Source organism: Barbus barbus (genome assembly GCF_936440315.1).
Source record: "Barbus barbus genome assembly, chromosome: 45".
Lineage (NCBI taxonomy): Eukaryota > Metazoa > Chordata > Actinopteri > Cypriniformes > Cyprinidae > Barbus > Barbus barbus.
In genome coordinates, this window is record NC_136723.1 from 2,022,664 (window position 1) to 2,081,674 (window position 59,011).

The following is a 59,011-nucleotide window of genomic DNA, read 5'->3' on the forward strand; positions in this document are numbered from 1 at the left end:
AACGTTCTTATTAATACGAATAAGAATAATAAGAAGAAGATACAAATATTAAATTAAAAGTTTAATGTTAGTAAAAATGTTTTAAACAACTCTGATAATCCCAGGTTGCTATGGTCACGAAGGTTTGTTTATGCACGAGAAAAATATACCGTTCCCTCATCATAAGAAGTCGTGGCCACGAGAAATGATGTCGTTCCCTCAACATAGCATCTCGAGGCCACGACATAATATGACGTTCCCACAAATTAATATCTCGTGGCCACGTTATATTATCACGTTCTCACGAGTTTATATGTAAGTTACGACAAAACTAAGTGAACCGAAGACCTCCCCTCCCAGTCACCGTAAAATACCAGTTTGCTAAACACACTCACGGTCAAAACACGCATCGACTCAGTGATACATGAAACACTGATTACATAACATTACTTGTTTTATTGTATGATGAGCACCACTCACCTGTCTTAAACTGTCCTGGTCGTCCATTTTGAAGAGACTGGTTAATTGGCCTGAATTACTGCTGGTCCCGCGCTGATTGTAAGGCAAAACGTGATTGGTTGGAGCGAGAACATGCAACGATTGGTCAGCCCCACGTGGCCGGTATCTGATTGGCTTAAGTAGAAGGTAGGTGGAGTCCATCCATTTGTGGATCATTGTGCGTCTTTGACGCTTGAAATGTTTCAAAATCCACAAATATGCGCTGCGATCTACAAATGCACAGAGAGCAATCCACAAATATGCGCTGCGATCTACAAATGCACAGTATGCGATTCACATATAAATGCCGGGCAAAGTTGTGTTTGTTAAATAAAAAAAAATATTTGTATGTTTTTTATTTGCAATTCTAATTTGTTTACTTGTGAATATAATTCATGTTTGTGGAACTCTAAGATTTATTTGTGGATCTCATTCTATTTATTTTGTGAATATGCTTTGTTTTTGTCAATCGCTTTACATTTATTTGGAATTATGCAACAATTCTAACTCCATAGGATAGTGCTGGTGAGGGGGAGAGAGCAGATCCTATTTATATTTTTAAAAACATCACTCACAATGCTTTAATTTGTCACTGATTTCTGGGTATTGGCCAGTTGTCCGTTGTTTCTGTTAAATGTCTAGGGTCAGTACACCGATGAAGCCCAGAGCAGTAAAATTGTTTGCCTTGTTTAAATTTCCCTGCAAACGTTAGTATGAAAAGGAAAAGCGCAGCTGCTTCGCTCCGCCCCGTTACTGGAGCGTTTGTCCCGTTACATCAGTGCGCCCAGAGGCTTAAACCCAGAGAAACTAGAATGCTTGAAAGACAAACTGCAGTCACGCCATCTGCGCTTTGGAGAAGCGCGGTCAGGGGAAAAGTTCCGTTTCCTCTCGTCAAATTGTGAGGAAAATGGCGAGTCTGTGGAGACTAAAGCGACTGAATAATAAGGAGAAGGGTTATGTGAAAGGAGTATATCTTTGTAGTGAGGTGAGGAAACATTGTCTTCAGTGGAGGACGGCACAGCGCGAGCCTTCATTGCATGGAAAAGGGAGCGTCAACTTTATAGACGCTTCAGCGTGACGCGTTTTCACTTCAGTAATGTGGATTGTAGCTACCGAAAAAGCTGTCTTCATCGAGCAAGACAGAAGTGTCCAGCAAGCTTCAATATCATCATTTGGATGAGTTTAACCGACGCATATTCTGATCGATACATCTGAAATATGTTTACCTCACGTATAACGGGACAACACTCATCTTCGGGTCGCGCTACGTGTACGCGAACGCACTTTGCAGATGTTAGATAATCACAGTCGTTGGTCATTTGACTCCAGCATGCACATGTCTGTTTGAGGGATTGTTGTGTATGAGTGATTTGCTGTACTGACTGCGCGATGGCGCTCAGGTCCAGAAGACCATTGGTGAGTGTCATCGTGGGGTTTTTTCTTGGTTTCACAGCCGCATCGTGGCTGGTTGTGCCCAGAGTTGTGGAGATCAGTGTGACGAACAGAAGGTCTTCAGTGTGCACATATTACAGTAGCGGCAGGGCTCAGGCTAAAGTTTCAGACACCGCCCACAGTACCTCATCTACCATTGGCAGACACAAGCATCTGCAGCCACTCTTCTCCAGCCAGGAAGGCAGTGATGAAGGTGAAGAGGAGCTGTATAGGACAAGGAACAGTAGTGATGGAGCGGCTCCTGTACCTCCAGCTAGCTTCTTGTATGTGGGGGTCATGACAGCTCAGAAGTATCTGGCCTCCAGGGCTGTGGCTGCCTACAGGACATGGACCCCCAACATCCCTGGGCGTGTGGAGTTCTTCTCCAGTGAGGGCTCTGAGAAGGTGCCCCTGCCAATTCCAATGCCTGTCATCCCGCTGTCAGGAGTGGATGATTCATACCCTCCACAGAAGAAATCTTTCATGATGCTGAAGTACATGCACGACCATTATTTGGATAAATACGAGTGGTTTATGAGGGCTGATGACGATGTCTACATTAGAGGTGAATAATAGGGATATGATTAAAAAGGGGACCTTGTTGAAACATTTTGATGAGTAGTAGAGCTTGAAAAATATTTCTACGACCAACAGCCTTTGAAATATGGGCAATAACTTAAACTGCCTTTTCCTGGGAAATTAGAGAAAGTACAAAGTTTTGGAAGCCTGTTGTAGGACCATTTAATTTTTTTGCTTTGTGAATTTGCGTTTGCATTGTGCATGTTATTTTCTTGACAGTTCAGCTTCCCCAATACTTATTACTGTAATGCATCCAGACATTTTACATTAGTTTTTTTGGTGATACTCATTTGATTCAGTAACAGTAAACTTTATGACTCTAAACACTTAATTTAAATAACTATTTTTTATATATTAGTGTAATGACTCTGGTAAAAAAAAAAAACAACATATGCCATAATTTATTCAAAATACTACTAAGTATACTTCAAATCTTCTGAAATATACTTCAGTAGTTCCACTTTAGCACAATCAAATATAGTTATATAGTTGGCATTTAGCACTACTTTAGCACTATTAAAGTTTAGCTGTTCCAATTTAGCAGACTTTAAATGTATCAGTTTAGTGTACAAAAAAGTACAATTGCAGGCTATTTTTATTAAGCACATAAATCTGTAAATGTATTTGTAGTGTAGTTAGCACAAAATATATTTCAAATATATTAGTATTTTTTTCACTAGGGCAGAATTGGAGGGTAAATAAAAACAACTTGTCTGTCAACACAAATACATCGGTCAGTCAACAGATTTGGTACAGTCAGTCCTTTTTCCTCTCATCAAAATGGTTTTACACAAAGATATGAATAGCACTTTTGAAGAATACATTTCATGCAAAAATACATGATCAGTATCAGTAGCAAATTATTTTACATGGAGCAGGTGAGGTAAAGGTAACCTAATGCACTACCTATATTGTATATTTCATTTTATGAAAAATGTTACATTAAAAAGTACATTATTAAATATGAATATTAGTTTGTGCAAGCACATTAGTCATCAATTACTCGCCATGCAGAATTGATATAAATAGCAAATATTTGTTTGATGTTCTGTTTCTCTTAATCTTATGGTTTTCTCTAATGCTTCCTGTAGGTGAGAAGTTGGAATTGTTTCTTCGCTCTCTCAACAGCAGTAAACCGCTGTATCTGGGTCAGACGGGGCTTGGTACCACAGAGGAGCTGGGTAAACTGGCCCTGGAGATTGGAGAGAACTTCTGTATGGGTGGTCCAGGGATGATCTTCAGCCGAGAAGTTCTCCGCAGGATGGTGCCACATATTGGGTCCTGTCTTAGAGAGATGTACACTACTCATGAAGATGTGGAGATAGGACGCTGCGTCAGGCGTTTTGGAGGGACCCAGTGCGTCTGGTCGTACGAGGTAATGTCGGTCAATGTCCTCCTGTGGTATTTGGGTTGAATGGGTTGAAGTGTTCACTTTTAGATTCTGTAGTGTTCAGGTTTGTCTTAACCTCTTATTATATTTGCTGTTTTGCTTCAAATTAAAAGAACATTATGATATTATATCTCTTGCACCATTACATTTTAGGCATAAATATGTGCTGGTCAGGATCATATTTGTTGTTACATGCACAATTGTAATGTGACTAGATGTCTTTTCTAAATCAGTTGTCAAATTATAGTCTTCCATCTGTCATTTTAGCCAAAACTGCATGTACACACTGTGCTGTGCTGATGAAATAGTTGTGCCTTTCGGTAATATTGGTGGTTTGCCATGGGACAAATAATTTTTTTAACATGCTATGTGCAATTTCTTTTGACTGTACGAAAGCATAAAAAACATAATATGTTTGTAGATGTTTAGGAAACATGCTAAATTCACATATTTGTTTCTCTGAAAAACAACGCTACAGCTGCCATTCTACTTTGAAATTTGCCTTTCATTTGTTTTGGTCTGTGGTTTGGCCCACTGCCAATTTACCCAATACTATTTTGACACCCCGGGTTGCTAGTTGGTGGAAAACACAGTGTATTGCAGCCATGGAAGCCAGCAAATCAGAAGGTGTGTCTAACCTTCTGATTCGGGGAAGTCGTGGCCTAATGGTCAGAGAGTTGGACTCGTAATCCAAAGGTTACAGGTTTGAGTCTCGTGCCGGCAGGAATTGTAGGTGGGGGGAGTGAATGTACAGCGCTCTCTCCACCCTCAATACCACGACTGAGGTGCCCTTGAGCAAGGCACCGAACCCCCAACTGCTCCCCGGGCGCTGCAGCATAAAATGGCTGCCCACTGCTCCGGGTGTATGTTCACGGTGTGTGTGTGTGTTCACTGCTGTGTGTGTGCACGTTGGATGGGTTAAATGCAGAGCACAAATTACGAGTATGGGTAATGCCTACTATTTTTTAAAGAGTAGTGTGTGAAACAGTATACATTAAGCAACAAATGTTTCAGAGTCGTATGCTTAAGTGTTGTCACATGACAAACACTGAGCATAATGCTGCGTTCACGCCATGTCGTAATTACCATAATCCAAGATGACAACACCTGGGGCCCGTTTCAATAAGGAGGTTCAACCAACTCTGAGTTTAAACTTGAACTCTGAGTTGATTTACTCTGAGATGGGAAACTCCGATTGATTTACTCTGAGATGGGAAAGTTTTTGGTTTAAGAACAGCTCAATTGTGTTAGTTTACTCAACTCTGAGTTGGTTGACTGAGTTAAGCGCGTGCACCACGACTATGAAAAGTCATGATCAGCGGAGCGCCGAAATTATGATTCACCATGGCAACAGCTCCCGCCAAAAAGACGTCAGCATGCAGACTTCCGTCAATGCGTAAATGTAATTCTTAATAACTGTCAATAACTTAATAACTGTCATAATATCAGAGGTGAAAACTGTAAATTATTGAACTAATATTCATTTTAATGGTATCCCATGGCCAAAAAAAGGAAAAAGATAAGGAAACAAGAACGCGTCAGCAGGTAAAAATGAAGTATAAAAACCCAATTCAATCAAGGTAAAGCTTTAAACATAAAATATTCATGGGTGTGGGCTAAAATGACTTTACAAACATTTGACATTAAATATCATTCAATGTCTATTTCAATGCTATGCAGCTTTTTCCTCATAGTCTAACACTTTTTTCACATAATTAAATATTCTCTAATCAAACCTGTTACATATCTTAATTAGAGTAATAATATTAACTACTGACGTGTCGACAGCAAGCACCAGCACCACTGACAGATGAAGAGGAGATGGTCGAGTATTGAAAGATTTCTAAAAATCCAAAAGTAAAAAGAATAACTTTTGCTTTTGTATTAGGAAATAAAGATGACCAAAAAAATTGAGAATTGTGAATAATTAGTTTATTTAACAGCTGGTTACGGCTCGTACTACCCCACCATCTGGCATCCTTCCATCAGTAATCAGTTTCATTTTCAGAAGGGGCGATGGTGGGGATATGCTTGTCATCAATGCATCCCACAGTGGAAATCCTGAAGGAAATTCTGAATATTGGGTTACTTCCAGAGGTCACAGAAAGATGTTATCAAGTGAATGTCATTTATCAGATTAGCCTCATTTAAACCGATTTCTACACCACTGACCTACAGTCCTGTGATACTCCTCTTTGATGGATTTGTGCCCAGGAAAAAAATTCTCAGAAAGAACGTGAGAGCGATGCACACTTTCCTTAAAATCGGCATACAGTGAACTTATAATGTGCTCTGCATCTCCGACATTTTTCTTATTTCTTAATTATCTTCCAATGGGGTAAGAAATTAAAAAATATTCTTGTTAATGTTTGCATTAAGATTATTTTTCTTACCCTATGGTGGACAATTTGACTGAATTTTTATGTAAAATGCACTTAAAAGGAAAATCCCCCCAGGAAACAAGACTAAATATAGACCATTTTTTCATATATACAATGCATATTAAGAATGTTTAGATATTTGAACTTGAAATAAGACAAAAGTAAAAAGCAACTCAAGAAAAGCAATTTTGTAGCGTGAACTAATCAATAAGGTATTTAGACTTCTCTAACACTTTAAAAAGAGGAGACAGAAAGAAACTCCAGGTTTACCGAAGAAAACCTGCTCCCGACCAGGTTAGGTTCACAGATTAAGTTACCACAGTAACTGACTGAACATAAATTACCTCTCTTTCAGAAACGAGCTTGACTTACCCTGCTTTCTCGGGTTTGATAAACCTCCCATTTTGAAACAGAAAACCTAGAGTTTCCCTCATTTCAGGGTTAACATACCCAGAGTTTTCACTTAACCTCCTTTCTGAAACGGGCCCCTGATTTTCAACTCGGTGCTGTTCAAATTTAAGGAATAGGGATTATCCTTTTCTATAGCGACAGTCAACAAAATGAACCCACGACCGCATGAAAGAATGTTACTGGCAGCTGTAAACAAATAACATTTGTATGCTATGTACTTGGCAAAGGCAGAGACGTAATTTCCTCATTATCTTTAGCTGGGATGTTCCAGTGACAATGCAGCACGGTGTGCGTCAGTCAGCATATGTCACTGTTTTAATGTCATAAATGTCTTTTTATTGTTGTTAGCATAACTGTTGCAAATGAGCAAACATTTTATATTTTAAATTTTTTTTGCTATATAATATATAAAAACCTTTTTAAAATATAAAATGTATATTTTTTTTATACCGGTGTCTGTCAGCGACATCTGCTAACGGACACCGTGCTGTGTTGTCACGGGAACATCCCAGCTGAAGATAATGAGAGAAAAAAAAAAAAAGTCAGAATTGTGAGATAAAAATTACATTTTTTATTCAGTGGCGGAAACGGACTTCCATAGAACTGTGATATTTCAAACATAATGAAATACTTTAGATGCGGAGCAGTGTTTCTGATATCAGTGAGCGCGAAGTGGAGCGGGAGCGGAGTGATTATTAAATGCGCGAAGGGGAAATTGTTGACGCTCCACTCCGCTCACATACTCTGATCGGACACCACCACACAAATGGGGCTTTTTGTTAATGACTGTCGCAGGATTTCACACAGAGTAACAGCTCACTACCAGTTACAAAATACACTGTAACAGTTAGTCACAGGCAATTCTGGTTGCATTTTTAATCAATAAATATCTTACATTATCCTTCGACTATGTTCTGGCCCACCATCTAGTGGTGAAATTTTTTTTTAGCCCGATGGGCACTCTTCCTACTCTTTAGGATTCTGGGAAATGCAGTTATGGAGAAGCTATGCATAAACTCTTTATGGCCTGATTACCTCCACTTTTAATTGGCTTGCATACTTCAGTTTGCCTATGTAAGTTCTGGGTTTCCACTTAATCTTTGCGCAAGGCAATGAGCAAAACAAGGCAAGGAAAACAGGGAAAATGCTCAGAAGAGTCCATAATAGCTTAACAAGTCTTTGCAACGTGTGTGCAGTTTATATAGTCTCACTGATGGGTAACAGGTGTGACCGTAATCTGTTCCTAGGTTGGGTATTATGGGAAAAATTGAGTATACAGAGATAGAGGCTTCTGGAGGTGAGCGGGAGCAATGCCAGGGACCGGATTCATAACAGAAACATGATTGTTTTATTATTATTTATTTTAGTTTTTGTAAATGGCTGTGTTAAGAAATAATTAGTTCGAAACTTAGGGCTTGTTTACACCTGGTCACGTCATGCGTTTTCTCTGATCGGATATTTATCTGATTTGTTAAAACGTTTCCATTTACTCTTGGCCACATAAATGTGTCTTCGCAAAACGGATATAAATCCGTTCTTCAATTCCCGCGCTATATGCAAATTTAACAGAGTTCACGTCAATGAAAGCAATAGATATGCGCTGTATTACATTCATTATCAGCTAATTTCAATATCAGAGACTGCAACATTAGAGAGCACTGGAAAGATAGGTTAGTCTCACTACTTTTAATGAAGACAATTGTGTGTTGAGCGTCTGCAACTTAATTTCAGTTTCATTCGCGGCAGTTTGCATGTTGGCTTGTTGAAGAGATACTCAGCTACTCATCCACGGCGATGAGTGTTGGATTAGTGCTGTCATATCTGACTATAACATGCCATATAGCCTATATAACGCTCTCACGCATTTATTATTTTAATATTTTGGGAGGAGTAAAATTAGCATATTTGGTTTCAACAACCAGATGCATTTACACTTGTCCAGTTTTGTCTGGATTGCGGCCCAGACCACCTCCTGAAGTGGTTTGAGTGATCGGATAGCTATCCGATCAGACAAATCGCATGAAGTGACCAGGTCTAAACAGCCCCTTACTTTCTGCTACTATCTGGAGAGACAGTCTTAGGGAAGTCAGTCTTAAAATCAGACATTAACTTTGTAACTTTAAATCTGAATTTTATCATATCAGTCAGCGTATGTAGTAAAATGTTACTTACTGCAAACACATTGGAACACAGGAAACTGGCTCTGTGCTGATTACTAGTAAATAAATCAAATCACCACAAATTGTAAATTATGTTATTGCACATTTTTATATTTTTATTTATATAATCACAAAATGTAAACTATATTATTGCAGTTGTCCCCATGCAGGCTGTGAGCCTGAATGGTCCTGTGGACTGAGGCAGCACAGGGTTTGCGCTTTAGACAGCTACAGATGCAGAGAGATCCTACAGATCACTTTTCCATTGCGCTGCAACCAGTAAGATTCACGCTTTTTGCCACATGCCCGGAGCCGCTGCTGTCTCTTGCTGTAGGCTGGTACTGATATAAGCCTTGATGATCACAGCACCATTGGTGCGTCAGGGGTCACTAGAGCCTGACGGGTCCCTCTGAGAGATTGTTTATCATGCAGCTCAGGACAGGAACTGACACAGCATTATTATGTCACTGATTCATTGAGTTGCATTTAAACGTATTCAGCACCTCAGAGACACAAACACTGACACACAGCACAAACTCGCATCATTACTTTTACTGTACTGTTACCAGATGGTAATGCATTGGTACATAATGATTAAAATATTCATGTGACATGATATTTCTGCATGAATGCTTTGCATGAAGTGCAGATAGATTTTGTTTAAAAATAAATAAAAATGAAAGTAATTCTGATGTCAATGTATGATCGATTATAGGCTCTGGCTAATGATGTGTTTGTGCCCCTTAATGCTTCAATGCAGAATTCCTCCCTGAAGACCTTCACTCCAGAGGCTTGATGTTGTGTGGGTTGAACTGTACCTACAAAATGTTTACACAGAGCAAAACAAATATGAATATTTAGAGTAAAAACTGATACATGGTACAGTTACATGGTACATGGTAACTGATACAGTTTCTCACATTTTTGAGAAATCTGTTTATATTTTGAGCAGTGACATCAAGAGAAGTGAAAGGTGTGTTGAACAGAATTTACACTGAGACACCAGTATAGATAAATTACTTAAAACATGTTACTGGTCTTACTGTGCATGATTAATCAGTGTGTATTATAAGCCATGGAATAAAAATACATAAAAAAAAAAGGTACATTCAAAATTCTGACCTTAAGGTCTCTGCACACTGAGTCCGAAAGTTTCGCATGCGTTTTTTCGCATTCGCAATCTTAAAAATTCGTCACGCACAGACCTTGCACACTGAGTCCGATGCGTTTTAATTAATCCGTTGCGAAAAAATTCGCAAAACTATACAAAATGTCTTCAAGCAGTGAGGATGATTTTGTTGTCCTCTCTCTTTTTAAAAAAAGAAAAAGAAAAAGAAAAAGGAAATATTGGGTCCATCCAATCCTTAGATTGTGCAGAGAGGAAGGAGAGTTCCACCTCCTTATCAAAGAGTAGCGGGATTATCCCGAGAGATTCAAAGTTTATTTCACGATGTCAGTGCCTCAGTTTGATACTTTGCTAGCGATACTGAATCCACAAATTAAAAAAAGACCACCAATTCCTGAACAGAGACTGTCTGAGGTATGGATACACCAACAGACACACACACACACAAGTGCGGCATCGGAAAGGAGCGCGCCAGGCATAAAAAAATAGGCTACAGCAGTTCTTTATATTCTGTATCTTTGTATTCTGCAATTTGTTTGTCATAAAGTAAAGTAAAGTAAAGTCGTGACGTATTGTCAAGTATGGTGACCCATACTCGAAATTGGTGCTCTGCGTTTAACCCATCCAAGTGCACACACACAACAGTGAGTAGTGAACAAATGCAAATAGTCTGACACTATTTTGGATTTTGGCTTTCGCTTGTACGGTGGCTCTGAATTGTCAAAACACCTTCTCAAAGCATCTCAAAATGCTTTATACGGATGCGAAAAACGCAAAAAATCGAACCCGATCCGAATTTTTTTTTGACGGACGAAAATTTTGGAGGCAGTGTGCAAACGTGATTGACAAAACGTGAGGTCGTATTTATTTTTCAACGTGCGAAAATTTCGGACGAAAAATTCGGACTCAGTGTGCAATGGCCTTTATTCTCGCAATTTCAAGATTACATTTTACAATTCTGATAAGGAAAAACAACTGGTCATTCTCTCTTTTCCCCTTTGGCTCAGAATCATGAGTTTATATCCCACACTTCTGGCTTTTTTCCACAGAATTGACAAACTTCCTGTTGTTGAGTTAAATCAAGTTATAAAGTCTAAACTAGGAGATATTAACTTGCATTTGCATTAAATAAATCAGAATTGTGCGATAAAATAGGTAAATGTTATGTAAAATGTTATAGGTTTAAACAGTATTTCATGCTGTAACTGTGTACAATATGTCCCCTATGAACTACATATGTGACTATTATGTAGACCTATTGTTTAAATCAAATTTATGCTTTAAAAAGAGAGTAATCATAGCATGTTTAATCCGTAGTCTGTCCGTTTAAGCGTCTGCATTAGCTTCAAATGGCGTCTTTGATGACAGTATTCTATAAAAAAAATTGCATTCTGATTCTGACATCTAAATGCACAAAAAAAAAAAAAAAATTATCTGAGAGCAGAGATCTGATTCCATGAGAAAAAACTAAATTCACTTTATTTTTCTATTATTCAAGAAGTATTTACCTTCAATAATATTGTACTCCCAATAATCATGGAGCTTAATTATAAAATGTAAAAATAATTATTTTTTTTGTCTTTTGGAAGCTGCATTTAAAATCCATTTGGCAAAAAAAATCTTACAGGCCAATGTCCCCGCCTTTTTTATATTGGAACGAGGCCTCAGGGAATATGCTTTAGTATGATGGAGATTGTCATCTGTAAAATGACTGCTAATTTCCATTAGATTATGTCAGTAAAATATATTCACATATGATACATCTTAGTTGTATCTTAGTGCATATAGTCTTAGTGTATATATCAGGGTTGTTCAATTAAGGTTTCAATAGCTTCAGTCTCTATTTTATATCCCAGTGGAGGTCTGGACAGTACTTTCTTTGAATAATTATACATTTCCACATGAGCAGCAGTAGTCCTTTGTAAAACAATTGAAAATATTTATCAAGGATAAGTATATTGGGGCCAAAGCAGTGTGGTGTCTGAGAATGTTTCTCTTAAAATCTTAAAATATTTAATCCAAGCCAAAGTGGATATGAATATTTAAATGTAAGACCAGAAGTTTCAGACTATTAGCCTATTATTGTTTGACAGATATCTACAGACACTATTGGAAGAAAGCTGAACTGGATGATGACATCACTGAATCATCAATGAACTGACTTTAGCTGGAACGTTGATGATGGACAACGTTTTTGTCTTGCATTATTGACAAACTGTTTTCCTGTTGGCACTGTAAAGCTGCTTTGACACAATCAGTATGCCAATCAGTATAAAGCAGAAGGCGACAGCCACCAGTTAGGCTTTATTTCACTAGATTTGTAGTGTGAGATCTATTTTTGTAAGCATGTTTTCACTGAATCTTGAAATTCAGTGTTCAGTGTTCCTTCAAAATAAAAGCTCTACTGCCATTTCCGTAAAAATAAAAGCTCAAAAGTAGTATTTAAAAGTATGAATTGCTGACAGCTAGCGGATTAAATGCAGTCCAAATTCAAAATACCTCTTTCAAGTGTAGAAATTAGGAAAGGAGTATTGTAATTTCCCTACTGTAGTGTAAAGCAAAAATAATACACCTATGAAATATGAAATATGTCTTAGGACAACTTTGATTAACTTTTTTGATCCACTTCAAATGTTGACTACTATATACGCTAAGATCAGTTTGATTTCAGCATGAGTAAAAAAAGTTACTAGGCTAAAAAAGTTACTAGCCTACCTACCTTTCAGTGTCTTTTTTGCTCATCCATGTCAGAATTTTCCCCTATTAGAACATTGTTTATTATGAAATGCTCTTAACATTCTGAAATAAAAACTATCCTAAATGTAGATGAACAAACTTTGGGTAAAGGCAAGATGTCATTAATTTGCTACAAACATTAGTCAACAGATAACAGCTTCTGCAACAGTTAGAAAAAAATCGCTTTTGCTCTGCTCACCATTGTGTCTGTTAAAATAAGCTCATTCTCAATCAGTAATGTGGTGCATTGCCTATTTAGCAAGGAAGAGAAGCAAAATGCTGGGAACGTAAAAGGCTAAAAAAACATGTCGGAGCTAGATTAAAATAATATATTATAATTATAATAAATGACTCAAAGCGCATTGCTTTTATTCTGATGCATTGCTAATTTAAACTGTAGAAATGGTTAAATGTTTATTTTTGTTGGTGCAACTGTTGTCTTGCGGTCTGGAAGGATACAGTTTGTGGTCTTCTAATTAATGACCCCTGCTTATTAGATGTTTAAGTAGTATAACACATCATAGAACAAGCAGAGGTCAGCAAGCAACTTTATTTATGCTTCTATCCCCACAATGTCCTAATGTTCTAAAAGTAAAGTTGTGACGTATTGTCAAGTATGGTGACCCATACTCGAAATTGGTGCTCTGCGTTTAACCCATCCAAGTGCACACACACAGCAGTGAGTAGTGAACAAATGCACACACACACACACACACACACACACACACACACACACACACACACACACACCGTGAACACACACCCGGAGCAGTGGGCAGCCATGCTGCGGCGCCCGGGGAGCAGTTGGGGGTTCGGTGCCTTGCTCAAGGGCACCTCAGTCGTGGTATTGAGGGTGGAGAGAGTGCTGGACATTCACTCCCCCCACCTACAATCCCTGCCTCGTAAACCTTTCGGTTACGAGTCCGACTCTCTAACCATTAGGCCACGACTTCCCCTTCCCCGACTTCTACCTCTACAAGGGGTAATATATACAGTGCCGTGAAAATGTTTTTGCCCCCTTCCTGTTTTTTTTTTTTTTTGTTTTTTTTGCATATTTGTCACACTTAAAATTCAGATCATCACACAAATTTTAATATTACACAAAGATAATGCAAGTAAATACAAAATGCTGATTTTAAATGGTGATTTCATTTATTAAGGGAATAAAGCTGTCCAAACTTACCTGGCCCTACATGAAAAATCAATTGCTCCCTTCTGTTAAATCATGAAAGAACTGTGATTAACCACATTATTTTAGAAAGCCGAGTTAAATTTCACTAGCCAACCCCAGGCCTGATTACTGCCAGACATGATGAATCAAGAAATCACTTAAATAGAACCTGTCTGACAAAGAGCAACACATCATGCAGCGATCTAAAGAAATTCAAGAACAGATGAGAAAGTAGTTGACGTGTCAGTCTGGAAAGTGTTATAAAGCCATTTCTAAGGGTTTGGGACTCCAGTGAACCACGGTCAGAGCCATTATCCACAAATAGAGAAAACTTGGAACAGTGGTGAACCTTGCCAGGAGTGGCTGGCCTACCAAAATTACTCAAAGAGCACAACGACAGCTCATCCAGGAGGTCATAAAAGACCCCAGAACAACATCTAAAGAACTGCAGGCCTCACTTGCCTCAATTAAGGTCAGTGTTCATGATTCAACAATAAGAAAGAGACTGCGCAAAAACAGCATCCATGGGAGAGTTCCAAGGCAAGAGCCACTGCTGACCAAAAAGAACACAAAGACTCGTCTCACATTTGCCAAAAAATATCTTGAGACAAAAGTTTTTGGAAGGTGTGTGTCCCAACACAGGATTTAATAAAAAGAACATCATACCAACAGTCAAACATGGTGGTGGTAGTGTGATGGTCTGGGGCTGCTTCAGGACCTGGATGACTTTCCATAATTGATGGAATCCATGAATTCTGCACTCTATCAGAAAATCCTGAAGGAGAATGTCTGGCCATCAGTTTGTGGCTTCAAGCTCAAGCACACTTGGCTTATGCAGCAGGACAATGATCCCAAACACACCAGCAAGTCCACCTCTGAATGGCTCAAGAAAAACTAAATTAAGGTTTTAGAGTGGCCAATTCCGGGCTTAAATCTGTGGGCCAAAATTCCTCCACAGCGATGTGAAAGATGTTGCCAGTTTTCGCAAATGCTTGATTGCAGTTGTTGCTGCAAAGGGTGGCACAAGCAGATATTAGATATAGGGGGCAATTACTTTTTCATGTAGGGCCAGGCAGGTTTGGATAGCTTTTTCCCCTTAATGAATCAAATTATTTCAAAATTACATTTCGTATTTACTCAGGTTATCATTGTGTAATATTAAAATTTGTTTGATGACCTGAATCTTTTAAGTGTGAAAAATCTGCAAAAAATAAAAAAAACAGGAAGGGGGTAAAAACCTTTTCACAGCACTCGTAGTTGTAAAACTGTATTCATACTGTAAACAGCTTTGAGGTGCAGTGTGAATATGACTCTTCTGGTAAATGTATCGTCCTAGAACATTTCGCTTCCTGCCTCTAGTGAAATGGCTCTGTGAAATTTAATTACTTTCTCTTTTCTCATTCACTCTGTGTAACGAGACGCAGCTTCTATCACCAGGAATATTAGATTGAGATGTGCTGAACCTCTCTCCATCACATACAGTAGTTTGATATCAAAATATTCAAGAAAGTCAATTCTTCTATAATTCTTCCTCCAAGAGGCTGACAGAGGAAGGGGAAGAGCAGTAAGTGAAGGAGTAAATTATTGCTTTACAGCATTGTCAATGTCCCATAATGTTATAAACCTATAAATGGAGACATTCTCTTATTTCTAACTTACTCTAATTTTTCAGCACAATGAGGAATCTTTTCACAACTAATAAGGACTAAAAAGACATCCAACTGAAGTACAGGTTAGATGTGAATACAGAGAGATCTTTTTTTTCTTTGCTCTTTTTACTGTTTAGTTTTTGAGTCACTGAAAGAGGTCTGAGTTTGGTTCTTCTGGAGACTGACTATTTCTTCTGGCAGGAGAGTGTAGGCAAAACAACAACAGTTGGTCTGTCTGTTGTCGGACTAAGAAAAATAAACTAGATTGCCCTTCATAAATAACATTTTGTTCTATTTAGAGGTTGTGAAAAGGTCCATAAGTATGCATTGATTCTATTCCAAATGTAGTTTTACACTGAACATTCACAATGAATATTTATGCTTGTTGTGAATAGCCCTTGATGGTGGAAAAATAAGGATCGTGTAAATTGGTGGAACTCAGAAGTGCATGTGAGCAAAAAAAAATATATAATTGAAACATGAACATCTGTGAACAGCTCATTATGTGTTTTATCTTTGACTGCACATACTCTCTTTGAAGCTCTGAGGAAGTGCTTCCTGTTCACCTGTGAAGAATTTGCAGTGGATCTACTCATGTAGTTGAGTAAAACAGATGGGCAGCACTCAGTATCTCCAGATATTCATTCCAGTGTCCTGAACCATTCCCAGGAGAACTCATGCTGGAAAAATACCGGAGCTTCTGTCATGGAAATATCAAAGCTTTCCTTATTTTACATCTTGCTGCCCAGAGCAAACGGTGTGATGTGAAAGCTTATGAAGTTGCATCTGCAGGCAAGGTCGAACAAATGGGGTTAAGATGTAGTACTCACCAATGGCTTGGGATCAGTGTGGCAAGATAGGAAACCACCCCATTTTTAACATTTTTTTTGGTGCATATACACATACACAGAGACAGAGTGGGAGACCACTGAGTGATCTCATGATGCAGTAAATAAAACAACATCAACTTACCCATTGTAGTGTTTTTTTTTATTCTTTTGACTGCACTTCTCTTTTCTAAGTAGAGTTCAAAAAGTAACAATGCCATTCAAATCCCCAATAATCCATTTTATTTTTCGTTTTTATTCATAAATTGCGTATAAACCTGTCAGACCTGTAGCAATATAATTAATGCAGCCAATGTGATTTTAACTTGACGTAATTTGTTCACACTTGAGTGTCTAGTACCTTTTGTTTGCCAGTTCCAAATATGTGTTTGATTTCAAATCAAACACTGTTATGTTGTGATTCATTTCAGAGCTAGTTGGTTTTGCTCTAGAACTCTTTACTGAAGTATTATTACGGCTGCATATTACCAGACATTTGAGCAGGATTTTCTGTTTCAAGAGAACTTAAAGTGGTGATAATTGAAATGTGTTCTTTACTGGGCCTGGTTCCTCTTATTAGTTTCAGTGGTTTAATAGCAGAAATAAAAATAAAATAAACCATTTTCAGCATGCTTAGACAAAACACATACGGAAATGTAATATGTGACATATGTGTCCCTATTTCGCAAATGGTGTTGTCATACAGTTTATGTTGTCTTGTCAATATATTATTATAACATATATATTCAGAATATTTGAAGTTGTAGTTTATACCATATATGAAGTACCCATAGTAAAGTAGTACCCATATTGTATTTTAGATATATTAAAATTATTTGATGAATCTTTATACTATAATTTAAGATCCTTTGTGAACAATAAATGTGTAATTTATATACGCAAATTGATTTAAATAACATTCAATTTTCTTATTATAAAATTAGTATATACCCATATTAAAAATATTTATGATTCCTTTTTATGGTAAGATAAGACCACATATGTGAACAATATACAATAACATTCACAGACACAGATGAATTAATTGTACATCCCTACTTTTTATTTATTGATCCAAAACTTGCCATGTTCTGTGACAATCCATGTTATACAATCTTTCGCTTTTTTTAAATAACTGGATTCTGCTATTTCACCCATGTTTTCCACATTCTAGATACACTCACAATGCTTCACATTATTGCTGCACCAGAACCGTTTTCAGAAAGTTGTGAATTTCACAGAGTTCCGGCATTTTTTAGAGAACAGGCAGTGTGGCTGAACTTGCATCAAGAATGGTTTCCCTTCGCACTTATGTGAGAAAAGCCTAAGGACAGATCGTCAGTACCTCATTGTTTCACCTGCTTCATCTACATAATTTAGACGGATTGGTGTTAATATCACTGTAACAATGTTACTCATCTAGATGATGCCACACCATTATTTTGTATTGCTTGGCGGGAAAGTACCCTATCCTACAGAAAAGCATTAAAAACTGCTAGATCTGCTTATTTTACGTCTCTTTTAGAGGAAAACAAACACAACCCCAAGTATTTATTTAATACAGTGGCTAAATGAACAAAAAATATAACCTCAGCAGGTGCAGACATTACCCAGCAGCACAGTAGTAATGACTTTATGAACTGCTTTACTTCCAAGATCGAAACAATTAGAGATAAAATTGTAACCATGCAGCTGTCAGCCACAGTATCGCATCAGATGCACTATAGATCCCCTGAGGAACAATTACACTCATTCTCTTCTATTGGAAATGAAGAATTGTATAAACTTGTTAAATCATCTAAACCAACAACCGGTATTTTAGACCCTGTTCCATCTAAGTTCTTAAAAGAGGTGCTTCCAGAAGTAATAGATGCTCTTCTGAATATTATTAACTCATCATTGACATTAGGATATGTCCCAAAAACTGTCAAACTGGCTGTTATTAAGCCTCTCATTAAAAACCACAACTTGACCCCAAAGAACTAATTAATTACAGACCGATCTCGATTTGACCTTTTCTGTCAAAGATATTAGAAAATGTAGTATCATCACAACTATGTTCTTTCTTAGAGAAAAATTATATATGGGAGGATTTACAGTCAGGTTTTAGACCATATCATAGTACTGAGACTGCTCTCATTAGAGTTACAAACGACCTGCTTTTATCATCTGATCGTGGTTGTATCTCTCTATTAGTGCTCAGTACTTGGCCCCTTACTTTTCACGATTTACATGTTATCCTTGGGAGATAACATTAGGAAACATTGTGTTAGCTTTCACTGTTATGCTGATGATACCCAGCTCTATATATTTCTTTGCAACCTGATGAAACTTACCAATTTGCAAAACTAACGTAATGTATAGTTGATATCAAAAACTGGATGACTAGCAATCTCTTACTGCTAAATTCTGAAAAAACAGGTGTGTTAATTATTGGACCAAAAACTTTATGCATGTAATAACCTAGATCACTGTCTAATACTTGACGGCTGCTCTGTAAATTCTTCGTCATCAGGTAGGAACCTAGGCGTACTTTTTGATAGCAATCTTTAAATCTAGATTAAAGACCCATCTCTTTAACCTGGCTTACACATAATACACCATCGCATTTCTATAATTCAAATCCATTAAAGGATTGTTAGGCTGTATTAATTAGGTCAACCGGAACCGGGAACACTTAAAATTCAAATTCAAATTCAAATTTTATTTGTCACATACATATACATACATAGTACGACATGTAGTGAAATGTATTGTACGACTGTCCAACAAATTGTCCAACAAAATTAAGAAAAACCTCAAGTTTACAAAAATACAAATAGAAAAAGTACAGTAAACATATATATATATAGAAATAAACTAGCAATAAAATAAAATAACAAATAGATATGAGAATAAAAATAGATATGAAGAATAAAAATAGAATATGATTCTATATAGATTCTATAAAAAGTAAAGTGTATGTCAGTGATAAAGTGTCTGTGTGCTGTGCAGTAAAGTGTATAAGTGAGTAAAAGGAATACTAAAGACAAATGGTATGTAAGTCCCACTCATTTATCCTTACGTGACCTTCTACAAATTAGTGCAGATTGTAATGAAAATGTGCAAAGTGGAAGTGTGGGGTGATGTGCTTAGAGTGGAGAGAGGTTAAGACTCCGAATGGCCTGCGGGAAGAAGCTCCTCCTCATTCTCTCTGTGTTCGCCTTCATGGAGCAGAAGCGCCTCCCTGAACGCAGCAGAGAAAAGAGTCCATTGTTGGGATGGCTGAGGTCCTTCACTATCTTCCTGGCCCTGGTCAGGCACCGCTTGCTGTAGATGTCCTGCAGGTCAGGGAGCTCAGTGTGAATGGTACGTTCCGCTGAACGCACCACCTTCTGGAGGGCTCGTCTGTCCTGCATAGTGCAGTTCCCGAACCAGGAAGTGATGCTGCCCGTCAGGACGCTCTCGATGGTGCAGGTGTAAAAAGTCTTAAGCACCCGAGAGGGAAGTCTAAAGTCCCTTAAGCGTCTCAGATGGTACAGACGCTGCCTGGCCTTCTTCACCAGGGTGCTGGTATGACAGGACCAAGTCAAGTCCTGCGTGATGTGAACACCCAGGTATCTGAAGCTGTCCACTCTCTCCACTGGAGTCCCGCTGATCGTGATCAGCTGGTATGACCGCTCCTGCTTTGTACTGAAGTCCACTATCAGCTCCTTAGTTTTGCTGATGTTCAGGTGTAGACTATTCACCTGGCACCAACTCTCCAGGTTCTTAATCTCCTGCCGTCTCGTCATTGTCTGAGATCAGGCCCAACACAACCGTGTCGTCAGCAAACTTGATGATGGTGGTGGAGTTGGAAGTGGCCACACAGTCATAAGTGTACAGTGAGTACAGCAGGGGGCTCAGAACACAACCTTGAGGGGCTCCAGTACTTAGGGTGATGGAGGATGAGGTGTGTTTACCCATCCGTACGACTTGCTGTCTGTCCTTCAGGAAGCTGGAGATCCATTGGCACAAGTATGTGCTGAGACCAAGGACCTCCAACTTGGAGGTGAGTGTGGAGGGAATTATGGTGTTAAACGCTGAACTGTAGTCCACAAACAGCATTTTTACATAATTCCCTTTTCTGCAGTCCAGGTGACTTGTTGTGGTGTGGAGGAGGTGTGAGATGGCATCCTCCGTGGAGCGGTTATGCCTGTATGCAAACTGTAGTGGATCCAGTGTGTCTGGTAGTGATGCAATGATGAAGTCTCTGACCAGTCTCTCAAAGCACTTCATCACCACTGATGTGAGGGCTACAGGGCGATAGTCGTTTAGGCAGGTGGGCTGGGGTTTCTTGGGGACAGGAACAATGGTGGACTGCTTAAAGCATGAGGGGACTATGGACTGTTCCAGGGAGAGGTTGAAGATCTCGGTGAACTCCGGTGCTAGCTGGTCAGCGCAGGCCTTCAGAACCCGACCTGTGATGCCATCTGGTCCTGCTGCCTTCCTGATGTTCACTCTCCTGAATGCCCTCCTCACGTCATGCTCCGTGATGGTGAACACGTTGTCCTCACCGGCTTCCTCAGCGTGCATGCAGTTAGCACTGCTAGCGCCGTTAGCGTGATTAGCTGCAGCCTCGAAACGAGCATAAAAAGTGTTCAGCTCGTCAGCCAGAGAAGCGTCCGCATTCCCCGATCTGGAGGGTGGTGTTTTATAGTCCGTGATGGTTCTAAGTCCCTGCCACAGACTCCTAGAGCCGCCATGTTGGAATTGCGACTCTAGTTTCCTCCCGTAGCGCTGCTTCGCCTCCTTCACCGCTCTGCGCGCGCTGTAAGATGCAGCCTTGTAATCATCCATGTTCCCGGTGATGAGCCCTGTGTTGTAGGCAGCGGAGCGGGATCTCAGGGCGTCGCGGATGGTTTTATCCACCCATGGCTTCTGGTTGGGAAACGTCCTGATGATGGTTTTCTGCACCATATCATCCATTAGTTTCTCTATAAATCCCACAACCGCTTCCGTAAACAAGCTGACGTCATCAGAGCTACGCCGGAACATGTCCCAGTCTGCGTCATCTAGCGCGTCCTGCAGAGCGGCCACCGATTGGTCCGTCCAGCATTGGACCTCCCTCTGCACCGGGGCTTCCTGTTTCAGCCTCTGTTTGTAAACAGGCATGAGGAAGATGGCGGCATGGTCCGATTTCCCAAACGGTGGTTGTGACTGTGCCTTGTAGCTGTTCTTGTATGGGGTGTAACAGTGATCTAATGTCCTTTCGCCCCTGGTGGGGCAGCCGATGTGCTGATGGAAGTTCGGCAGTGCACGCTTGAGGTTGGCACTGTTGAAATCTCCCAAAACAATGAATGCGGCGTCCCGGTGCTGTGTCTGGTGAAGGTGTAGTGTTTCATGTAAATCCCATATCGCAGTGTCCATGTCCGCTTGAGGTGGAATATAAACGGCACTGACGATGACCGAGCTAAATTCCCGAGGGAGATAAAAAGGGCGACATTTGATGGTCAGAAGTTCAAGATTCGGTGTGCAGGAGCGTGAGAGGGGAACAATGCTCGCGCTGTCGCACCAGTGTTTGTTCACCAAAATATTACGGTTTTTGTTGTATTTATGTACTATATTTACAACTAAAAATAACTTTTCTATCTGAATGCATTTTAAAATACAAAAATATATATAAATGACTTGCGTGTCCAATTATGTATTCCTTCTGTCAAGCAACAGTGAAAAGAATTAGGGCTGTCAAAATGGCTGAAAAGCTAAATTAGAATTTTGTACTTAAATATTATCAAAATTCGAATTATATTCACACAAGAGGGCGCATCGAGCAAAAATATTACTAATCATGGTTCTTCAAAGTATAAAATAACAGGACTATCTTTGAAAAATGTGCATAATGTATAACCATATATAATTAAGTTGCTTAAACAATTAGAAACAAAAAAGCATCATGTATATACACATTTTAATACAAAGCACGGAAAACCAATCACAAAGAGTAACGTTACTTTTTTCATTTAAAAACATGAGATGCAGTGGAACGGGGAAAGTCGTGGCCTAATGGTTAGAGAGTCGGACTCGTAATCCAAAGGTTGCGGGTTCGAGTCTCGGGCTGGCAGGGATTGTAGGTGGGGGGAGTGAATGTCCCGCGCTCTGTCCACCATCAATACCACGACTGAGGTGCCCTTGAGCAAGACACCGAACCCCCAACTGCTCCCCGGGCGCCGCAGCATAAATGGCTGCCCGCTGCTCCGGGTGTGTGTTCACGGTGTGTGTGTGTTCACTGCTGTGTGTGTGCACGTTGGATGGGTTAAATGCAGAGCACGAATTCCGAGTATGGGTCACCATACTTGGCCGTATGTCACTTCACATCACATCACATCACATCACATAAATTTGAGACATGTTTTTTTCAAAGTTGAATTTACAATAATTTTAAATGGCTTTCTAAATATCCAACTCTCTTTTGCGAGATGCGAGTGCAACGGTGATAGATGTCCCTCTAGAAAATGCGCAAAATATACGTTCTGTGTGAACGGCTTGGTTCCAGTTTTGACGTAAACATCATCTCCGCATTGATGTTTGCTTTTTCCGCAGTATTTTGAATGAACATTGTATCCAGTGGGTTCAACTGGATAGGTTAAAAAAAAGCATTAAAATGCAATGCCACCTACCTACATCTTCATCGCATCTCGTGCGCCACTGATAAGGCTGCCTGACGCACACCTAAAATTTGAATGCAACATTTTGTATTCGAATGTGGATTTTTATTTTAAATTCGACGAATATTCGCAATTGTTTTTTTTACAGCCCATTGGTAGTGCAAATGGGCTGTATTTAACACATTAAAGACAACCATTTTGTCTGTCGCTTGGTTTTTATTTCTGTGGTGTGGTACGTGACATGTCCCAGCAGTTTTCAGTTTCATTTCATTTTGTGAATATAATACAGTTTATTTTCAGATTCATTGTAAAACAGTTTGCACACAGTTACATTATGTGATATGCTAACTCTGTCCTTTATGACTTTCAGGTATACAGTATTTACAAGTATATACAAGACATTCGTGATAAATGCATGGAAAAGATTAAGCTCAGCAGGACTAATTAGATGTAGATGCTATTAAATGATTGAGAAAATAGAGATAATTGTTTTCAGTAATACTTGTTGCCTTGTGAATCTGCCATTAAATAGATTTTTTGTTCTCTTTCCTTTACTCTCCCTGTTTCTCATAAGTCTCCTGTTAGTTGCTCATAACAATCGGTCTGTTTCTGTATAGAGGCAGTGTTTGGAGTGGTAGCGTGCTGCTCGTTATTCTCAGTGCAAATTTGTTTTCCTTTTTAAATGCAGATCTTTTCAGATTAGCCCAGTGCAGACCAGCATCTGTGTAAATTCTCATGGGTTTAATGCGTTAGTGCTGCAGGCTGATTACTGCTCAGGTCAGTTATGCAGATGTAATATTTAATATTCCTGGAGAACTTCAGTATGAAACACCCACATAACTCTCAAAGCACATCCATTACCAACAAAACACCACAGACCAGAGCATCAGAGCATCAAAGCTGATCATGCTCAGTATGTGCATTAACTCAGTAATATACTGACGATACACTACATTTATAATGACCTATTACATTCATACACCTAGCAGTGTTGGGTTCGTTACTCAAAATTTTTTATTTATTGCACGTTACTAGTTAGTTCTTTCAAAAGTAATATTATACATACTTTTGGTACATACTTTTGGTAACATGAAAAATGGGTGGGTTCAAACTAAAGGTGCTATCTTCTAAGTTGTGTATCAGATCCAAATGAAAATACCTGTAAATAAAAGCTGAAATGATAATCTCTCATCTCATATTCATCTTTTGATGTCAAACCCAAATGTTTTCAGTCTACAGCAAAAATAAAGGAATTGGCCTTACTGTTCCAATACTTTTGGAGGGCACTTTCTTCCATACAAATCAAGTAGAACAGAGCAATCACTACTAAGCAGAAAAATTGTTATATAGTTATATAGAAATTATAAGTGTTATGTTAGAGCAGTAATCCTAATCATCAGCCGAATTTAGAAGATTCACCTGAGATCCTTTATTTGAACCATTAAAAAATGTTCTAGTGTGTTTGCTTTGAATTTTTGTTGAATACAAACTTCTCTGCTTTTACTTTTGTAGCTGTTTTGCGCGTCATTCATTGTACGTGCAAATTCATAGCGTCGCATCTGGGCGCGTCAACCGTTTATATTTAAAATATATTGCAATCACTCCAAAATAGATGACAACAACTCACACAATGCAATTAGGAGCTATACTTCTTTGCGTGCCTTTTGCATCGCATAGTTCGCAGCACCTGAAAGATGTGTTCGTTACGCAAACATTCAGAAGGCTGGACCCACTTTGAAACTGCAACATTAATTGGTTTAATTGCAGATGCGTGACAATTCAACTATATCCAATGAACAATGAGGCTAGTATTTCTGCCCGTCTTGACTGGACTGGCGTATAGGGGATGTTACGGTTATGGAGGCCCCTCCTCAAAGCACGAGGCCCTAGGCAATCGCGTGCTCTGCCTATACCTATCGCCGGCCCTGATTGTAGCTATAATTTCACTGTTACCCATATACGATTATATTTCATGATGTATTTTATCAAAAGACATCACATAAGTTCGTAAGAAAATGTTTTAGTTTCTAATGTAACACCACGCCAGCAGAGGGAGCCCTCACCCGAGTACTGACTGCATGCTCCCTCTGCTGCTTCTACTATCACTTCCTGTTTGGCAGTATTTAAGGACGGACCATGTGCTCACAAACTCGCGAAGTATTGCCAGTTTGACCTGCCTTACCGAGCGTCTACTTACACTTTATGCCTGATTACCTGTTGCCATTTTGCTTTGTTCCTGATTCACGAGTTTTCGGATCTCCCTTTGGATTGTTTGCTAGTTGGACTGATTACACGGTTTGATCCCAGCTCTGTCTCCTCTTTATCGCTATTTGGATTATCCCTTCTGTTTTGGCTGCTCAATCGGACTGTCTTTTTGGATTTGACCTACTGCCTGTTATATCACTCAGCTGCTTGGATCATCTTTATGCTTTGTACGCCTGTTGACTGTCTTTCCGGTATTGACCTTTTGCCTTCTCACTTGTACTCTGCTCTTCTGAATAAACAACCGCACATGGATTCTACTTCTGCCTCAGCGTCCTCGTTACAGAATACTTCGCCTCCCATGAATCCAGCGGAAGTTTCAAACCTGCAAGCAGCGTTCGCTTACCAAAGCGAACTGCTAAATAAATACCAAGAACAACTTGGCAAACTTCAATCGGTTAACGAACACCTCACGCAGTACATCCGCTCGCTGCCTCCTCCCACGCCCAGGACGGTAAGCTTTGCTCTACCAGACAAGTTTGATGGTACTGCTGAACTGTGCAAAGGGTTTGTTCGACAAGTTAAACTTTACTTTGATCATCAAGGAGACAGATTTGAAACCAATGAGAAGAGATGTGCATTTTTGATGACCTTGCTTTCTGGTAAAGCTATCGATTGGGCAGCTGCAGTGTGGGATTCCGATCCCCAGATCAGGCTTTCTGTTAACTATTTTCTGGAACAACTTCGGGAAGTGTTTGAATATCCCGCGGGGGGCAGGGATATATCAACACAGATTATAAACTTGAAACAAGGAAACCGCACCGCAGCCGAATTCGCCATCGAATTCAGAACCCTGGCTGCTCAAAGTGGGTGGAATGACGTTTCATTAACTGCTATGTTTTACCACAGTCTTAATGCCGATCTACAAACCGAACTCGCCTGTCGTAGGGAGGATCTATCATTCACGGATTTTGTCTCTCTCACCGTAAAGATTGATAACCTCATGAGACAAACTCCCAAGCGCAAGACTCTGAAGGAGAATCTACGAGGCCCATCTATTCCCACAACCAACACACCTGTTACCCGGGAGGAACCTATGCAACTCAATGTTTCACGTTTGTCCGAAGAGGAGAGAGAGAGACGTCGCACTCATAATCTGTGCTACTATTGCGGGGGAATCGGCCATCGCAGTATCGGGTGTCCCCAAAAGCAACAAACCAGCTCAAGGGTAAATATCAACCACCTTTCCCTGTTATGTAATCGTACATTAACACTTCCTGTTTTGCTTAAAAATGATACTCTGTCTCTTGAATTAACCACCATGATAGATTCGGGAGCAGCACTGAATCTCATCAACCGGACCATAGTGGAGAAATACCAGATTCCCATTCAACCATGCACACCTCCCATAAAGATCAAAGCCATCAATGACACCCTCATCGGAGAAGGAATTAACCACCAAACTCAAACGCTCACCCTCAAAATAGGCCTGTTCCACCAAGAATCCATCTCCTTCTACATCGTCGACTCCCCTAAGCATGATACCATACTCGGATTCCCCTGGCTATCCACTCATGACCCTGACATCTCCTGGCGTCACGGTGAGCTTACACACTGGTCCCATTTCTGTCTTAAAAACTGCTTTACCATAAAACCCCAACCGTGTTTTGCCACCAATATTGAAAGCCCCACAACCACTAATAGTATCACCATCCCTTCCTATTATACCGATCTGTCTGATGTTTTTAGTAAGTCCAAAGCCACACAGTTACCACCACACCGCCCTTGGGACTGTACCATCGACTTACTCCCCAATGCCATGCCTCCCAAGAGCAAAGTCTACCCCCTTTCTAGAACTGAGAACCAAGCCATGGACGATTACATCACCGAGGCTTTGGACTCCGGATTTATCCGACCGTCCACCTCTCCAGCTGCTGCGGGGTTCTTCTTCGTCGAGAAGAAGGATGGAGGATTGAGACCTTGTATCGACTATCGAGGACTCAACAATGTCACGGTTAAGTTTCGCTACCCACTCCCTCTAGTGCCATCTGCCTTAGAACAACTACGCGAAGCCACGATTTACACAAAGCTAGACTTACGAAGTGCCTATAACCTCATTCGGATTAAGGAAGGAGATGAGTGGAAAACCGCCTTCCTCACCACCAGGGGGCACTATGAATACCTGGTCATGCCTTATGGGCTAGCGAATTCACCAGCTGTGTTTCAATCATTCATCAACAAAATCTTCAAGGATCTCCTCAACAAGTACGTCATCGCCTACATTGACGATATTCTCATTTACTCCAAATCTGCAGAAGAACACGTCAACCATGTGAGAACAGTACTATCACGGCTTCTCAAGAACCAACTCTACGTGAAGGCTGAGAAATGTGAATTTCATGTACACCAAACATCCTTCCTAGGCTATCATATTAGTCACCAAGGGGTTAAAATGGACGTTGCCAAAATCCAAGCAGTTACTGAATGGCCACAGCCCTCCACTATCAAAGAACTACAAAGATTCCTCGGCTTTGCAAATTTCTATAGACGATTTATCCGTGACTACAGCATGGTAGCAGCTCCTTTAACTTCACTCCTGAGAGGCAAACCTTCCAAATTACCATGGACTCACGAAGCCTGCCAAGCCTTCGTCACACTCAAAGAAAAATTCACGTCGGGCCCCATTCTTAAACACCCTGACCCCAGCCTTCCATTCATCGTAGAAGTGGACGCCTCGGACTGCGGTATAGGGGCCGTCCTCTCTCAACGGCATGGTCACCCCGGCAAATTGTATCCCTGTGCATTCTTTTCCAGAAAGCTTACTAACGCCGAACGCAACTATGATATAGGCAACAAGGAACTCCTATCCATGAAGGCAGCAATCGAGGAATGGAGGCACTGGTTAGAAGGGGCCACTCACCCCTTCCAAGTTATCACAGATCATAAAAACCTCGAATACATTAAAGGGGCTAAACGTCTGAATCCTCGCCAAGCTCGGTGGCCCTCTTTTTTACCCGCTTCCAATTTACAGTGACCTACAGACCAGGCAGCAAGAACTGTAAAGCTGATGCTCTCTCAAGACGCCATGATCTCCCTACCAACCACCAATCACCTGAATCCATTCTTCCCCCCACGGTAATTTTAGCACCCATCTCCTGGGACATTATGGAGGAAATACAACGAGAACAGCAACAAAATCCACCACCCGCCAATTGCCCCCCAAACAAACACTTCGTGCCCCAAACCCTCCGCCATCGTGTTATACAATGGGTTCACTCCTCACTCAGTTCCGGACACCCCGGCATCTCCCGTACCCTCCAACTGGTCCAAAATTCCTTCTGGTGGCCCTCTATGACCAAGGATGTTCCCACCTATGTCAAAGCCTGTTCCATATGCGCCCAATCTAAGACCCCCAAAGAACTGCCCTCCGGTCTCCTCCAACCACTACCCATCCCACAGCGCCCTTGGTCACATCTGTCCATTGACTTCATCACGGATCTGCCTCTGTCCAACGAATTCACGACTATCCTAGTCACCATTGATCGCTTCTCCAAATCATGCCGTCTCATACCGCTCAGAGGATTGCCCACAGCCATGGAAACCGCCCTCGCCCTCTTCCACAATGTGTTTAGGATTTATGGCCTACCAGAGGATATCGTAAGTGACAGAGGCACACAATTCACATCTCAAGTTTGGAAGGAATTCTGTAGGCAACTGGATATTAACGTCAGCTTAACCTCAGGCTATCACCCACAGGCCAATGGGCAGGTGGAAAGACTGAACCAAGAGATCGGACGTTACCTTCGTACCTACTGTAGTCGAGAACAACATCGATGGTCAGAATTCCTCCCATGGGCCGAATATGCCCAGAACTCACTAACCCATTCCTCTACAGGCCTTACCCCCTTTCAGTGTGTCCTGGGGTTTCAACCACCGATGTTCCCGTGGTCCGGTGCACCCTCCTCGGTTCCAGCAGTGGATGACTGGATCCAACGTAGCGAGAGGGTGTGGGACAGCGCGCATGTTCATCTCCAGCGGGCCATCAGGACTCAGGAAGTTCAGGCCAATCGAAGACGCCGTCCACACCCTCCCTACCAACCGGGACAACGGGTCTGGCTCTCAACTCGGGACATCAAGCTGCGGCTGCCCAGCAGGAAGCTCTCTCCAAGGTATGTAGGACCTTTTAAAATTCTACGTAGAATTAACGAGGTTACCTACCAATTAGAGCTTCCTGCTAACTATCGTATCTCTCCCTCCTTCCATGTCTCCCTCCTGAAACCGGTCCACCCGGATGCTGACCCCGGCCATGAAGCCCCAGAACCACCACCACCCATCGATATTGACGGAACTCCCGCGTATCAGGTGAACGAGTTGCTGGACTCGCGCCGTCGAGGGGGTCAGCTCCAATACTTGGTGGACTGGGAGGGGTATGGACCTGAGGAGAGATCGTGGGTGGCCGCCCGCGACATCCTGGACCCGTCGCTCATCGAGGAGTTTCATCGAGCCAGACCCGACCGACCTGCACCACGACCACGGGGACGTCCACGTAGAGCTCCGGGAGTCGCTCCTAGGGGGAGGGGTTCTGTAACACCACGCCAGCAGAGGGAGCCCTCACCCGAGTACTGACTGCATGCTCCCTCTGCTGCTTCTACTATCACTTCCTGTTTGGCAGTATTTAAGGACGGACCATGTGCTCACAAACTCGCGAAGTATTGCCAGTTTGACCTGCCTTACCGAGCGTCTACTTACACTTTATGCCTGATTACCTGTTGCCATTTTGCTTTGTTCCTGATTCACGAGTTTTCGGATCTCCCTTTGGATTGTTTGCTAGTTGGACTGATTACACGGTTTGATCCCAGCTCTGTCTCCTCTTTATCGCTATTTGGATTATCCCTTCTGTTTTGGCTGCTCAATCGGACTGTCTTTTTGGATTTGACCTACTGCCTGTTATATCACTCAGCTGCTTGGATCATCTTTATGCTTTGTACGCCTGTTGACTGTCTTTCCGGTATTGACCTTTTGCCTTCTCACTTGTACTCTGCTCTTCTGAATAAACAACCGCACATGGATTCTACTTCTGCCTCAGCGTCCTCTTTACATCTAAAAAGATTTTTAATTATAGTAATTCAATTTACATTGGGATCAGAGGGATGTGGGTGGGTAAGACATGCAATCTGTGTTCAGATCATCTTTTCTTCTGACAAAATCAATGTAATGGTTATATTTAAATCTGTTGAATGTACGCTTTTCCATATTCCAAGCTTACCTGCTGCTCTGGTGACTTCATATGTTCATGAGTTGTGAAAATTATGAAAATAAATCTAAGAGTTATTGGATTGTTGAATTTCAAATCAGTAGGGGTTGAGACCTCATACGTAACTAAGTAACGAGCTGTTTTATGGATGGTAACTGTAATATTATTACTGAAATCTTAATCTAGTAATTAGTTACACTACTAGTTAATGCACACAGTAATATTATTACTGTAACTAGTTACTGCCCAACACTGAACCCTAGTATAGAATCCACACAGTATGTCAAGAATGGGAAGAATGGTGTGTTGAGAATGAGTGTCGCAGGCTTTGAATAAACACAAACAGACAGATCTTTGTAGAAAAATAGAAAAGCACCTTCATGATGCTCTCTATCACCTTCCCTTCTTTTTATTACTGTTCTTCTTATAACTATATCCTAAATGTAAAGATTTTGTACTGTATGTTTCCCTGCAGACATGATTAATGAGAGCTGAGAGGCTGTCATTCAGTACTCAGCAGCTCTCATCATTTGGGTCTTATTTTAATTAGTGCCCTGACCTAAAAAGATAAGAATTATTCATTTTGAAATGGTTTACTGCAAGAAAGCAGTGAGAGAAAAAGATGTACATAATCAAACCATCATCAATTATACATTTTATGGGAACTTTTGAGATTCAGTGTCATAGTATTCTAAATTCTGAGTTTGTGTTTTGGACTGCCACAGATAAAACTGTGACAGCGTAAGAGGCATGAGTTTGTCTTTGAGCACTATTCAATTAAAGCCTGTATGATTGTTATTTAATCTTTCATATCTACTGTTCCGTCCTCCTCCTCCATTTCATCAGACATTACAGCAGCAGCAGTGTGTCATAATGTTATTCAGGATATGAGCCATGCAAACACTGCACTTGAGACACTTCCCACACATTCACCTGCCATTAATTTGGAAAATACCGGTACTAACACTTCCACTGTTTGCTGTAGTCTTGGGCACAATAGTGAAGGGCCTTCACTAGTGTGAAGTTTTTTTCTGAATTATTAAATTTGCCACAGGTGGACTCCATACTCTTAGTCTAATGCAGCACACATAGCAAGATGTTTTTTGCTTTTGTTTTTTAAATAATAAATAGAAAGAACAAAAGTATATAGAATAGAACTAAAATAGAGAGAGTTAGTGTTAGAGGGTCAAGTTATTAGTTATTATTGGGAAGTCGTGGCCTAATGGTTAGAGAGTCGGACTCGTAATCCAAAGGTTGCAGGTTTGAGTCTCGGGCTGGCAGGGATTGTAGGTGGGGGGAGTGAATGTCCAGCGCTCTCTCCACCCTCAATACCACGACTGAGGTGCCCTTGAGCAAGGCACCGAACCCCCAACTGCTCCCCGGGCGCCGCAGTATAAATGGCTGCCCACTGCTCTGGATGTGTGTTCACGGTGTGTGTGTGTTCACTGTTGTGTGTGTGCACGTTGGATGGGTTAAATGCAGAGTACGAATTCCGAGTATGGGTCACCGTACTTGGCAGTATGTCACTTCACTTATTATCAAATTATGTCATTATCTAACCTCTAACTGTTGATTTTGAATAAATAAAAAAAGAAGACAATCTAGAACATTTCGAGTAGTCTAGAAAACTATCTAGAATAGAAATAGAAAAGAGAGTGCTAATGTTAGAGGGTCAAGTCTCTAACACTAATGTTTTTTTATTGTTTTCCTCTAACACTAGTATTCTTTTCTATTTCTATTCTAGAACTTTTCTATAATAATATAAATTTTCTAGATTGTTTTTTATTTATTAAAAATCAACAGTTAGGGATGGGTATCGTTAAGGTTTTAACGGTATTACTACTCTTATCGATCCGGTACTTTAACGGTATTCTTATCGGTACTTTTTGTTTTACTTTGTTTCTTTGTTCATATTCTTACAGTATCTTATCTTATGTATATAAAACACTAAAAATGCCTGCACTTCATCAATTTGTAAATGCACCAGTGTGCAGGTATTTTAAGTGTTTTATATACATAAGATAAGATACAGTAACAACATGAACAAAGAAACAAAGTAAAACAAACTGACAAATACAATAAAACAAACATACAAACGAAATGAAATAAACAGTGCTTTCATTTTTCCATGAAGGTCTACTAATATTAATGTTCAGGTAAGTAATAGTTACAAAAGTAATCAAATGTAAATGAGCACTGCATAGTTTTCACTGTATGTACTGATAGATTTATGTTTATTAAAGCTATAACGTTGTTCAGATTAAGAGCTGTGGGTGATTTTCTCTTTGCATTTTGTTCTTTGATTAACATTGATGGCTCAAGCTCCAGTCTGACACTTTAAGACAATATACTGACACGCATCGGATTTTCTCCCAACTGTTCTCGTCCACTTAAAACATAAATGTAAAGACTCTCATAACCGGCCATTTTAACACATTGTGTGTGTATTTTTTGGTATATTTTTGTGTGTTATTTCGACGCGCCCGAAGCTCAAAGTGTACTTTGCTTGTCCGTTTTGGAGCACGCCGCCGCGCAGGCACACGCGCGCACACACATTTCAGCCTGGAACAGCAGATTGTACTTTCAACGTTTTACTATTAAATATGTCCTGCAATGTAGCAACAGTAAAGACGGCTTATAACAATCACTGATTGAGCTGATTCAGATGTTAAGTTTTGGTTCGGAGGAACGAATCCGCGCCGCTATGAAGGGAAGGGAGTTGTGCTAGAAGAAATGCGGCTATAATCCTTGGAAGCCAAAATCGAAAAAATAAATAAATACTTAGCTCAATATAACAGCCACAGGCCTAAAGTGTGAGCAGATGTTTGAATAGTTGGTTCTCTCTTCTATCATTAAACAGGACTTTCATGTTGCGTGTGCTGAAGCTCCCGCGTGAGCGCGATCTCGCTTCTGAATTGCGCATAGCAAAAATGCATCATAGACAAATGTTTGAATATTATTGCACATAAAAACAGCTGGCGACATTATATATATATATATATATATATATATATATATATATATATATATATATATATATATATATATAGAGAGAGAGAGAGAGCAACAATAAATGTATGCGTGTTTTCTTAATTTCTCCAATACCGACAGAAGTACCGATAACGTCAGAGCTTATCGATACTCAGGGCTTTCATAATTTAGCCCCGAGACCGATTTAATACCGAGTTTCGGTACCCATCCCTAAGTTAGAGGTTAGAGGGTAAAGTCTAACAGTTGGAGGGAAATATTTTTTTTGTTTCTTTTGTTTTTAAAAGGAAAAGGAAATAAGTAGATAGAAATAGAATAGAGAGTGCAAATGTTAGAGGGTCAAGTGTAGATAGAAGATATGTGTCTTTGGCTGTTTCTTGAAGATGTCTAAAGACTCACCTGCTCAGACTGAGTTGGACAGGTCATTCCACCAGCAGGAAACAGTTAAGGTAAAAGCCAGTGAAAGTGATTTTGTGCCTCATGGCACTATAATGTGGCATTCACTTGCAGAACGCAAGCTTACACATAAGTCTAAAGTAGTGAAATTAGGTAAAGAGGTGCACATCAATGCCTTGAATTTTATGTGACTCTTTTTTGCTCTTGATGCTGCATTCTGGATTAGTTGTAGAGGTTTGATGGAACTGGCTGGAAGACCTGCCAAGAGAGCATTGCAATAGTCCAGTCTGGACTATTCTAGATCTATATCCTGTCTGCATGAACTGGGAAGTTCATACCTTTGCACCTACGCACAGAGGTATGCATATACCTACCTGGTCTCATGGCATAAATGTACCTGGGCACTTTTTAGCAGGATGCAAAATATGTTCCAATAAATACATATCACTGCAGTTTCCAAAAAATGAAAACTAGAGGTATTAAAACTCAGACGCCTTTTATTCCTTTTCACACAAATTTACAGAGTTTCGATTAATAAAGAGTAATTTTCGCACAATTACTTGAAGAATATCATGTTATGACTTCAAAACAATATTAATATGCTGGGAGATTTGAAAACTGATGCTTTTGAAAGGTAGCATCACAAATATCCACTTCATATCAATGGGTTTTCATATAGACGGTAGGTTTTTTCGGTATCTCACGGAGTACAGAGACGTGCTTGAGAGCTGAGGACCTCTGGTTTGAATCCTATGTAACTACGGTTTGACAAAAGATTTCAAACCTGCATATAAGGAAGTTCAAATATGGTTATATGGTTGCATCAACAAACATCTAAACCACTGTTATTTCTCAATAAGAGACTCTGCAGACATAAAATAACGTCAGTCTGGTTAGTAATGAGTGAAGCTGGTGATGCTGTTTGTGGAGTTGTTTAAACAGATTTAAATTTTTTCCCCCAGTTGTTTCCATCCAAGGCTGTGGCTCAAGTCATATGTTCTTGTGTTTCTCTTTTCTTGTTAGGTGTTCATCACTAATGCACAATCATCATTGTGCATTAGTGGGAAGTCATGGCCTAATGATTAGAGAGTCGGACTCGTAATCCAAAGGTTGCGGGTTCGAGTCTCGGGCCGGCAGGGATTGCAGGTGGAGGGAGTGAATGTACAGCGCTCTCTTCACCCTCAATACCACGACTGAGGTGCCCTTGAGCAAGGCACCGAACCCCCAACTGCTCCCCGGGCGCTGCAGCATAAATGGCTGCCCACTGCTCCGGGTGTGTGTTCACGGTGTAGTGTGTGTGTGCACGTTGGATGGGTTAAATGCAGAGCACGAATTCCGAGTATGGGTCACCATACTTGGCTGTATGTCACTTCACTTCACTTTCACTTTCATTTAATCATCTCATTAACTTTAACTCTTTGAGGACTTGGGATTTGCCTTGAGACTTGCTTGTGACTTGAAAGGAATGACTTGGTCCCACATCTGCTAATTAGCAAATCCAGGTGATTGGAACAAAATACTGAGGAGGACTTTTACTTTCTGAACCTGGACTTTCCACCTCTGCAGGTTGGCAAATACATATGTTGACAGGCAGGTCGGAAAGTCGAACAAAGACGAACATTTCTTGGTCCTACGCCTTCCTCAGAATATAGAAATACAGATAAATACATTTAGACCACTTAACTTAATGATTGCTATCGGGATGTGAAGAGACTTTCAACCAGCATAGCAAAAAATGTTTCTGAAGACAATCACCTATTGCACCTTTAAGTTTTTCCCTTAAGTATGAGACTTAAGGCATGATTTCCTCTTACCTAAGGGAATGACTTAAGGGTGGTGCATATAATCCCTTAAACACTTCTCTTAGCAAAGGGAAACCGTTAAGTGTTTCACGACAGCGACCCAGGTTTAAAAAAATCGACTGCTGCCATGGTCACATGCAGACAGCAGTGTAAATTTTCACTGAAAACAATATAACATGGATAAGGAAAACAAAAAAAGAATACCAAATATGAAAGAGAAGTCAAGTCACTATTATTTGAGTAGCGCTTTTAACAATACAAATAGTGTCAAAGCAGCTTTACATCAGCTTGATATAAAGCTGGGTGGCTTTATATCAGCTTTACAGTATTTAGATGGGGAAATAGTGTGTCGAAATAGTGTCATTCTCCTCTGGCCAGACAAAATCAGCAGTTTAAATCTAGGCTAAAGCAGAGTCAGATTGTGCAAAAGACTAATCTGGTTCCTGTGATCTTGTCCCGATGGCCGTCTAGGAGACAGGGTCTTCACTGGGGATCAGTCTCTGGGGCTCATCTAGGTGTCCTGGCTGTAGACGTCATCTCTAGGTGCTGATCCACCATCTGATCTGGATCTGGGTGGCTACGGTGACCTCGGAATAAGAAAGAAACAGACTAATATTAGTGTAGATGCCATTCTTCTAACGATGTAACAAGTACATTGTGTGTTTTGGGAAGTGACAAAGGTGACAAACCGTTCAGGGCCTTATAGGTAATTATCAAGACCTTTAAATGTATACGATGTTTAATAGGGAGCCAGTGCAGTGTTGACAGAACCGGGCTAATGTGGTCATACTTCCTGGTTCTAGTAAGAACTCTAGCTGCTGCATTTTGAACCAGCTGGAGTTTGTTTATTAAACGTGCAGAGCAACCACCCAATAAAGCATTACAATAATCTAACCTCGAGGTCATGAACGCATGAATTAATGTTTCTGCATTTGACATTGAGAGCATAGGTCGTAATTTAGATATATTTTTAAGATGGAAAAATGCAATTTTTCAAATGCTAGAAACATGTTTTTCGAAGGAAAGATTGCTATCAAAAAGTACACCTAGGTTCCTAGCTGATGATGAAGAATTTACAGAGCAGCCATCAAGTATTAGACAGTGATCTAGGTTATTACATGCAAAAGTTTTTGGTCCAATAATTAACACCTCTGTTTTTTCAGAATTTATCAGTAAGAAATTGCTAGTCATCCAGTTTTTGATATCAACTATACATTCCGTTAGTTTTGCAAATTGGTAAGTTTCATCAGGTCGAGAAGAAATTTAGAAATTTATCATCAGCATAACGGTGAAAGCTAACACCATGTTTCCTAATGATATCTCCCTAGGGTAACATGTAAAGCGTGAAATGTAAGGGGCCAAGTACTAAGCCTTGAGGTACTCCATACTGCACTTGTGATTGGTATGATACCTCATAGAAGGACCAGTGTGTGCTTTTTCAAGTCATCTCCAGGTATTATGTAGGAAAATACAGGAATAAAATATTATAGAATATTTTATTGAATATATTATAGAATAAATATATAATATTTTATTGAATAAAATATTATAAAATATTATAGAATATTTTATTGAATATATTATAGAATAATTTGTTCTTGAGTGTGACGCACTCACGTTTGAGCTAATTATGTGCAGCATGTAATTTGATCAATGTTTATATGTGAATAAATGCGTAAATTAAAATCTGTTTAACATATAAAGTGGCCGATCATGTCTTGTAGAAGACTTTTGTGTAACACTTAAGGTGAAATTTTCCAAACCTTATGTTATACTTAGGAAAATGACAGTTAAGGGGCTTTATGCAACACGTAAGGCCTGGGTTTTAAGGGATACTTGAGAGAAATTCTAAGGGTTTATGACATTTCACCTTAAGAAACTCATAAGTAATATTTAAGGGATATTTTATGCAACACCCTTAAGTGTAAGGGAAACTTAAGGGGGGGCGATCTTAAGGGAAAATTAAACTTAAGGTGCTTTATGCAACCGAGCACTGGTCTTCCTAATTTTGTATAAGGCAAATCTGCCGGACCGGCCGTTCTAACAATGTGGAAATTTAGCTGATCATCAATCACAACTCCAAGGTTCCTGGCTGTTTTTGAAGGAGTTATGGTTGATGTGTTTAACTGGATGGAGAAATTGTGATAAAGTGATGGGTTGGCTGAAACCACAAGCAGTTCTGTCTTGGCAAGGTTGAGTTGAAGGTCATAGTCCTTCATCCAGCCAAAAATGTCTGTTAGACAAGCTGAGACTCAAGCAGCTATCATCAGATCTTCAGGATGAAGTGAGAGGTTGAGTTGAGTGTCATCAGCATGTACCTGAGCTAAATGACAGACTACTGACAGACAAACAGAGAAAACAGAGAACAATCTAGTATTTAATACAAAGTCTTTAATAAAAACGCAAGGGCAAACAGGACAGAAGTAAATATTCAACATTCTTAACGTAAACAAGACCGGACACTGAACACAGGAAAATTATGAACTTAAGTACTGATACAAACAAGGTATATTAATGAAACACAGCTGAATCTAAATAACTAATCGTATTACAAACCATGACAATGAGGAGTGGGAAAATCAAACAAGGGAATTAGCAGGCATTAATGTATACAAACTAAAAGTCCATGAGACTGAAACTAATTGAACATATGTGACAATTATTGTGTATTATAGCTTCTAGAAAATTGAATAATTTAAATCCTGTCCAAGAACCATAGAAATTCACTTTAAGACTACTTAAAGGATTAGTTCACTTTTAAAAAAACTTTTGCTGATAATTTACTCACCCCCATGTCATCCAAGATGTCCATGTCTTTCTTTCTTCAGTCAAAAAGAAATTAAGGTTTTTGATGAAAACATTTCTCCATAAAATGGACTTCATTGGGACCCAAACGGTTCAAGGTCCAAATGACAGTTTCAGTGCAGCTTCCAAGGGCTTTAAACGATACCAGACGGTGAATAAGGGTCTTTTCTAGCGAAACGATTGGTCATTTCAAAAATAAATAAAAAAGTTTAAGTTTTATAAGCACAAATGCTCGCCTTGCTCTGTTCTGTGATGCGCGTTCGTGACGTCACGTAATACGCAATGACGTTGAAAAGGTCACGGTTGACTTAGGCGGAAGTACCGAGTCAGTGTTTACAAATGTGCGAAAGGAGGACCATATACACATATTCAAATGTCTTTGTGTCAGTTTATCGTTTAAAATGCCCATTTCGTGTGCGTATCCTGGGTGTTTTAATATTAAAAAGCCTACTGACTCGGTACTTCCGCCTACCTCAACCGTGACCTTTTCCACGTAATTGCGTATTACGTGACGTCACGAACGCGCATCACAGAACAGAACATTTTGAAATGACCGATCGTTTCGCTAGATAAGACCCTTATTCATCGTCTGGTATCGTTTAAAGCCCTTTGAAGCTGCACTGAAACTGTCATTTGGACCTTGAACCGTTTGGGTCCCAATGAAGTCCATTTTATGGAGAAATGTTTTCATCAAAAACCTTAATTTCTTTTCGACTGAAGAAAGAAAGACATGGACATCTTGGATGACATGGGGGTGAGTAAATTATCAGCAAAAGTTTTTTTAAAAGTGAACTAATCCTTTAATTTGATACTTTATTAATAGTATTAATAAAATTAAATAATGTAAATCCATCCCACCTTTTTCTGTTTATATTGGATTTTTACTTTGATTTAATTTTTTTTATCTTTGGGAAAATATTTTGAATTTGAGCATTTAATATAAAAGTCTGTGAAAGTGATTTTGTGCCTCTTTGGGATGAACAATAAAGCACCAATAAACAGTGAGCACACTCAACGCTGCATCAGGATAAGGATAAAGAAGTGCATGAGATTTGAGGGCTTCAAATGTGATAGCTTACATGTTGAGGACCACTGTGTTTGATGATAAAATGAAGATCTAGAAACACTACACCACAAAACCACATTATGAACAACATTATGCAACCCACTTCCAGTTCCCATCACACAGCATGAGAAACAGCCTGCCCAATGCACCATGGCCCTCAGCTTTTCTGACAATTCTTAATGTGTCCAGAGACAACAGGAAACTGTGCAGGCAGCACCATGTTACACTGTCTGTCCTCCTAGACAGAAGGTCAAAGGTCAGTGTCAGGACTAATTCCTCTTGCCTCATTAGGCAGGAAGGTGTAGGAAATTACATCCTGAATATTTCATCATAATAATGCTATAGAGCAGCAGCGGACATAATTGTAGTAACCTTGAGCTACTGGTGGAAATCCTCATTTATATTTCCATGCAAATGCTGTTCTGAGTGAAGTGAAGCTTGCAAAACATCTACAGTTTTGAGAAGAACTAAACATTCACAAACCTACAGGGCTTGATTGAAGTTCATGTCATTGATAGTATTAATCATTGAGATCAATTCTTGGGAGGGTTGCTTAAATAAAGCAGTGTCAATTATGCCATGTGTTCAAACATGCCACTTTGGCTTTATTTGTATTGTTAGTGATCTGAATATCCATGGGTGACATGTCCCCACCAAGTATCTTAAGTATCCCCACTCTTAAGCATCATTGTCATTGCCATCAACTCTCATGGAGTGAATTGTTCATGCAGTTCTTGAGTTCTTGAGCTACTGAATATGTCATCCACATCTCTGTTCTCCATGTCCTCATGCTTATGTTCCAACAGATGGCTGTTGAATGACACCTCTATATGTGAGGATGTGGCATAGCCTACACCATCTCTAGTCAGTTCACTCTCGTTGACTGAATTTAAAGTTTTAAAGAGAGAGAAACATGAGTAAAATCAAGTCAAAAGCATTTGTTGATCAAAACATGAAAGCTGACATCTGTCATTACAGCTCCACTGGCATCACCAGACAAACTGCAAAAATAATGATTTTCAAACAGGCTTTCTGAACATGCCCTCCATCTACCACTGCTCTACATGTCTCTCGTTGAATTATCATCTTATCTTTGTCTTTCTTCTAGTTATTGTCTGCCAGCTAATGTTTAGATTGCCTCCTCTGAATGAAGCGATTAAACCTTTGATAAATGCATAATCCATTGTAGTTTTAAGAGTTTTACATTTTAATTTGTAAATGTGACAAATGAGCTACAAAGTCCAGGCCATGTGTTGTTTGGACCATTACATCTGTGTCTTTTGTTTAGGTATAAATTAGGGTGACCATACGTCCCATTTGTCCCGGACACCATCTTGCCAGGATTTGTTTGGCTTTGTTTTCCTGTTTTCATACTTGCTGAAGGTAATGATCGAAAAGTAGTTTGACCAATAACATTCAGGCATGGTACATAATGGACCAATCATGGTGTGTGTGACAGGGGGATCTATGGTCAAAGCGATGCAAAAATCCGTGCATCTTTGGTGTGTTTGACTTAAAGCGGCCTCAGACGATCAGTGTTTGACATCAAAGTACCTCGAGAGAGTTTTGAAAGCCTAAGGAACCGTCTGTATGGTATTTTCATGTTATACACCGATCGGTCTGTACACGCAAACAAAGCCAAAATATATATAGTGATGTCAAACACAGATCGTCTGATAAAATATATATTTTATATATATTTTAGGCAATAAAGAAATCCTGGCCAGGTCGTGTCCGGGAAAAATGGCACGTATGGTCACCCTATATAAATTAAATTATAGAGTGATTTGTTGTTGTATCCTAAAGACATCAGTACATCTTCAGTCTTATGAAAAAGGTTTATTGCTTATCAATAAATGACAGAGGTTAACATGTTATTGAGTATTTCTGAAACAGGAATTTGAAGATGGATGAAATCATGTCATAGTGTATAAATGGATTTAACAGCACACACGGCAGCATCTCTGCTGGAGATCTTTCCACAGCATTCTCTGAGGAGTGACGCCCACTCACAGATGGAGTGTTGACTACACACTGCAGTCCTTTTCATCTCTGTATCAGTCGCATAGCTGTTTTCTCTCTGTGCTATTTTCTGTGTTCAGCCGCTTCTGTGGACCTATGAACCACATTTGATGCTCTTACATTCACATTGCACAAATTACAATGATACAGTAAATGCACTTAATATTACTAAACACATCATTTGAATAGACTTTATCATAAAGACACAAATGAACGTTCATATCAGACTAATAATCTCACTGTCATTCAGTCATTGTCTCTGTATGTGTTTTTCAAATGCACCATAATAAAACAAGATCATCATTTAAAATAATATCTTCAACAGGAGACCAACACCACTTGAGTGATGAACACTGTTGTGCTGTAATGTCTTTTTAAAGGGACAGTTAAAAATGAATATGCTGTCATTTTTGTTCACTCTCATGTCCCATCAGTCTTCCATTCATCTTCAGAATACAAAGGTATTTTTAATATTCCATCATGATTTTATTAATTTAAAATTTTCAGGCTTCAAAAAGTTCATAAAGACATCATAAAAATAATCGCAATGAATCAAGCACTCTAATCCGAGTCTTCTGAAGAGACATAATCGCTTTATATTATTGAAGAGATTTAGTTTGTCATAGCACGCGTACATGTGCAAAAATACACTGTATATACAGTGTGTATGCACATTCGGTGAACTTTACAGTTATTACTGTAATTCCTGTTAGATTTTTGTGTGTTACATAGAGAATTGTGTGTTGTGTTTTGCAAAAAGTGTTTTATGAAATTAAAAACTGAGTCAAAGGCCGAGAATTAGTGTGTGGTTCTGGTGTTTGAGTGTCAGGTTTCAGAAATTGTGTGACAAATAAAGATTTTTTATGTGCAAGCAGTTGGAAAAAAACTGTAAGACGTGGAGTATTCCTATTTTAGTCGCATTATCAAAGTGCAGTATAGACATGTACACCTTAATCACACTATTACTGTTGTGTCGCCGCATTTTGCGACAGGATACACACGGCAGTACTCAACCGTTTAACGGCAAACAACGGCGGCGTCTGTTTTATTATTTTGTTTGTTTGTTTTTTTTCCCTCGAATGTAACAACTACCTAACTCAACAACAGAAAAGGTATGCAACCCTTTGGCCATAAATGCTGTGGTTGGCCTGTGACACTCCTCAGTATTTTCTTGTGTAAGCTGTCCCTTCAAAGGAGGGAGAATGGGGTTTCAGATGTAACATTTAGTGCCGTTGTTGCCATTCTAGTGCTGACTAATGAAGGGCACTCGGCACTCAGGATGTGCAATGCATCAAAAACGGTGCATTCTTTTAATTTTATACAGTGAACCAACCGCAGATGCTTTGCCATATTGGTGGTGACACCTCTCTTGCAACATATTAGTTAATTACAATAATTACACTTAGCTTTGTCTGTAGGCTTTGCAAAATGTAGCCACAGTTTTGAGCACTTCCTGCGGTCCATCATGTAAACTAATGTTTAGATTAGTGCAGAAGGTCCTTTCAGATCGCCAGGTCAGATCTTCACAGATGACGTGTAAAATAAAAGAAAAGAAAAAGATCTGGTATATCTGAAAATATATAACAAGTATCTGATTCCAGAATTGGAATCAATTTTCAATTCCCAACCTTTCTCAGGGGTGCAAAATACTTGATTAATTTTACTTGGTTACTGTACTTAAGTATTATTTTGGGGTATTTGTACTTTACTCAAGTGTGAGTAAATTATTATTTGTGCTTGTACTTGATTATATTTATGAAGAAACAACAGTACAACAGAACCCATGTGCAGTTTATTTAATAAACATAAACCAGAATAACCAAATACAAAAATAACCTAACTAAACCATGACATGAAGATTTAGAATTAGACTTGAACAGACTTGACTCAACAATAAACAGCACAACTTAACAACAGCAGGTTACAATAACAAAGCTAGACAAGAAACAAATGAACCAATAGGGCTATACTGTATATACTGTACTGCGTTCACACCAAGTTGTAATTACCGTAATACTGTATGTGAATCAGGTATGTAATTCAGATCTTACATTTTTTTTCAACTGCTTACACACATTTTCAAAACTTTGCCTCTTTTTTTCAAAACTTTACACACAAATCCAAGAATTGCACACACAAAATGCAAAATGCCTCACATCTCTTGCAAAATGAAGCACTGCAATTAAAATATCACAAACACATCTCAAAAGCAAACATTTGTTTCCCTACGTTGCAAACACCTTTGCCATAATATTATATTTTTGTACAGTTATTCAAAACCTAAAGCTCTTCTTTCATGAGCTCCTGTGTATATTTCTGTACAAGACTGAAAGTAATTGGTTCAACATGGGTTGTTTCAATATTCATAATTCAACATGTTGAATATTTACGATCAGAAATCCTGATGTGTGAAGGGGAACTCCGAGGACACCACACATTATAGGAGAAAAACGGTTAAATCTAGGATTTTTTTGTCCTCATGTTTGTGGTCTCTCACATTTTGAAGATCTTATAAGATTTGAAAAATCTTTTAGTGTGTACCCAGCAGTACAGTAGTACCTAGTGTGTTTGTGTGTTCATAGAGAATTGTGTGTTGTGTTTTGCAAAAAGTCAAAGGCTGAGAATTAGTGTGTGGTTTTGCAGATTTAGTGTGGGATTCTGGTGTTTGAATGTCAAACTGTGACAATTAAAGATTTTGTGTGTAAGCAGTTGAAAAAACGTTAATTGTCACAAGTTCCTGCTTTTACATAGTTTAAGGGGTTGTTGGTAATATAGTAATTTCACCTTTAAAGCATGCATAGATGCACATTTAAAAAATCTGCCAAAAAATAATTCTCACACAGATAGTATGTGAATTAGCTGATGTTGAGCTCAGTAAAATTGGATAACTTGATTGGCTTCAATTGTGACAAACCTGGAAAATCTGCATGCCAGTTTTATTACTCACCTAAACACCTTCCAACCCATTCAAATATAATCTCCTAAATAAACAGCTAAGAGCAAATGTAGACTTGTTCTAAGACAAGTCCTCTGCTCTGATGTTGTGTGTGTGTGTGTGTCTCCAGATGAAATGTCTTTATTCATTATTCACCTCTCCAAATACACTGTGTCATAGTGAAATCATTTTATAGAGTAATTTCCCTGCCACATTTGATTATTTTTATGTATTTATATTAATGTACAATGGCAATATTAGGCAGAAACACAGGTGAGGGTGTTTGATCATCATATGAGTAGAGAGCATTGTGCAGTCACATGAGCTGATTACATTACAGAAATGCAAATGAAACACATCTGATCACTTGATTTGCCTGCTGATCCTTTTTCACAGACTGCAGACGTCAATCCAAAGACCATAAGATTCACAGACAACAAGCTCCTTGGCTGACTTTATATAAGATCGTTTTTTCGGCCTCCACAGGTTTATATCAGTCCACCATGAAACAATGTTAACAGAGTAATACAGTGACACTAGTGAGTAATGAGCAAGGAGAAAACTGAAAGTCTTTTACCGCAGAGTAGAGAAGCACGCTGTCATGCATCATACTCCAGTCAAACACTGGAGGAGAGCAGAGCACTTATAAACCCAAGATACATTCATACTCTCGTCATCACTGCCTCACAAACCCCTTAGGAGAGTGTGCTGACAAGGATTTTATTTCTTACTCAACATGTCCAAACTACTCTTAATACAATGCTGGAAAGGGGAGAAGAGAGAGCAGGTGCCTGAAGTTATTACAGTTTTTTCTGATTGCTTAAGCACATTTTTTGTAACTATTGGCTATTTTTGCGAAACTCTACACACAAATAAGAAAACCTTTCACCCAATTATCAAAACATTGTAGTTCTCTTGCAAAAGCGAACACAGCTAGATTAACTCTTCACACCTTCGTAAAAATGGTGTTTTCGTATCAAACAGTAAACACAAGCCATCATCTACTAAGCACACAATGTGCCAACTACACACTGATGGCAAGAATACAAAACACATCTGGCTTTTGCTTTCTCTGTGTACAGATGTCAATTTGAGGTCATACTTTTGTCATAGTGTCATGTAAACATACAAGGATCCAAACTTCAAGTATTGGTGTTTATTCACACTCATCAAAACCAAGACAAAGTCAGAACACAAAATAGTAATTTCACAAAAAAAAAAAAAAAGACAATCAGCCTACATCATGTCGTCTTTCTGGGTCCGGCCACAAAATTTCGTCCACATCGCATGCGATATCCTCCAGTCCAAGGCACCGGGGAAAATATCTCCTTGAATGCCGTATCCAGGCCTGACATGATGCCTGGTCAATATCTCCACATGCCTCCTCCATTGCCTGTAAAAGGGCTACCTGTTGATGAGGATGACGGTCGTACACTTTCCAGCGCCAGGCAGAGAAGAACTCCTCGATGGGATTTAAGAATGGAGAGTATGGAGGGAGGTTGAGTGCCATGAAGGATGGGTGGTCTGTAAACCAGTTGCGGACCAAAGCAGCCCTATGGAAACTAACATTGTCCCATATGATGACATATCGGGTATGCTCTGGTCTCTGAACAGTGAGCATGTCATGTAAGGTGTCCAGGAATGCAATAATGTGTGCAGTGTTGTATGGGCCTATGGTTGCATGATGGTGAACAACACCATTTTGGCTTATAGCTGCACACATGGTTATGTTACCACCACGTTGTCCTGGGACATTGATGATGGCACGGTGTCCAATAATGTTCCTGCCACGTCTCCTGGTTTTACTGAGGTTAAAACCGGCCTCATCTACAAAAAGTAGCTCATGTCCCATGGCATCTGCTTCTAGTTCCATCACTCTCTGGACAAGACAAAACAAATGCAACACATCAGGCCCATGCACAGCACTACAGTATGCACTTCCAAATTCAGAACCAATGACACTATAGCTTACCTGCACATAGTCATATCGCAGTTGCTTTACACGTTCTGTGTTTCTCTCGAAAGGAACTCTGTAAACTCTGTTTATAGTCTCGTTTCCTGTTTCCCGCCCTTGTATCATGGATTTACCCTAGTCTCTCTGTTTCGGACTCTGTGTTTACCTCGTTTGGATTATTGCTCAGGTTATCAGACTACCCCTCTTCTCAAGCCCTCTGGATATTGTTCACCGATCGAGGACCCACGCATGCCCTAGGATTACTCTTGTGTCTTGCCCGTGCCATACCCGTTTGCTGGTGTTTTGACGCTGTCTGTTATTTGACTGTTTATTAATAAAAGCTTGCAAATGGATCCGCACATCTCATGTCTCGTTAACCCCGTTACACATTAATTTCATATAAATTACAAATCATGTAAATAATTTTTCTCAAAACACTGTGAGCAAAACTCTCAAATGTTTTCATAATAGTTAATATAATCAACCAATACTTTAAAATATCTGAAAAAAAAGGTTTTACACAAATCACGAACATTTATGTACCATTTGTCCAAACACCGCAAACAAAACTCCATAATTTGTCATATTGTCATCAAATGAGCATGGTATGTTTTCAGTTGGCCCCAAACTAATAACTGCTCACTTAACACACAGCACAGGAAACACAGTTTTCCTAATTGTTTATACATTTGTCATAATTTCTTTGACTAAACATTTAACTGTTTGGTTACAGTAAGATAGGTTTGTATTTATATAGCTATCTTAATTGTTTTGAGAACAATTACATTTCTTTAGAGAAAAGTGTCAAAGCGACAGAAAAACTGTCTGTAATAACACTATATATACTGTATGTAGGTCTGCTTGATGGTTTAAATTGAAGTTGTAAATATAATCCAAAATTATTAATTCCTCAAACAGAAGATTTTTTCAAAAAATTGATGCATTGTTTACTGTTTATTGCTGCTTAGAAACAGTCAGTATTGTATAAAGCTCTATATAAATAAAAGTGACTTGACACGTTCTCCTCTCACTCTTCCACATATTGCAGAGGTTCATATATTTTTGACACTTGACTGGACTTGTTGTACATATTTCATGGTAGGTTTAATGCATCAGAGAGGGTTTACTGTGTCCCATGTGCTTGTTTTGTGTTCACATATTTACATTTACACCAAATACAAAGTCATGCTTTTCAGAGCGGAGTCTGAAATCACCGTTTTGTTCTGGAGACACTAGCTGCTTTATGCTGGTTGCAAAACATCCTGGACCTCCTGAACGCTGACGACTGCATGACTGCAGCATTTATAAACCGAGTGCTAGAGCCAAGTGCCAACTTTCCATTTACATCCTGTCAGTAGATAAATGATCAGGGTTAAGTTGCAGACATCAGCATTTATCACATTAGGAAACTGCTGTTGATAACTAGAAATAAGAGTCAAGAGATTTACCTTCAGAATATTTAGCTTTACTTCTTTATTACAATCCCAATTGGAGCTTTGTTGCAAGCTTTTTTTTTTATTCACTCGTGACAAGATCTTAAGGGTATTTAGGGCATCCTGATTATCTGTGGAAGTAGATCTGAACAGTTCTAATGACTGCAGAGAACTTGCCTCATCTCATTGGAGGAATGACAAGGATTTTGATTGGTCACATCTAGAGTTCTGGTGTGAAAACGGTGGAAAAACACCACAGCTAAGAAATGTGTCCAGTGTTACATCAGTCACTCAAACAACAAAATCACATCAATAGTGACGTGTCGGCAGAGGCTTTCAGAGCAAAGGAATGCACTTGAGTGTGATGAGTACAGTGCAGGTCAGAATAAAAATGTTAATGTTTGCCCTGAATGTCAAGAAGCACATCAAAGCACAATATCAAAGCAGCACACTTGCAGTTATAGTGCTGGTACTGTTCAAGGTCACATACAATATGAGTCATTGAGTCTAACACAATGGTTAAAACTAATAATCCAAAGGGAATAAGAATAATTTCTAATAATTGCACAAGATGCAATACATCTTGAGGAATTATGACTTCATCAGTTGTTCAGATTTATCTATTCTCTGTTGTAATCAGGAGTTTGCTCACTATTGGCAAAAGACAAGTCTGGGAAGACAGTACAAACGTCCTCAAAACTTTCACATGGTATTGCTCAGATCTCTGCAACAGTTGATTGTGATTTTACTGCTCATTTTGATTTGCATTCTGTGTAACAGTACAACTGATCATTGTTATTGATTTAATAATAGCTGTAATAAAAATAACATAGTAATAACAATAATATAGTAAAACAAACCCAACTTAGTTTTTCTCGATTGCTTAAACACATTTCTTGAAACTATGCCTCGTATTCTCAAAACAGTAAACACAAATCCATAATGTCTCCCCCAATTCCCCAAACATCCTATTTTCAGGTCAAAATGAAGCTCTACACTCAAAACCATTCACTCTTGCTGAAAAACCAAACTTTTCCCTCAGACATCACACACAAGCCCTCAAAAACACACACACTACAACATAGTCTTACACCCTGGTGCAATAAATTCAAAACAATATTTCCTAAACTGGTAAGTTATGTTGCTTGTGGTTCTCCCCTTCAAAAATCTTTTCACATGAGCACAACCAATGTATACATTGGCACATTTTTATTCATTCATGTACTACACAGCACAGCTGTAAAAAAAATTAAATAATAAAAAAATTATTCCACCTCAGCATCCCGTCTTTGTTTTGGGTCAAGCCAGAGAATCTCGTCCACATCACAGGCTATTTTGGCCCTAGCCAGGCAGCGAGGGTAAAATCCTCTTGCATGCCTGATCCACCCCTGGCATGCATCTACTGATATGTCTAGGCAGGCTTCTTCCATGGCCTGGAGGAGGTGAGCACGGATATAAGGTTCTCGGTCATACACTTTCCACCGCCATGCCAAAAAAAACTCCTTTATCGGGTTTAGAAAGAGAGAGTATGCAGGATGTTAGAAAACCACTGGTTATTGGTAAACCAGTCACGAACCAGAGCAGTGCAATGGAAGCTGACGTTATCCCAAACAACAACGTAGTGAGGCTGCTCTGGCTGTACTGGTTCCCTGAGGTCCAGCTGGAACATATGCTCTCTTAGACCGTCAAGGAAAGCAAGGAGGAGCATAGTGTTATAGGGTCCTAGAATGGCATGACGGTGGAGTACCCCTCGTTGGCTGATGGCTGCACACATAGTGACATTCCCTCTGCGTTGACCAGGGACATTTACAATAGCCCGATGGCCAATTATGTTCCTCCCCCTTCTCCTTTTTTTCATCCACAAAGATAATTTCATGGGGAACAGGACAGCCTTCAATCTCAAAGATTCTCTGCAAAACACATGAAACAGTAGAGTAAATCACTACCCTGAAGCACTGTTCAAGAGGGCACAAATGGCAGCATAAACTGCTATACTGTGATGATACACAATACTTACTACAGTTTTTCTCAAATGCTAAAACACATTTCACAAACGTTTCCTCCATGTTCCCCAATGTCTAAACACAACACCCTTTTCTAAAGCTACATAAACACAACCACACCTTCTCACTTCAAAACTCAAACTTTCACACCAAAAGAGCAGCTCGAAGCTTTCAAAAATGTAAACACTATACACATCATTACACACTACAGCAAAACAATTGAAAACACAATGCTCAATTTGTGAGAAGGTTCTTTGTTTCATAACTGCCAATGCATATTTTTAGAAACTTTACAGTAATGGATCTTCTTAGATCTCTGCAGGGGATTAGGCATTTAGATTTGTGAGTTTCATATGAAGAGTATAAATCTATAGTAAATTCTGCATGTACACTACTGTAACACAACTCAATGCAAAAACAGAATCTATTGCACACAACAGTACTCTTGAAAACATGATCAGGGTGTGAAGTTTTTTTATTTACTTTATTCACACCACACACACACCACAATCACTGTGCAGCATCATGTCGCTGAGCTGCATCGGGCCACATCACCTCATCCACATCGCAGGCTATATTGTCTCTTGCCAGGCATGTTGGTGGTGCGAGGTTGTCTTGCTCTCCCTCCTGGACCTTCTCCTCTCCCTTGTTGGCCTCCTCCTCTTCCTCGTTGGCCTGCTCCTCTTCCTCGTGACTCAAATTCCTCTTCCCCTGACTCTTCCTTCATCCATTGTGTTTGTTTGGAATCTTCAGCAAACTGTGCACTCTGAACTTGCTTTTATACATGTGGTCACAGCATTAGCAACAAGTGTCTTCAATTTTGAGTCGTTGTGTGTAATGAATGACGCCAGGTGTGTTCATTGTGTTCAAATATTGCGGACTGTGGCAAGCATTTTGCATCACATGAGCTTTCATTTGAGAATATGAGCAGAGTTCTTTTGCAACTTGTGTTTAGATTTATGAGAAAAAAGGAAAAATGTGTTAAGATTTATGAGAACGGAGGATTGTGTTTTGTGAATTGTGTCTTCATGTGAAATGTGTTTATGATATTGGAAAATGATGGCTTTAGTAAATGTGTTTAGACAACTGGTCATTTGGTTTAGAGGATTGGCTTTTGTGTTTTAGCATTTGAGAAAAACTGTAACAAGGTCTGTCTTCTATGTTGACAGACATACTACTTTCAAAATTATGCCTTGTAGAACTATTTTTATTGACTCTTTAAGAAATCAGTCTATTGCAGGGATTTTGCAGAAAGCAACATTCTGAAACATCATTACACAGTTTTCCTTACACTGATTAAAGGAGTGTTTAACACCTGGATTTGTAACAGATAATGCAAAAACTGTATTCTTACAGTTTTGTAAGGTTTTTTTGTAGTTTACAGTGTCTGGTGTGGAAGATCTTCACCAATCTAGTCTTCGCATAAGAGTGGAAGCTGTTGTAGCAGCATAGGGAAGGATTCAGGCTTTTTGTCATGTTTAATAAGCACATACAGGTGCTGGAGGATGGGTTTCCATGCTCTTTTCAACCAGATCAATTCCATATTGACTGGATGTTTTGAAACTAGGTGTGTAACGGTACACAAACATGACGGTTCGGAACAGTTTTGACGTCACACTTCGGTATTGTTTCGGTACAGCAGGGGGAAAAACACTAAGCATAATATTTTTGTTTAAATTAAACAATGTTTTATTGAACAAAATTCTCTTTCTTTAAATAAATTCAATTAGAATTACAATTTTCTTTAAATCTACCTCATAAAATAAAAATAAAAAATCTACCTCTGCTCTGTAAACTACAGGGACCCCTTTTACATTAGGTTACAATTTTACATTAGGTTACAAGAGCCCAAACTAAAATTGAATTACTATTTATTCTTAACTATAATAATCAACACTCAAATTAAAAAATTGTATGCAAACATGTAAATTGCACTCAATGCAGTTTTTTTAAAATTAACTTTAATCACTTTGCCATTTCATACAAAACTGAAGTATTTTAATAGCTGAAACAGTAGTATAAGCTGTTTTGGGAGAAGGGAAAAAAAAAGACGGGCTAGGGTCGGACTCGGGCCGGTAATTCTGATAAGCTGTCGGACACGGGCCGGGCTAGGGCCTGAGCATCTCGGGCTAGGGCTGGGCTAGGGCCTAAATTTTATGCAGGACTCTAGTTGAAACATGTCACTGAAATACTCAGATTGGCTGTTGTTTTCTTCTTTCTCTCTGCAGATGCAGCAGTTGTTCTATGAGAACTATGAGCACAACAAGAAAGGATTCATCCAGGACCTTCACAGTAGCAAGATCCACAATGCCATCACGCTGCACCCCAACAAGCGTCCAGCGTATCAGTACAGACTGCACAGCTACCTGCTCAGCCGAAAGATCTCTCAGCTCCGGTATCGCACGATTCAGCTGCACCGCGAAGGCATCACCATGAGCCAACTGGGCAATGCTGCAGTGCAGTGGGAGGACCAGCTCCTGGGAGCACCACCGTCCTACACACGCTACCGCCCCACAGAGCGGGGAGATGTCATAGAGTGGGATTTTCTGACCGGCAGGCACCTGTACTCCACCGGTGAGAGGCAGATGCCCCGTCAAGGGCTTGGAAACCTGGTCCGCTCGGCGCTCGAAGACACAGTGCTTCAAGTGATGGAGATGATCAACGAGAACTCCAAATCACGAGGCCGCATTATAGACTTCAAGGAGATCCAGTATGGCTATAGAAGGGTGGATCCGCTTCACGGTGCCGAATACATCTTGGACCTTCTGCTGCTTTACAAGAAGCACAAGGGAAGGAAAGTGACGGTTCCAGTGCGGAGACACGCTTACCTTCAGCAGTCCTTCAGTAAACCGTTTTTCAGCGAGGCAGAGGAACTGCATGTTGACGACCTAGTAGACGCCATCAACGGTGATTCTCGTTCGCTCTCTTTCCTCTCCAGCTCGCTTAAGATCTTCTCTTCCTTTCAGATCTCAGAATCCACAAAAGAGGTGCAAGAGCAAAGTCAAACGAAAATCCACTTCCTTGTACCACTCACGGGTCGCTATGAAATCTTTGTGCGTTACATGGAAAACTTTGAGAGAATCTGCCTGATCCCGAACCAGAACATGAAACTGACCATAATCCTGGTTGACAGTGATACAAACCAGGATAAGGAGAGACACCTGGAGCTGATAAAGGAATATCATAACAGATATCCTAAAGCAGACCTGTCTATCATACCCATGACGGGAGGCTTTTCTCGAGGCCTGGCCCTTGAGATGGGCTCTTCTCAGCTGGCTAACAACTCGCTGCTGTTTTTCTGTGATGTGGACCTGGTCTTCAACGCTGACGCCCTCCAAAGGTGTCGAGACAACACCGTCGAAGGAAGTCAGGTATATTTCCCTATCGTCTTCAGTCAGTATGATCCCAAAATTGTGTATGCGGGGGGCCCTCCTGAAGACAGCACCATTGTTTTCACCAAGCAGAGTGGATTCTGGCGAGATTATGGATTTGGTATCACTTGCATATTCAAAAGTGACTTGCTTAAAGCTGGGGGTTTTGACACCTCAATACAAGGCTGGGGTTTAGAGGATGTTGATTTGTTCACGAAAGTCGTTAATTCTGGCTTGAAAGTGTTTCGCTCTCAAGAAGCAGGTATTGTGCATATTTATCATCCTGTCCTGTGTGACACACATTTAGACCCTAAGCAATACAAAATGTGTGTCGGGTCCAAAGCGAGCACTTACGCATCCACAATGCAGCTGGCAGAATTGTGGTTGTCCAAACATTTAGGCGTCGGTTATAACAGGACTTCCTCTTGATGTTGCAAACAATCCCCAACAATCCCTGGAGTTTACCTCAGATCTGCAAAAGTGTAAAGCAATTAATTCACTGTATGTGTGATTATTTGGATTTTCTGGATGAATGTACATCCTATCAAATAAGTACACTCCAACTCCTTTAGTGCAATGTTCAAAAGCTTTTCTTGCTAAGTATGTTACAGCATCTTCAGAAGGATATTTATTGAACAGGTCTGAAAACAAGGTCACTTTGGAATGTATGCAATGAGCTTAATTTGTTTTACATCTTGCAATCTTCTCATACACTCAGGAGCATGTTCTGTCACATGAACACAACATGGAATAAGGAAATTGGTGTTCTCTGTATGTCATTCAATACAAACAAGCTAGTTCACACCGCAGTTTTTTATAATAATAATAAAGATGACAATAATAATGTAAAGAAATAATGTAAAGAAAGTGCCACAAATGTGCTTTAAATTTCCTAGCTGAGGAAAGTGACAAGACAAATCGAGTTATATGATTTATACAAAGAGAAATATTGTCCCTTATTGCAGTATTTTTTTAATGAACTGTTCAATGATTTAATTTTTTACCTAAATTTGTTCCATAATATAACGGTACTGGTTACCATGTGGCTATGTCTTTGTTCTTTTTTCTTGTGTGCTCCAATGAACAACTTACAATTGTTTTTGCTTTGTGGCTTTTATGATTGTTTTTTCATTTGTTAATGGGAAAAATTCAGTGACGTTAAAATTATTTCTAATAAACACATTGATATGCACATTGAAAAGTATCTAATTTTCTGAGATACTGAATTTGGGACTTTCATTAGTTGTCAGTTATAATCATCAAAATTAAAGGAAAAAAACATTTGAAATATATCAGTCTGTGTGTAATGAATGAATCTAATATACAAGTTTCACTTTTTGAATGGTATTACTGAAACAAATCAACTTTTTCATGATATTCTAAATTTATGACCAGCACCTGTATATATATATATATATATATATATATATATATTTTTTTTTTTTTGTAAAATGGCTTACATACATATATAGTATATCAGTCTGGTGAGTAAATTAAGACATTTACTAGCCAATGGCGATTCAATTGCCAAAGTGTCCGTAGAAGGTTGTGTTGTCAGAAAAACTTTGTAAATAAGCCTCTTCACCTCTTGAATTTTCACATAGTGGGTGAAAGCACTTACCATCATGACAGGTGTAAAGAATAGTTGTGGCTATCCTGCTCTAAAGGTTAATGTCTGGATTCTTGAGGCATGCAGACGCTTTAAGAATAATTAATGAAACACAAGAGCTGGTAAACACTCCAGTGTACTGTGGGGCTAACTATATTTGTTTCTGCTAAATATTACTTTTTCTGATACAGGCTGATACAATGATACAATAATTTGTCGGGCAACCATTTATATATAAATATCTCCAGTGTGTCTATGAATTGTATCGTACTACAAGATGGAAAATCAGCATGTTTTTTTTCTTTTTTTTTAACCAAATCAGTCTTTTTAAAACAGCCACCCACGTTTGAATTAAAAAGCAATGCTTCAATCTGTTATTTTTCTGATCATTTTACAATGATATGCCGCCCATTAAAAAATTACTAAAAAACAGATGAAAGACTAGTGTATAATACAATTTGACCTATCAGTCAACTCCAGTGTGGTACACACACTCTTCACAGTATTCAAAATATTGCACAATCATACCTGAATTTATGAATAAGTCTCATTTCTTTTAAAATAATGAAATAATATCGGCCTATTAGAAATAAGATGTACATAACTGATAAGGTAATGAATTTTAATGATATGTCCATATATCAAACCTAAAAGACATAAGAAATTCAATGTAATTTTACAATGAAGAATAGATAAATAAATGTTTGCAACATTTTATTTTATTAAATTTTATTTGAAAAGTACAATTTTAACATAAATTTCCATTTGATGCATTGTACCAAATTTAGTCAATGGCTAGTTTTCAGGTAATCATAAGTAAACAAAACGTCTGCTATTTATTGATTTATTTATTTTAGTGGGGGATGTCTAACAGCATTTTTCTGTAAAATCAATATTATTGTTAACTTTTATTTACTACATCTGATGAATGCAAATAATAATAATTACAGCATATAGATTTGTTTGCTAACAGAAAGGATACATTTTTCCTGCTTCATTCATATTGGTTGTGGCTCACAAAAGTTGCTTTTCATTTGCATAAAGTTACAATTTACTCAAGACACAAAAAATGGAGATAAAGAGATTTTGGATTAAGTATTGGCATTTGCTAGAGATTTGCAGAGTTTTGCATTTTGTGGTTCTGTGTTTAGAGTTTTTAGACAGTGAGCCAAAGATTTAGCAAACGTGTAAGTGTTGTGAAAAACTGTGATATTGAAATGCACTTAAGTTCCTTTGCAGGAGCCTGTAATCAGTGACTGAAGCCCTTCATCTGAAGCTTCCAGTCACAGAAATGATCCACAACTATCCTGGTGTTACGCTGAGAAATGTCTCTACAGAGTGTGCATGTAAATTACACTGAGTCTGTGTGAACCTGTGGCCAGCACTGTTTATCTAGTGGTTTCAGCTCCACCAACTGTGAATGTGGACTGTGAACTTCAACAAGTTGCTTATATGTCTTGATGAAACTGCTGTCTGTTTAAACCGCTGTAGCTGGCCAATATCAGCTATGATGCATTTTGAAGGACTGCCATAATAACACATCCAAATCTTTACTGATGTGACATTTAAAGAAAATAGACAAGCCATCAGATCCCCCAAGAAAGGTCACAGTTGTTACTGTTAATCAACTATTTCTATTATGGAGAGCACCATAGCTATTTTAATCGTGTTTTAAAAAAAATAATTTCTAGTCATGATAGTAATGATTTAAAATTTCTATCATGTCAACCTGTGCGGTTATACTTTAAACACAGTCAGGTCCATATATATTTGGACACAGGCGCAATTTTTTTATTTTAGCTGCTGACCAAAACATATTCAAGTTACAGTTACATAATGAATATATAATGCACACTCTGAGCTTTAATTTGAGGGTATTCTCATCAAAATTGGAGGAAAGGTTAAGGAATTACAGCTCTTTTATATGTACCTCCCCCCTTTTTCAAGGGAGCATAAGTAATTGGACAATTGACTCAAAAGCCATTTCATGGACAGATGTCGGCTATTCCTTCATTATTTCTTCATCAATTAAGCAGGTAAAAGGTCTGGAGTTGATTCTAAGTGTGCCATTTGTATTTGGAAGCTGTTGCTCTGAACCCACATCATGCAGGAGAACTCTCCATACAAGAGATGATTGTTAGGCTTCAAAATAAATAAAAAAAATCCATCAGAGAGATAACAGGAACATTAAGAGTGAAAAAATAGAATCCTCTCCATGGTAAAGGAAAACCCTTTCACAACATCCAATCAAGAGAAGAACACTCTCCAGGAGGCAGACGTGTCTACAATCAAGAGATTTCATCACAGCAAAGACAGAGGCTTCACCACATGCTGCAAACAAGACCTGATTAGACTTTGCCAAAAAACATCTAAAAAAGACACTGGAAAAGCATTCTTTGGACAGTTGAAATCTTGACGGTTGATCTTAAGATCAACATGTACCAGCATGACGGGAAGAAAAAAGTCTGGAGAAGGCTTGGAACAGCTCATGATCCAAAGCACGCAATATCATCTGTGAAACACAGAGCAGTGTGATGCATGAGCTGCATGGCTTCCATTTTATAAATGAGGCCCCAGGAGTTTTCGAAGGTAAAAAAGTGGAATTTTCTGCAATGGTCAAGTCAATCTCCTGATCTCAGCCCGATTGAGCTGCATTTCACTCGCTGAAACTAAAGGCAGAAAGAGCCACAAACACAAAGCTGCAGTAAAGGCCTCGCAAAGCATCACAACGGATAAATCCAGTCTCTGCTGATGTCCATGAGTTCCAGACTTAAGGCAGTCATTGGCTGCAAAGGATTCGCAACAAAATATAAAAAATTAACATTTTATTTATGATTATATTTATTTGTCCACTTAGATTTGAGCCCCTGAAAATGGGGGGACTGTGTATAAAAATAATTGTAATTCCTAAGCATTTTATGTTATATTTTTGTTCAACCCCTTGAATTAAAGCTTAAAGTCTGCACTTTAATGTCATCTTGATTGTTTCATTTTAATTCTATTCTGGTGGCATACAGAGCCAAAATTATGAAAATTGTGTCAGTGTCCAAATATATATGGACCTAACTGTATTTGAAGTAGGTAACACTTTATTTTGATGGTCCCTTTTGAGCATTCTGTTGACTATAAGTAACTTAGCACCTACACATCAACTAACTCTCATTAGAGTAGTAGTAGACCGTCTGCTTAATATCTGCTAAATCTTTATCGTGATGGTCTCCCAACAGACATTCTACTGACTGTAAGTAACTTTGCAAGTACGTCAACTTATTCTAACCCTAACCCTACCAGCCTACTAATACACTACTAACACTGCACCAACATAACCGTTAACTCTCATTACAATGTTATTTATAGTCAACAGAACGTGTTAAAGGGACCATCAAAATAAAGTGAAACCATTAATTTTTTTATTTAGTAGGCCTACTACTAATTACACCAGTGTTTCTGGCCTCATACTGTATATCACTGATTCTTGAGACATGGTACAAAACATGTCCAGCTATGCATGTGTAGCGTTGTGGTACCAAAGAGTAGAGGAAATTGAGGGGTGGATACCTCATTCTCAACTAGAGACGCCAGAAATGGCAATATATGATCGACTACGCCACCCTGGAAAACCAGGGAAATGATAGCCCTAAGGGCACACAGATTCGTTGTGAGTGAGTGGGTGAGGAAACATGAGTCGTATACGTATAAATAGAAAAAAAGGTTATTTTAATCAATGTCAAATATATAACTAAAAAAAAGATTCAAAGTTAAAACCTCCTACATTAACATTTTAGTAATGGGGAACACCATCAATTTGCATCTATTCATACACATAATAAGTAAACAAACTCAAAATTAAAGGAAACAGTAAATAACAAACTCAAATTTAAAGGAAACAAATTATCCAAGAGCAGAGGTATCTGGAGGGACGGGCCAGCTGCCACATTGGAAACCCCCCCCCTGAATAAACCACTACAACTACCAAAACGCACACGTGAAGGTTAGATGCCAGAAGACACACAGCACTAGGTGTGAACACCACACGAATGGCAGCGTTGCCTTCACCCTCCAGAAACCCCCACAGCTCCTGCAACAAAAGAAAGGGAAAAAAAAGAACACAAAACACATAAATCTAAATCGAAGCAGAAATAATATTAAATAATTTAAGGATCTAAACTACTTAACAAAATTAGGACTCTCAATACCACATGAAGACA

At 39.2% G+C, this 59,011-nt stretch overlaps 1 protein-coding gene across 1 annotated transcript; it reads left to right on the plus strand.

The window, feature by feature from the left end:
- Positions 1-1,257: 1,257 nt before the first annotated feature.
- On the plus strand, positions 1,258-54,479 carry LOC306864156 (chondroitin sulfate synthase 3-like). The gene is made up of 3 exons (XM_079407904.1): positions 1,258-2,473; positions 3,579-3,862; positions 52,052-54,479. Exons 1-3 carry the CDS (start codon positions 1,867-1,869, stop codon positions 53,621-53,623), a joined length of 2,463 nt encoding a protein of 820 aa, XP_079264030.1. The 5' UTR covers positions 1,258-1,866; the 3' UTR covers positions 53,624-54,479.
- Positions 54,480-59,011: the final 4,532 nt, after the last annotated feature.

Bases quoted from the DNA above. Each gene is read 5' to 3' on its own strand.
- LOC306864156 (XM_079407904.1), top strand. From the start codon at position 1,867: ATGGCGCTCAGGTCCAGAAGACCATTGGTGAGTGTCATCGTGGGGTTT. The intron at 2,474-3,578 runs GTGAATAATAGG...TGCTTCCTGTAG, and splicing joins TGACGATGTCTACATTAGAG to GTGAGAAGTTGGAATTGTTT. The intron at 3,863-52,051 runs GTAATGTCGGTC...TTCTCTCTGCAG, and splicing joins AGTGCGTCTGGTCGTACGAG to ATGCAGCAGTTGTTCTATGA.